This window comes from Vicia villosa, linkage group LG3 (assembly GCF_029867415.1).
Source record: "Vicia villosa cultivar HV-30 ecotype Madison, WI linkage group LG3, Vvil1.0, whole genome shotgun sequence".
Classification (NCBI taxonomy): domain Eukaryota; kingdom Viridiplantae; phylum Streptophyta; class Magnoliopsida; order Fabales; family Fabaceae; genus Vicia; species Vicia villosa.
In genome coordinates, this window is record NC_081182.1 from 63616274 (window position 1) to 63680882 (window position 64609).

At 36.0% G+C, this 64609-nt stretch overlaps 5 protein-coding genes across 5 annotated transcripts in view; 3 read left to right on the forward strand and 2 right to left on the reverse strand.

Moving 5' to 3' along the window:
* LOC131658212 (uncharacterized) overlaps nucleotides 1–551 on the forward strand; it is a 1357-nt gene extending 806 nt beyond the window's left edge. The window contains exons 4-5 of the mRNA XM_058927534.1: nucleotides 1–248; nucleotides 357–551. The exon at nucleotides 1–248 is cut by the window's left edge and continues 64 nt beyond it. Of these exons, the coding sequence (XP_058783517.1) occupies nucleotides 1–248; nucleotides 357–551 (443 nt within the window). The remainder of the gene's footprint in view (nucleotides 249–356) is intronic.
* Nucleotides 552–4222: 3671 nt separating this feature from the next.
* Nucleotides 4223–16358, reverse strand: LOC131661678 (uncharacterized). Its single transcript, XM_058931284.1, has 12 exons — nucleotides 15407–16358; nucleotides 14414–14574; nucleotides 13582–13642; nucleotides 11716–11781; nucleotides 11531–11616; nucleotides 11286–11349; nucleotides 8952–9164; nucleotides 7672–7737; nucleotides 6525–6604; nucleotides 6306–6440; nucleotides 5769–5823; nucleotides 4223–5146 (listed from the first exon to the last, which is right to left on the reverse strand). The coding sequence occupies exons 1-10, from the start codon at nucleotides 16160–16162 to the stop codon at nucleotides 6323–6325; spliced, it is 1671 nt and encodes a 556-aa protein (XP_058787267.1). The 5' UTR covers nucleotides 16163–16358; the 3' UTR covers nucleotides 4223–5146; nucleotides 5769–5823; nucleotides 6306–6322.
* A 3989-nt stretch (nucleotides 16359–20347) lies between these two features.
* On the forward strand, nucleotides 20348–23169 carry LOC131655957 (uncharacterized). The gene is made up of 2 exons (XM_058925755.1): nucleotides 20348–20683; nucleotides 21738–23169. Exon 2 carries the CDS (start codon nucleotides 21810–21812, stop codon nucleotides 22794–22796), a length of 987 nt encoding a protein of 328 aa, XP_058781738.1. The 5' UTR covers nucleotides 20348–20683; nucleotides 21738–21809; the 3' UTR covers nucleotides 22797–23169.
* A 23301-nt stretch (nucleotides 23170–46470) lies between these two features.
* LOC131661679 (amine oxidase [copper-containing] gamma 2-like) lies at nucleotides 46471–52602 on the reverse strand. Its single transcript, XM_058931285.1, has 5 exons — nucleotides 52343–52602; nucleotides 48369–49813; nucleotides 48077–48190; nucleotides 47163–47710; nucleotides 46471–46965 (listed from the first exon to the last, which is right to left on the reverse strand). Exons 2-5 carry the CDS (start codon nucleotides 49692–49694, stop codon nucleotides 46755–46757), a joined length of 2199 nt encoding a protein of 732 aa, XP_058787268.1. The 5' UTR covers nucleotides 49695–49813; nucleotides 52343–52602; the 3' UTR covers nucleotides 46471–46754.
* A 3900-nt stretch (nucleotides 52603–56502) lies between these two features.
* On the forward strand, nucleotides 56503–58841 carry LOC131655958 (clathrin coat assembly protein AP180-like). Its single transcript, XM_058925756.1, has one exon. It carries the CDS (start codon nucleotides 56654–56656, stop codon nucleotides 58760–58762), a length of 2109 nt encoding a protein of 702 aa, XP_058781739.1. The 5' UTR covers nucleotides 56503–56653; the 3' UTR covers nucleotides 58763–58841.
* The last annotated feature ends 5768 nt before the right edge of the window (nucleotides 58842–64609 follow it).

Sequence of the window (64609 nt, forward strand, 5' to 3'; positions counted from 1 at the left end):
CTCCACTTGCGAGGAGATGGAAGGGCAGGAAGGCGGTTCGTGGGGGTGTTATGGATTACAGAAGGAAGCTTGATGTGTTGCCAGTAGATGATGTCATCTGGACACCGTACACTATGCATTGTCCCCATCGCCCATTTGACGATGCAATATTGTATTCATGGCATATGAGGTGGGAGAACCACGTGGTTAGACACCTGCCTGAGAGGTGTCTGCGACAGTTTGGTTTTGTTCAGGGCATCCCTCGTCTAGTACCTGAGGCTCCAACTTGTGGGATTGACAGATGATTTTAGAGCCACATCATCAGCTCTGCCCGTGAGATTAGAGCTAGTGCAGTTTCGAAATAACATCCTTCATAGTGCGAGGATGGTTACTTTGAGTGGTATCGCAGTATATCATACTCTCGCCTCATACCACCAACTGCATGGTCTTTTGATGTTCTGGAGCCTTCTAGTGCTAGTGTTTTTGATGCTAATGTACGGGTTTACGTGCCACCACCTCCACTTCCTGTAGGGGACCAGGATAGCCGCCTCCAGTTGATTGTTGTTCTGTAGATAATCTCACAGGTTTGGTAAATCTGAATGGTGAGATTTTTATCGGATTATCTAAGATAGCAGACATAGTCTGTGTGGTGCTATGTAGACATATTATATTTTGTTTGTATTATATGTATATTCTGTGACACAAACTTGTTATCATCGTACTAATTTATTGCATAATATTTTGGGTATTACATGATTCAAATATGAATACAGCATAAAACAGTACAACAAACATAAATTAAAAAACACTAAACATGAAAACCTAGGTACTACCAAATGATTCTGAGCGTTTCAACATATTCATTATGTCGTCGACGGATCTTGTTATCTACGCTTCCAACTCAATTGGACCTTTTGTTATCCTACGGCGAAATAATTTCCACATGACTTTGACATCTTCGTCAGTCTTCAATTCAATCAGGTTGTATTTCACCCTTCAATTACTATCAATCCAATCTTCGTGAAACTCGATCTTTCTCACCGTTTTGTTATCGGTATCAGGCACCAACTCATTCAGCTTGTTTGTCAAGTTCGCGAAGGATGCGTCGCCATCTGGAAGCTTGAATTCAACATGAGAGTTGTTTTTGTTGAAATACACTTCCACCTTAATCATAAATTCAGGAAGAGACATTTACAAATACCAGAAATTTGAAAAACAATATCAAAAATTTCAACTAATGAAAATTTCTTCTACTCTACAAAAATTTCATTTGGACAAATTGTTCAATTCACACAAAGACATATCTAGTATAATTCAATATGGAAGAATGCAATGTATAATTTGAGGGGTGACAGATTAAATCCTCCAAATAGAAGCGTGTATATCCTCTTTGTTATTGTTTATTTGTTGCATTTAAAACTTTTACAATTAAAGTAATTACATTCATTAGACTTTTGCAATAAGATATATTTTTTATTAAAACAATAATGATATGGATAGAATTTCATATGACAATCTAAAATATAGTGAAAACTAACGTTTACGCTAGTATATTATTTTATTTTTGATTTATCATCACCAGTATAGTTCGATTCAGGGCTCAGTTTTGACATCAAGTAGTTCAGTCCATTCTCGACCATAGTTACAGGGATTGAATCGTGGTTCTCTCTATCCAGCGTCAATCACCATTGAACCAACTAATTATCGATAATATTTTATACTAGACGTACACCCGTGCGATGCACATCTATTTAAATATTAATTATAACTATAATTATAAAAAGTAATTTAAAAATTAGATATATAATTGTGCAATGCAGAAATATATTCCATTTAAATACTAATGATGATATTATTATAATTATAAAAAATAATTTAAAAAACGATTATGTTTTATTTAAATAATAATTATAATTTAAAAAATAAGTTAAAAATTAAATTTACAATCATACTATGTAAGGATAGTTCTATTTAAATATCAATGACAAATTTTATAATTTTGAGAGAGATGTTGCTATGAGTGTTGAAGCTTTAGCTTTTTTAGTTCAATTTGTAACATTACTGAGGGATGAGGAGAAAATATAAACAGACTCCACATTACAAATACATATTATAAATTATGTACAAAACCATCTCTTAGCAGTGCTATTTATTACTTAGTTGAAAGAAATTATTGTGAAGATGATAAATAGACTTAATATGATGAAATTATTTATTAAAGTAACTATATAAATTAAGAATAAAAATAACTATGATTAAGAATAAGAGAAAGAAATCGGATAGAAGCAAAATCATCTTAATAATCAGTATAATTATCAAAAACATTATTGAATCAAATCAGTGCCGGCCTTTAGCAGGAGCAGCAAGGGCTGCAGCGCTGGACCCCAAAATTTTGGGGCCCTATTTATTTATTTTTTATTAAAACAATACCTTTTACACCTGTTTTTGTATAAAATAGGTATTAAATAATTATTCTTTTGAAAACATTTTACACCGAATTTTTAAAGGTAGGTGTAAAATAATTTTTATTTTCACAATTTAGGTATAAATTTTTATTTTTGTGGGCCTTTTTTAAAATTTATAACAGGGCCCCGGCTTGTTTGGGCCGGCCCTGAATCAAATATCAATTAGAATATAATTAATTATTAAATATCAACAACATAAGTAAAGAAAAAAATTAAAAAATTGAAGAAAAAAATTAATACTCATTTAATCCAACTCATAGGTGAAAAAAATTAAAAGAACATGGGAGGAAATAAAAAAATAAAGAATGTTTTTAAAAATATCTTCATATATTAATTATTAATATTAATTGTAGGAAATTAATTGTTAATATTACTAAGAAAAATTCATGAAACATGGTTACAATATTTTATTAGAAAAAGAATTAAAAAAGATAAAATCAAAATAAAAGGAATTGAGATAAATATAGTGTTTAGAAAAAATGAAAGATTATTCTAGAGAGTGGTTAAAAGATAAAACCAAAAGTATCTTAAAAAAACATAGTAAAATAAAAAAATAATAATAGTAGGATAGCAACATAAAATAATTTAGACAATAGTTTATTATAATATTCTAAAAAAATAAAGTGTTGCCTTGTATTTACAAAATGAAATAGTTGAAGTTGGGAGTTTAACAAAATTGAAATAATGACTTCCCACTAAATTTTATGTGTTGCTTATAAGAGACATTTTTTGATTAATTAAATTAATTAATTAATTAAATTGATTAAATAAAATTAAAATAAACATGAGGTAGTGGTGTAAGTTACGCAATTCACACCAATTAAGTAATATTATAACCTCCCACTAAATTTTATGTGTTGTTTATAGGAGACATTTTTTGATTAATTAAATTAATTAATTAAATTGATTAAATAAAATAAAATATTATCATAATAATAAGTAAAATGAAATATTATTTTAATTTAAATAAATATTAATTAAAATGATTAATAAAAATAATATTTCGTGGGAAATTTTATTGGAAAGATGGATGGGTTATAAAAAATACGTGGGAGAAATTAATCATTCAATTGTGGTGGCAATTAATTAATTAATGAATAAAAAATTAATATAAAAAGTTAATAAAGATAGTTTTTAAATAGGAAAATCCTATTTATTACGAAGTCCAAATAAAAGAAATGCAAGAATTAAAACAACTCCGGGAGAGCTTTATAAAAGAAATAAAAGAAAATCCTATTTGTTGCGAATATGTTTCTTAAATGACTTAAGTGTTTACTTTATAAAAAGACATTGCTACTTAGTTTAATATAAAATTAATCAGATAAGTCTGACTACTTGAAGTGTCATTTAGTAACTATTGTTATATTAGAAAGAACAATTATAAAAAAAATTTACAAAATTATCTTTTATTGAATAAATAAGAAAGATTACATCTGCAGATAAGAAAGATAAATTTAAATAATTAAAAAATAATAATAATAAATACTAAAATTATAATAGAAAAAACAAGATTAATAATTCCTTATGTTTTATGTTAGTAGAATTATCATAAATTTTCTTTATCATAACTTAAATTTAATATATTAGTTTTCAAACAATTGTGGCTTATCCCTTTTCTACTTTTTAAAACCCCATATATTATTTGTGTATTATACACCAATGAAGACAAATATATATTCTCAAACTTAATAACATGACACATTAGATCATTTTTTCCTATATATCCATATAACAAAATCTACCTTTAAATTGAAAGATATTATCATATAGATTATGCTTATAAAATTTCACATCAACCCAAAATCATTTAATTTGTTAAAGCAAATGGTAAAAATTAACAATTTTCATGAATTATTTACCATATTTTAAGCAAAAAAATGCACCTTTTTTTTTTATTTTGCAATTACTAAGGTCATCACAGTAGTTGAGGAGAGAGATCTGATCCCACAAAGCACCTGAGTCGTAAAAATCAACTACATACCAACATCCAACACTGAATCTTCTGTTTGTCAACAGAAGAACTTTATTATTATAGTATTTAATCCAAGATAACACTCCTGAAATTTGTTTTATAAGTTTCCTTGGGAGTACCATGTCAATAGAAGCAGTCTTGGAGACATGTCCCACATCAGGATGCATGGTTTTGAACCTCATAGACAGTGAAATTTGTGTATATTCTGCAAACTGGTATAATAGTTTACAATTAATCAAGGTGCAAATTAGGAGATAATCAGTATCTAAGATGCACACAAGTAATTATTTATTCAACAGAAAGCACCATTATTACTGTTATAACCAGTACATGTGCTAATCAAATAAACAATGTCCAAATTGGACAGCTCACTGTACAACATATTAAGATATTTTCCCCTGATCTATCTGATTGGCAATATCCATATTAAGATATTTTCCCCTGTATATAGAACTTCTTTTTTATAAATAAACCTATTTGGAAACCCACAAGCTCACTGTGATTTGTGAGAAACATGCTTTAACTTGTACAAATGATAGTGTGGTTCAATACTTGGTTAAACTTCAGATTAGAAACTTGCACCCAGAAATCCATCAATTTGAATTGCTGGGTCCTTGAAATTTTCTACTTCAAAAGCATAGTCATATTGTCGGCCTCGTATCATAAAAAATTAATTCAATGTGCCAGAAACTTCTTGACCACTGAAGCGCAAATTTGGAGCCATTATTCCCTGAAAATTTGGCACATACTAGATCAGAATAAACGAGTCCTAGAAGCAGTCAGAAACATTTATCGGCATCTTTGAGGAAACTTTGATAATAGAAATAAACTCGAAGATGAAATATTTGAACTGTATAAGTCTAAAATCATAGCACAAAAGGAGATAAATTTGCAAAAGCAACATAATGTATTTACTTCATAGAAGAAAAGTAGACGACAACCAGGTACTCATCAATATTTACTAATGTACGTCTAAAAACAGATAGAAATATTATCAAGAAACATATGAACAAAGAAACAAGCTTATGCATTTCAGATTTGGAGAAAAGTTTCATGTTTGTGAAATAATGCCAGGGAACAGTTGGCACACATCTGCTGGCTGTAAAAAATGGCAGGGCATAAACTCAGAAAACTGTACCAGAAAGTTATGCCGGGCATTCTGCAATGTGCAATTTTAAATGCATTTCATCTTGAATATAAGGAACAGAAAGTCTACATGCCCAAAACAATTTTATCAAAGATCTACGAAACAAATTTGTATGACAATACAATAAAACATGAACATATGGTAATTTCAGTCTTCAATCTTCAATTCATACAGTATATTGACCATATCTGATATACTAACGCACCTTTCCATGGAATCAGAACAATGCTTGCCTCACTTTGTTGTTTTCCAAGGTAAACCTGAATATGAAACCATAGCTAAGAAATTTGAATCTTTTCACTCAAATCATTTTCTTAAACCCAGAAGGAAAAAATGTAATAAATCAAATAAAATAGGACCAACGCACAGAGAAAATGGGCAATTAAGACCGTTAACCAAAGGATATTGAATAAATACAACAATAGTGTCCAAAATCCACCTAACAGAATTCCTTCATATTTTACACTTTATACACCATCCACCTAACAGACTTCCTTCATATTTCAAACTTTATACACCTCTCTACATACCAAGTTTGACAGTTAATTATATTACACACTTTATACATGCCAAGTTTTGACGGTTATTCAAACCTCTCTTAAGCACTACAAATGCTCAAGACAGTGAACATTCTATCTCACGTATCTATCAACAAAGCATTTTCCAAGGATCAATAATTAATGATGCTACATTAGCTTAAATAACCAGAAAAATAATGAAAAGTATTGAGTAAGTATTATACCTATTCTGATGCTTTGCCTAGTACTTATTGTCTAATTGTACCATCAAATGGCGATAATAACGTCCCCGTATTATTCTGTGCCACTGAAATTGAATCAACTGAGGGAACCTGAGCTGCATCCGCTGTTGGACAAGCCTGCAACAAAATGTTAGTTTAAATAAGTACTTTAATTCTCTGCAGTTTATTACCAGCATGTTGAAAAGAAAGAAAACCACTTACCATCTTACTAGACACCTCTGAATTCCTTTAGATATGGGACGAAAGAAGGGTGGATCCCGTTGAGCATAAAGCAACCCCACCTGCCATAGACCACTAATAGGTTAAAAAAAAAGTAAATGTTTCCATATATAATGTTTGAAGGGACATGATGTCAATAAACTATAGTTTTACTAACATAGTTAAAGTAATTCAAATTTCAAAGTCTTCAATGCTGACTATTAAAAGCTAGTCCTACTTGTTGGAAAAAGGTTTTATATGCCATAAAATAACATGAGTTTTATTTTCAAATTTACTGAAGTTGTTGTTCAATACATTTAGCTGACTCCGCCTAAGGGATAAGTTAGGTTGCTATTTTTTTTTTGTAGTTTTTCCCATAAAAAATCAGTGATTCACCTATTTATATCGTTTGATTCATTTAGTTGATTCTGGCTAAAGGGTAAGCTAGTTGCTAGTTTCTGGAGTTCTGCTGTAAAAAAACCAGTGATTCGCCTATCTAATGTTTAGCAGTACTGAATTTAAAATAAAAGTTCAGCCATAATAACCAAAAGGGTTAGATATGTTTTGGAACTCCATTGATGGTAGAGGCCATAAGTGGCGATTTATTATATTTGAGGGATTGAAACAGAAAAGTCTATTTTACAGTCAGCAGTAATAAAATTTGCTAATTTACCCAGACCAAAAAATCATTTTAAGAAGAAAAAAATGAAATTAAACAAACTTATTGAAAGGTGTAACTGCTAACTATCATCTTAAACATCTTAAAAGTTCAGACTGAATGACCTAGTTACTAGTTACTCCCTCCGTCCCAAAATAAATGTCGTTTAAGGTTGTTACACACAGATTAAGAAAAGTAATGATTGAGTCAATAAAGATAACATTTTTACAAAATTACCCTTAATTACTATTGGGTGTTATATATTATCATGTCTTGAAAAGAGTGTAGATAAGGGTTAAAGTTGATAAAAGTTAATTAATATTGCATTGGGAAAGTAAAGAGACTATTATTTTGGGACAACTTTTTAAGGCTAAAAAGACACTTATTTTGGGACAGAGGGAGTACTAGTTAGTAATACGTAAAGTGGCAAGGGATGTCCTAAAGGGTCATAGGGTTTTCTGGAAAAGAATTTAGAAAACAGAGATAATATACCTGCAGTAATGCAACAGCAGAAGGATCATCAAATATTTCTTCACTGTATTCAATTCGATAATTGACCTGACATGAAGATAATGATAACGATCAGTGAGAGCAAAGAGATTACAATCCAAACAAAACTGCTACAAAAGCTCCATACTTCGGACAGAGAGTGATTTCTGACTTTAGCACTCTTTGTGTGCCAGGGAAGGAGTAGGAGGTGGAATCATTAGTGAAGATATCCATGCATAGTAAATCTTATCAATAGGCCAGGGCTTCTTTGTTTCAGACAAGAGTGTCCAGCACAAAAGGGGAAATAGAAAGCCCAAGGAAGATTGGCAAGGGCAGAAGTGAGATTTTATTGGATTCCATTCTTGAGCCACTCACGAAGTCCATGGTTAGGCTTGTTCGGATCAGAGGGGATGCCAGAATTTAGTAGCTTTAGGGAGGTTATGAGGACATGGTCGGTGCTTTCACTGAGGTAGGTTATTTAGTGGGGCCAACATGGGATCTCACCATGTAATGGACCATGAAGATTCTATTCGAACTTTTTAATACAACAAAATATAGTATCGGAAAAAGTAAAACTTCCAAATAAATTTCCCAAAAAAAAAGTATCTAGATGGATTCTGGAATTACAAGGAAAATTAATAGAACAATAATCTTATAACAGTAACAGAAAACAGGAAGAATAAAAATAGGAAAAAGGAAAAGTAGAGAAAGACTCAGAAGCAAGCTTGATACTATTCCTGACCTCGCAGAACACATAACTCCCTCACAAATTCAATGCCCCTTTTGGTCCAGTTCCTCCAGCATATTCCCTCCACTCCGCATGCTTGCTACACTTTCTAGTTTCTTCACCAAAAAGAACACCTAAGTACCACATTTGTGGAGGGGCAGTGATGGGCCTTTAATCATGTTTATACCAGAGGAGAAAGAAGAAAAAGAGGAAATTGGCTGGTTCTGGTGAATGAAAGGAGCAAAAAAGCTACTGTTTTGATGAGTTAAGAAGAAATGTTGGACAGGGACTGTAATAGACTGTAAGTGAAACTTGGTAATGAAAAGAACAAATAACAAAAGGATGAATAAAGAGGAGGTGGAAGGGAATGAGAGAGGCATTTGGTGACTTAAGCCAGGAGGGGCTAAAAAACCTTCAACACACAACTCAAAAGAGCAAAGACCCCATCCTATATTTTTGTACTATCATATCCATGCATATGTGTATGCTTCTGTTTTCCGATAGAACTGTTTTCCACACAGAGAATTTTAAAACTGAAAAAGATAAGCACATTTACCCCAAAGTCTGCATTGACTAGTGATTTAACAAAATCCATCAATTGAAGCTTTGCCCATTCCATGCGCAACTTAGGGTCATCAACCTTCGGTGGATGCCTCCAAGGTGCACCAAAACGCAATCTGTCATCAGAAATCTTTCCATTACGCACATCAATTGCAAATTTTTGCAAGATCTCCAATGCTCCATCCAACGCAGGATTCACGACAGATATCTAAACGAAGTTTGAAAATGCCACGCACCGTTAGTCATACATGCAGAAGTGAGAAGACTAATACATAAATAATTTAACCAAAAAAAAAAAGAATAAAACATGCCTTCCCTAAGGTTATGAAAAAACACAACAAAAATAACAAATATTTCATCCACAAGAGAGAGACAAGGGAATAACAACCTCTTGTTTTTTATTCTTTTAAGGAGCTAAGTAATGAGATTACAGGGATGGATACCACTAATATAAAGAAATCATTAGAAAGAATATTGATGTGTGCCTGAGGTATTTAACTTTTGAATCTTATATGGCAAACAGTTTTAACTCTTGGTATAAAAATTAGAATATTATATTCTTCTAGGTTATCAAAAAGTTAGTTAAGCTGTCAAAATTTTACTGCAATTTGATAATGTATTTAGTAAATAGGATTTTCATTCTATGGTGAACATGTGTTTTAAGTGTATCAGAGGGATGTGTGCGTCAAGAAGTGAATGTAAGAACATTAAATTGGTGACAAGAGACACTAAAAGATAAATAAGGGTGGAAAACAAGATATACTGAACATCCAATAATTTTTATTTCTCGTTTACTGAACATTGATCACTCCTACCACCACCTTTACTGCTGCAAGTCTCCTTTAAGTCCTAGAATAAACCAAAACCTAATTATTAAGAAATGTGGTTTGACCTAACTCAACCCTACAAAACCGGCTTGTAAGGTGAGGATTGTCCCCACTTATAAGCATATGTTTAGGCCATGTGGGACTCTTTAACACACCCCCTCACGCCCAGGATTAGACAACTGGAGCGTGAAAATAAATGGTGGGTGGCCCGATAGCGGAAACCATAATAGGTGGCCCACCGGATCTTAAACGGGGCTCTGATACCATGTTAAGAAATGTGGTTTGACCTAACTCAACCCTACAAAACCGACTTGTAAGGTGAGGATTGCCCCCATTTATAAGCACATGTTTAGGCCATATATTGTCTGATGTGGGACTCTTTAACACTAACAAATTGAATTCCTTAAACAAGATATCTCAAAATCTAATAATAAATTGGTACTATCTCCATATTTAGTGAGATACATATATATTAATTCAAATTGTTGTTTTTAAAAATGTTCCATAACAAGAAAGAATCTCTCCCCAAAAATAAAATGCATCCATTCAAAATTTTAGACCACTGTCAGTCTGTCACAAACCCTTCTACATAATATAAATACTGTCAAAGTGGAACCCTTTATTTCATTCTAAGTTCAATTAGAGGAGGAAAAAAACATTGAGCTGTCATTGAAACCCTGTGTGTTGAATTTGCATTCTCATGTTTCAAAGCTTAAGAGTCATAAACTTTCATAAAGTACTTCTATTTATTATGTGTAGTTATGTATTTATACATTAAGCTCTCATTCTATGTAGTAGCATTGGATTCTGGCATAGGAATGTAATTGAGCACTTGGGAGAAAAATTAGGTGATGAAAAGATGTACTACTACTACTTTTTGTGATGCTGCCTGAGCTATTTGCCTAATCTCAAGACAAACAAAAAAAAGTCTTATCCCACTAAGTGGGGTCAGCTATTTACTTAATCTTAAGGCTTCCCTAATAGTGTCCATATGGCAGTGCCAGTTTCAGTTGAATGATACTCCAATCATTGAGAGGAATATCGTAAATAAAGGAGATTTGCCGCTTTGGACGATGGAGTGTTAATTATAAATTTATAATAGTTCTCATTGTGTAGAGTTGATTGCCCAGATCGATCATTTTGGTTATCAGATTATGTGAAGATCATATGTGGGTTAATTTTTGGAAGGCGGCTACACGTATAACTGAGTCTAACATTCCAAGTAGCTCAAACTACAAATTGAAAAGAACAAAAGTTGTATAAAGTGAAGTATGTATATATTGACGTCATTTTGTTGCATTATGTTAACTGGGATATTGACATGTTGCATTTTTTTGGGTCGATTTTTTTTCTTCTAATTTTATTATCCACCCGTATTTTTATGATTATACATGTACAATGCATGAGTAAAAGATGCTAGTTCTCCAAAAATTAATTGATGCCATTGATTATAGTTTGAAGACGATAATAGGATCCAGAATGAGAAACCCTTCGAAAATTACCTGCAAATATGCTAGATAAGCATCTACAATGTCTTCGAATGTACTAGCTCTGTCTGCTGTTGTCCTGCAGTTAAATAAAAGCATCAGCCAGTAAGAAATACAATACCAATAACTGGTAAAGATTATACAACCCCTACGATAATGCAAAGATCTTGCACTCCAACAGTTAAAAGTGTATTATATAGCCCTTACGTCATAGATGAGACTTGAGAGTAATAAAAGAATGCAAAATAAATAAATCTTACTTGTGCAGATAATTGTTTTGTTTAAGTGCATAAAGCTCAAATAGATGACGAGGGTTTGGCCCAAGTACCTCAGTAATCACTTTCCACTGAAATTTAAGAACTAATAGTTAAAAGTAACAGAAATTGCAAGGAACTAAAATAAGTACATAAATAAACTAAAATTTGTTTAGAGATAATATCCATACTTCTGAGTGACTAAAATAGTCCGTGACCATGTGCATTTGAGCTTCTTGTGGAGTCCACCCAAAGGTCTGCCAGCCAAAAGTTGTTTGATGAATAACATAAGCTAAACTCAATAGCTAATAAAAAAGTCTTAGACAGACACTCGTCTCCATTATGCAGTTGCATACATGCAAAAGGACAAAGTATCTCAAAATTATCTTGACTTCATGACCAAATTCAAGAGGCAATCACTTCAAGATGTAATCAAAATTAAGTGGACATCTACCGTCTTGATGAATTTTCATTGCAGGTAAAGGCAAATATATATGAACAGTAACATTGTTCCAAACTACAAGTTGCCTGTAGTATACTTATGATGTGCTTAGCGTAAAAATCAGTATTAAATTAGTTAGATTGAAATTTATTTTAAGACAATAGAACCCTATACTAGGTGAAATCATCAGTTAACTTGAACCTAATCTAAGGAATATCTACTCGTGACAAATAACTACCCACCCCACCCCCCAATATAGTCTCTCAAATAATCCTCCCACCTCTCTATAACAACACTTTTTCATCAAAGTTGCCATAATTAAGCTACTCCAGGCATGTTTTATGAAGGGGTTGTAGCATTAAAACCATGTACCAACAAATGGTTTAGTGCAGTCGAAGAAGCAAGGGGAACTCGTTTTTTCACATTGCTTGTCTTACATGGGATTGAACAGTCAAACAAGTAGTTTTAATTCTAATTGCATTTTTTTATTCTAATTGCATTTTTTAATTCTAAATGCATTTTTAACCAAGGCCAGAAAAGTGTAATGGTCAAGGACAAAAGCAAACAAAGGCATAGCCACAGGAAAGAATAAATTGGAAGCATTTGCCAAGTTAACATACAAAATGCATTTGCTGCATTTGTTGAATTTTGTTAAACCTGATGTTTCCCACCCCTCAATAGTCAAGCAAACTTTGCCAATCAAAGAAAGTACAGTGATGACGTTATTTCTTAATGTGAATAAAATGGAAGCATTTGCCAAGTTAACATATAAAATGCATTTGTTGCATTTGTTGAATTTTGTTAAACCTGATGTTCCCCGCCCCTCAATAGTCAAGCAAACTTTGCCAATGAAAGAAAGTACAGTGATGACGTTATTTCTTAATGTTACTCTCTGTAGGTAAATATCTTTCGCTTCGCTTTGCTTCTAGCTACTAGAAAACAAGCTTTTCGTGATAATTTGCCTAGGAGTCACAACTCACAAGTATATGTCCTGACTCCTGAATTAGGCTCATGCAAAATGCAAGGTATAGCACTCATAATGGGTTCTTACCTAGAATAGAACCCCAATTAGAGTTGGAGATTTCTGTCGGGCTGAATTTCATGACTTGCTACAGCCATATTGATGACCTGAAAATACAGGAATATATGTGGAAAATGGATATGAGGCAAATGTTTCCAAAGTGCAGTCCTTTATAAGATGGAGAAGCAGGGATGCTTATCATCTTTCAGTGACTAATAAGAATGTCAATGCTATAAAAATGACACTTATTGTCATCACACAGTTTTATAAATATCAGGCTGCTAACTCTCTAGTAAACCTTGTTAAACATTAGCTAACCCTTTTGAATGCAGGGAGGACACTGACATAAATAAATAACATTTTCCCTTTTATACTTCCCAAGCCTAGGAGACTTGATCTTAGAAGGTAAAGTGTATTTTACTCTATTTCTAATTGTGTAGAAAACAGTTGTAGATTAATAAGAAGGAACGCACACAAGACTATGTCAGTTCATGCTTTTGACCCCGGTTTGCACATAATATATCAAGATCCATCTGTGGCTGTGAGCATAGAGAGAGGGAAGAGGGAGGAGGGGGATGGAAGTTATTCAAGTACCTCACGTGAGATGAATATCTCCATATATCCAAAATCCAAGAAAGCTTCATATGAATAATAACTGGAGAAAACATAGGTGTGTTAGAATTCATAGAAAGGGTGACACCAGATATTCCAATTAGTGAAAATGTTGCTAAGAATTCAATAATTCAGAAACCATAGAGTGAGAGAACAGATATATAAGATTTAATAAAATAGATGAAAACACTAAGAACAGCCAAAGACATACAGTGTAATAAGACCATAAAAAGCAAAGAACCGAGTATCTTGAATATAGATCACAGGGACCAACATATAAGCAAATCATCAAATTCGATTGTACAGGAAAATGATTGATTTGATATACTGCAATACTAAAGAAAAAATAGTCTACTACTTGTAATCTTCACAAAATGGGTTTCCTGCAAAAGTTGTGAACTGCTGCAGAAAAAATACAATAAATTATTTTACTTATTCTGGTCCTGACATTTAGTAGTGCACTTCCCACCACTTGTTTCATATAGTTTCCCCTATATTATAGTATTATAAATTCATAAATTTAAATGTGTGTATGAAAAAAGTGTTGTGTGCTCTCCTGAAAATATGAAACTATAAAAAGTAGGCAGTGACAACAAGATTCCGAAAATCCCAAATTTTCAATAGCGACAAACCTAAAGTTGCCCAACAATTTTTCACAGGAAAAGCAATGAATACTTCACAGTACATCCAAGGTATACACTTGTCATATTTCAGGGTATAAACAAATTGAATTGCATTCCAACAGAAGTTAAGAACTTTATAAAGTAAAATATATAGATGGGGAAGGAAATGAAGCTTAAATGAAGAAAATAACCCATCAGATGTGACGAGGATAACAGGAAGACACTGTTCGTTAGCACCCAAAGCAATTATTCTCCATATCAAGCTATCATGATAGAGTGGACCGGTGACTGAAAATTCATTGTCTACAGTAGCATGCTTTAGAACTTCAATATTGTTAAGTACCAGCTTCGGCTGCAAGCAATTCCAATACCTTATCAATTTGAATTACCACAACACACAATACAAAAATATGCTATCCAAGTTGATTTGCTCATAACTAAGGATTCGTTTGGATTGTCTTATTTGAGTTCATATATTAACATAACTCATAAGCACTTGCGAAATTGTTTAAGAGAGATTATTGAGACAGGCGATGACATGTCCATTAGCTGTTTTCAACCTATTCCGACAAGCCCTCCAAAATAGCTTATGTAACCAATTTAAAACTTATATGAGAACAGTCAGACTTATTGGCTTTGGCTCTATCTGGATAAACAACTAAACATAAAGTTAAATTGTTTTTATATAAGCTATCTTCAAGAACTAATAAAAATAAGTTGAAAACACCTTATAAACATGTCATAAGATATTTTCATAAATTCTTTCTCAAAATCTCACAAATATTTATGCCAGTATATAAATTCAAATAACTCAATCTTAACAGATCCCATATCTTTTGTTATAGAAATAATTTATGCATAACCACTTACAGGATTTACGAAATAAAACACTTAGTTAAATTGTTTATACATACATGACCTAACTAAAAGAGGCATATAGTGCAATGCCTGACAAGAAAACACTCCCTGATTAATACTAGATTAAAACTCTCGGTAAAACCGATACCTCTAAAAAATTGAGTGTTTGTGTCCGTTTCCGAAACCACACTTATGATTATGTTTAATTTATTTATATTTTCAAATTATTACCGGTGTCGATATGTCAGTGTGTCGATGTTTCTAGTGTCCGTGTTTCATAGTAAAAATTCATGTTCACATTATTTGCAATTGGTGATAAAAAGTACCTGAAAATGATGAATTTCAGCAGCCTGTGATAACAAATCCAACAACAAAAAGGGCCAATCCGTTGAAGAATGAGTGAGAGTCCTCGAAAACCCTCCAGTTCGATTCATATGAGCAATGGCATTACCTCTCCATCCTTGCTGCATCTCAATAACTTTCTTCGCTAACTTCAACGCAACCACAGATTCCTTGAAATACGAAGCCTCCTCAACAGACAAAACATTCTTCTCATTCTCCCCGTATCCCAAAACCCTATCAACCTCATCAGCATTACACTGACTCGACATCGCTAAAACCGCACGGTCCCACAGCACGGCGGGGGAGCCTTTAGAAGCTGGAGTGTTCAACACGCGCCGAAGGGAACCACTGAGGCCGTGCCATTTGTTGAGAGAATTGAATATCTGTCGAGAAGTAATGGCGCCCATTCGGAGAGCTTTCTCGGCCATGGCTTCTAGACATTGGTCGAGGCTTTTGCGGCAATCGGAGAGAGTGGGAGGTGGGGAGGTGGACCATGAGGCCCATGGAAGGGATGGGCTGGTTTGGGGTTTAATGGATTCGGCGAAATCGACGTAACCGGTGATGTGAGGGGTTTTGTTCCAGTCGTTGAGTAGACGTTCGAGAATGAGGGTGGTTTTACCGACGCCGCGAGGGCCGTGGAGGAGGAGTGGTTGGTGGACTCGGTGGTGTTGCGCGTGGTTGTTGAGGATTGTTTCTAGGAGGGGTCTTGGAATGATTCTCCATGGTTTTTTTGATGCCATTTTGTTGAAGTGAGGTAGAAGGAGCAGGCGAAGAAGGGTTTTGGGGGTTTAGTTTGGTGACGACAGTCGTTGTATTTCTTCCGGTTAATTTTAACGGTGTACTTTTCCGTCCATTTTTAACATTAAATTAGTAACATATTATATTTTATTGTTTGGATTGATAAAAAAATATTGAAATGAGCTAAACAAGATGAAAGATGAAATGCATTACATCCTTTCATTTCATCCTTCAATTTTCATTTTATTTAATTTGGAATATGTGTAGGATTAATTTATTTCACTTTATTCTGTCAAATTATAGAAAATACATAAAGGACAAAATAGAATTTATATTCTATTCGGCTCCTTCATTTTATTATATTTCATTCCACTTCACTCCGTTCTATTTCATCAATTCAAACATAATTGAATAATGTAATTCCATAAACAGACACACGAACTTTTTTAATAAAATTGTTATTCGATTTAAATAGTAAACTACAGAGAATAAGAAAAATATTTTTTTATAACTTTGAAAAAAGTTATAAGTGTTTTGTCAAGTAGGATTTTGAGTAGGGGTGGCAAACGGGCATGTTCGTCCCGTTTAGGTCCGTTTTGCAAAAGCCCGCAAAAAAACGGAGCGGGGCGGAACGGACATAGTTAAGGATGTGGGCCTAAAACCTAGCACTGCCCCGCAAAAAAGTGAGGGCGGTAAAAGCACGCGGGCACTGCACGTTTTAAACTTAAAAACGCAAAAATTTATATAAATGCACGTGCCAGCAAAAGCCCGCGTAGAAAACGGGGCAGGGCGGGGCGAACATAGTAAACAATGAGGGCCTAAAAAACCATTGGCCCACTCCGCACTGAAGTGCCGACAAAACGGACATCCCCAACGGGCTGAGCCCATTTTGTCACCCCTAGTTTCGAGAGTGTTGTTTAAAGATTATAAATAAATAAAGTATTTATTTGGATGACAATAATTTAGGTTGCAAATTAAGGGATTCAATTTTAGAGCATTGTTATATATTATTTTTTAGAATGCTCTGTTTATTCTTAGGGTGCGTCCCACACTTTTGAAAATTTAAAATTGTCCTTGTTGTGTTTGGAGATATATCTCCGACATATTTAAAATGATAAAAATATGTCTTTTTCATATTCATTCTATTTTGAACAAAATATGATCTAGATATGCATCTTCATAAATTATTTGGATGTATGCGAACATACACATCTGAAATACCCTTTATACTTAATTGTGGTGTTTTTATTCACTAAATTATGAAAAAATATGCATTAATTGATTCAAACATAATATACGACTATGAAAAAAAGTCATATAACTATAAAAAAAGTATTAACCATATATAAGTTGTTCCAAAAATACAAAATAATAGAACTAAACAAAAACCTATTGGGCATGTCTAATACCTTGATATTTCCTCTGCATGTATTATGAGGCAAGATTTATATTGGTTCGACGTTATCATCCTCGCATGCACCTAGTTTAGTCTCTGATTGAAAGTCATCAAAAATTTGTTCTTCCACTATACTCGTAAATTTAAGTTTCGATTACAACAATTCAATTAAAGATAAACTATGAAAATCCAATTTATCTTCTTTAGGCTTATTGATTTCTCTTATATGCAACGATCTCCCCAACCACTTGTGATCTTCACTCTATCACCATCTTCAAACTTTGGCGCCAAAGGGAACGGTCCAAGGATATTCATGCCCCACTGGTAGAACGGCCAAGGTGAGGTCATCGACTGGAGGAAATCTGTAGGGGTGTGATGAAGGTCAGCATGTCTCTGGCACTGATCACATTTCCTAACGAAAGCAATGTTATCTTTCATTTATTGTGGGCCAGTAATATCGCTCTTAATAGTTTATGGGCGAGAGCTTTTCCGCCAATATGATTGTTGTTATCGTCCAGGCATCCCAACATGGGAGTAGCCCTCCTATTTTGTAAAGCTTCCAAGAGAGTAGGGTGTACTTGAAAGCTTTCCTTAAGAAATTTCTTACTTTTCCCGCGTTAAGTAGGAGCTCGCCAGATTGCAGGTAGCGTAGTATAAGAGACATTAAACTAGACTCCGGGATAAATTCCACAAAGTATACTTCCTGTGTTGTAATGTTAGGGGAGGCAAGAATCTCATGTATGACCGTCCTATTGAACCGTCCTACCTTTGAGGTGGCTAGCTTTGACAAGAGGTCAGTCCTGAAGTTTTGTTCTTGGCCCGGGGTACGTATTTTAGTTCAAAAGAAATGAATTGTGAGAAGAGATTGTCCACAACATATGCTCTTTGACTTGATATTATCCAAATACCTAGTTGGCTACTAGTTGAGAGTCGCTTTTGGCTTTTAATTTGGTAGCTCCTATTTCTAGGGCAAGGATTATTTCGGCAATGAACGCCTCATATTCTGCTCGGTTGTAATTGCTAGTGAACTTGAACTTTACCTTATGCTTAATAACCATGTCGCCTAGTCCTTCGAGCACTATTCCTGCACCGAATCCTTTTATGTTAGAGGCGACGTCCATGGATAAAGCTCATTCTGAAGGTGGATCTTCTTCGACGAGTGAGTTGAGTTCGGCTATGAAGTCAATCAAGGCTTGAGACTTTATGCTTCCTCTTGAAGTGTAATAGCTGTCGTATTCTGAGATTTCTACCAACCAAGATACCATTCTTCCTGCCAGGTTGGGCTTCATCAGTACTTGATAGATGGAATAATTAGTTTTCACCAGGATGACATGCCCTTGGAAATAAGGTCATATTTTTCTTATTATCGTGACAACGACTAACGCGAGTTTTTCAATATTCTGGTAGCGTGTATCAGCGCCCTTGAACACTTTGCTCACGAAATACACATGGTTCGCTACTTTGTTTATTTCTTGGACAAGAATTTAACTCATCACCTGCTTTGTGACTGAAAGGTAAAGAAGCAAGGGTGGAACTTCTTTCAGGCGAGTGAGGATCGGGGGCATGTGAGGAACTCTTTGATCTCGGGGAAAGCTTCCTCATACTCGGGTGTCCATTCGAACATCTCTTTAATCCTTAGGCGTCTAGTAGTTGTTGTACTTCTTTCACATTGGTGGGGCACCTCATATCAATGACTGTCTGGCATTTGTCTGAGTTGACTTCAATCTCCCCTATCCATTTGTCCAGCCCCAAGCTTCAATTCGGCATGGCATTATGTTTGGTTGTACTTCTTTCTTAGGATGGTCCCAAACTTTCCCCTTAGAGAAAATAGTATTTACAAATATAACATTACATTCTCCATTTGCGCAAAAAAAACTTCCTTATCAAAATATCAATAAAACAATATAGACGATCGTTCATCATTAATTGTTTTTAAACCTTATTGTATCTATCTTAGTAAATAATTATCTCTATTTCTTTTTTAAAATGAAGAAAATTTCAACTTTACACACTTCAATCCTCTCCTTCATTTTTCTCTTCTCCCTTCTCCTAACTCTCTATCTCTCTTGATTTCACTCACACTCATCATTAAAAACAAAAAATAATCAAGAGAGAGAATGAGATTAAGTTAGGGATTGAAAGAAATGAGAGTAAAAGAAGGGGAATTAATTGAGGGATTTCAAAGTGCAACTCTATAGAATAATGTGCAGAGCGATGTTTTAGAAACCGAACTTAAGATCAACCGACAAGACTTTTGGTTCAAGATTTATTTAGCTCATCCCGTTAAACTTATGGTCGAACCATTTATTAAATAAATTAACAATATAAAGCTAAATTTTATAGATAAGGTGGATAATCATATGTTCAGAAATTAATAAAATAAGTGTTTAAAAAATCCATTACAAACTTTGAAATATGTGGTGCTCTTTTGTGTTAAAGAAAAGTTTTTTTTTTGTGAAGGAAAAATGATTTAAATATTGATGCTAACATATTAATTCATGTAAAAAAAATACTAAAATTGGTCAATGACAAATATTTTTTTGAACTAGACGATTTTACAAATTCAACTCCGATTTTTTGGTTCAAACGATTTTGAGCGATTTAATCGAATTTTTCTAATTTTACTCTGATTTTAATCCACCTGCGATTTTACAAGGATGATTAGATTGGAGTCACCTCTCATTCTCGGTTGAACCAGACGGTTCGATCTGGTTTTTGAACCATATAGAACATTTCTTATTAAATTAAATTAAAAGAGTGCCCTAGCACATTTAAAGCCCAAATTATACTTTCCTACGCATAGAACCCCACTTAAACATTTTGCACGCTGCACAACTGCACAAGCTAGTCTAGGTGGATTCATCACCCACTCTTTAAACTTCCCCTGTACCTTGCTACTTCCTATTTATTTCACCCTCTTCCTCCTCACAACAACGCTTACGGCGACGCCACAAGCGACGGAGACGGTTTCTTCTCACCTTACACCGCCAATCGCTTTTCCTCATTGTTGATCCATTCAACGCCTCGTTTAGGGTCCGCACCGGCCCGCTTCCTTCTCGTTTCGTCCCTTTTCTCTGTAACTGAAATCACTCACTCCCACTACTTCTTCTACCGATTGCTGAACTAGGTAATGCCTAATCTCTCCGAACTATTACTCTGCTTCTCTGATTAACATTCTTTATATGACCGTAAAATCACTGTGTTTCATGTGCGTCTTTTTTGTGCGTGCTTATTTTATATAGGTTAGTTTATCTTTTTGATCGTATGCTTATTGATTGTTGCTATCATTTTGATGCTTGAAATTACTCAAAACTGAAGACTTATTGATATTGAATACTCAAAATGTTTCTACATTGTGAATGAATGATTTGTTGTTGAACTCTTGTATAGAGCTTTTCTTTATAGAGTCGTTTTTGAATGATGAAGTAATATCGATCAATCTACTGATCTACCGTGTTTTACTAATGAATAATGCTAATAAGCTGTTTGAGGATATGTTGGTTTTAGTCTCTCTTCAAGCGCTACAGTAAGGAAATTGTAGTTTTTGCTTGTTCACTTGTGTGCCTGGGGAACAAGGTTTAGATTCACTGTTTGAGTATATACCGTTGAATTGAATACCAATGCGTATTGGTGAATGAGGAAAATGGGCTGATGTACAAGAAGTTAAAGAAATATAGAAGCAAAAATAGACGGTGGAAAGAGAGATGTGAGAAGAAATTAGGTATAGTGTTCTGTGTATTTGGGGAAGGAAATATTGATGGGATGAGAGTAGATGCTGAAGTTGAGCCATTAAGTCATGAATATGCAGAAATAAACTAGAGGAATTTTCTTTTGCAGATATAAATTGCTTGAATAACAAACTGTAAACACTTTCTGATATGCCTTCAATAAGAAAAGAGTTTTAGTTTCTTAGTCTATCTATCTACCTTATGTAGATGCCCATTTTAAGGAGTCTGGTTCACTAACACTATTCTACGGTTTTGTTTGTATATTTTGTTTCCACTTTTGTCAGAGCAATGGCTGCATAATTTTCTGTACATTGTTTTCTCCCTTCTCTATTTTCACTACAATTTTATAAAGAAGTTGGTATATATTCAATGTCTTTGGTCATCTGTTTCACTCAGTTAATAGAGTCCTTTTTTTATATGCCTATCTATCTTCAGCGTATTTTATTATGGCAGGAAAGGAGCTGGTTTGCATCTTTGCTTACATATTAGGGACAAATCCCGACTCTAGGGGCTTTGCATAGGTTTATGAGTTATATCTTCTTCTTATCTTTTGTTTTGCCGATGAACCCTATGCAAAACGGAAGCACATTTAAGCTACCCCGAAGAGCAAAAGGCAAAAAGAAGAGGGGTCTACGAGTAAAAGATGTTAAAGTAGCAGAAACACCCTCAGAATTCTCATTTGATATAGCCAAAACTGCAGTTTCTCAGATCTGCCAATCAGTTGGCTACAAAAGAACCAAATACGATGCTCTTGAAGCCTTAACTAATGTTACCACAAAATATCTCGAAGCCATTGCAAGATCCGCTGCTTCTTTTGCGAATGCATCCAACCGTACTGAATCAAACCTCTTTGACCTCATCAATGGCATTCATGATATGTGTTCTGTTCGAGGAGTTCCCGGTGGTTCAAAAATGCATTCAAGTAACCTGCTGAGTTCTGGAGCTCTAAAAGATATAATGAGTTTTGTCAAATTCTCCAAAGAAGTGCCATTTTCCAAACCAATTCCATCAAAAAATGGTCACGGTAGCCGAAATCCAGAAGTAATCACTGATTCTGGCTCATCAACAAGCTTACAGGAAGCAAAACCAAAAGGTTTGCATATACCAAGCTGGCTCCCAGATTTTCCCAAGGAAAGCTTATATAAAAAGTCTGAAGGGGGTTTAGTAAAGGAGAGGAAATGTGGAGAAAAATTGTGGGAACATTCACTTGCAATGGAAGATTGCATTGGCAACGGAGAGGAAAATAGCGACATGTTAAAGAGCAATGACAGAAACAAAAAAGAAGAGAAAGACATAGCGACGGAGTTAGCCAAGGAAAGAGGAAGGGTGAAGTTTAAAATCGGAAAGGAGGAAGAGAAGCAGATTGGGTTGGGTATGAATATGAATATGATGAACGGGGTTTGTAAAGGAAGGAAAAGAGTGTCTTGGAGTCATTATAAAATGAATGACTGTATGAGTAAGGCTGGTGAAAATGATGATGAAAGGAGTGCATTAAAAGGAGAGATGAGTTAACATGATTGTTATGGAAATTATGTTTGAAATTTTTGTGGAGACTATTCTTCATGGAGTATTAGGAAAGAAGAGATTGACCTGAAAACAATATAGAATTTGCTTCTCTTCATCGATTAGCGTTTTCCATAGCTGGCCATACCATCCTAGGCTACTGTTTTTAATTTTCTATTTTCTATTTCGTATTTTGTTATATATAAAATGATCCCCACTCAACGAATCTATTGTAAACAGTGGCGCAGCGGTTTTGCACAATACAGATGCATCAGGTCTAAGGACTGAATCTGGCGTGACTCAAATTAAAGCAATTTTAACTCCATTTAGTAGGCTTATTATAACTCACTCTAACACTCACATGGTTGTTTTTTTCTATCATAAAACATAACCAGTTCACGGTATAAAATTACAAATTAGTGTAAGTGTCCCGCTAATGAAAATTAGTTTGGTTTTATTAAATTATGTTCTGATTTATGTTTTTTTTTGAGAAAGTTAATAGGCATTTAGTTTGTTGGATGTAAGGAAAAAAATGTCTGTGTGCGGGTGTAAGAGAATATAATTTTGTCAAAGCACCATTTTTGATAAAGTATGTTGTTGTTGAAATCTTTTGTGTGTCGAAATTTGTATAGCTGTTGAAATATCGAAGAAGCTCATCTCAATAGAAATTTAGACTTGGTTTATTTTGTGTTTTTAGCTGGGTTAGGTTAGTTGGGGATTGCTTGGTGTGTAAGCAATCTCGGTCTATAAATATGAAGGTACCCTATTGTAATAGTGCAGTTGTATAGAGAAAAAGTTGAATAAAATCTTAGGAGGCATGCGACGTTGTCAAGCGTGATGGTAATCTCATCATGTGGCAGATGGAACGACGAAGTCTCTGAGTGTCACCTCTCTGCAAATGTCATTAGCATCCCATTATGTATCATGTGGTATCCAATCTGACACATGTCCTTCAGCCCATAAGCTGCAAGGACATCCTGAAACCAAGGCTCGGTAGGCTGCACGAGGTTGGCAATCTTTCTACCATAGTTGTAGAACTTTTGGGAAGTCTTATCCTGAAAATTTTCAAAGAAAACACTGTTAATAACAAGCAAAGTTAAAAATAAAAAATTAGAAATTGAGGACAAAAAAGTAATAAGTAATAAGTCTAATAAATTATGCCTCTCCGTCCCAGATATGTCTGGCTGAATGATCTGCATGCCCTGTCAGCAAGGATAAATCTGAAGGACCTCCTAGATAAAATACAGGTGCCTCAGCCGCATCAGCCTCCTCGTGCAGCTCAGGTGGTGGCACCAGAGATCCAGCATCGGCCAAAGGTGGCACAGGAGTAGAAGAAGCTCCCCGGCGACGTCTGCGGGTGAAGGAAGTCTGTGAAGAACCCTCACCATCATCCTGAGGCCTCTAGGATGAGGTAGTAGATGTGGAAGGCCCCTCAGCTGTAGCAGATGTAACAAGTAACTCTACTGCAACAAATGTATCAGGTGCATCCGTTGGAAAGGAGGCTCCATCAGTCACCTGTGACAACATCTGCATCTGTGCACGTCGCACAGAGGCATGTCGTGCACTCTGTAACACCCCATAAAATTCTTTATTTAATTTAATTAATTTTTTATTAAATATTAGAATTAAGTGGAATTATTTGGGAATAGGGATGAAATAAGGCTAATGGGCCAGTGTTGTAAGTAGCAGTTGGGGGTGTATCAGTTGCAAAGCCCTTTTTCTAAAATGAAGTATATTTTCATAAAAATAGAAAAGAGGAGTATTTTTGTGAAAAAAGAACCAAAAGGGAGCAGAGGAGATTGAACGTGAAATTGGGAGAAGAGCAAGTGCGAAGAGGAAGAGAATTCAAGAATTCGACATCGAGGTAAGGGGGGATTCTTCTCATTAACCTCTATTATGGGATGTATGAATGATTCGATGGAATTTGTATGTTAGGATTTCGAATTGGATTATATGTCGGGTTTGGGGTTTTGGGGTTTATAGAACTTTGATTCAATTTAGGTTGTGAATGATGATTGGTGATGAACAATGATGTTAAACCTGATTAGAAGTATGTGTAAACGTGCATTTTATGTCGTATGTGTGGTTTATTCTGCTGAAATTCGTACTGGTATGATTTGAGAGTATTTGGGAGGCATAGAATGCTGTTTTCTGCAGGTTGGGATTTCTGAAATCACCGGTTCGCGCCGCGTGCACAGGGTGGCGCCGCGAACAGGTGGACTGAATGGTAAGATGTTTTGATACGCACAGGTCGCGCCGCGTACCTGTGTTGGCGCCGCGAAGGCGTAACTTTTCCTCGCGTCGCGCCGCGTGTAGGTGTTGGCGCCGCGAAGGCGTAACTTTTCCCCGTTTCGCGCCGCGTGTGGATGTTGGCGCCGCGTGCTGTGCTGTTTGGATTTTTTTTGTTAAAGTTTAACGATGTATAACTTTTTAACTGTTAGTCTGTTTGATGTGCCGTTTCGAACATAGTGAGACTAATTCAGTGAGATATGCAATAAAACAGTGTTTGAGTTGTGACTCGAATTTAATTTAAACACTTGATTTAATTGGTTGTGGTGGATTATATTGTTATTGCATTGGTTGATGATTATGACTGTTCAGTTGTTTGGTGTTGATGATTAGCATGCGGTATGTGATGCATGCATTTCATAATCATGTTGTGGGCTGTATCCCTTATGGTGGTGGGACAGCGGTAGCTAATTCCCATTGTGTGGAATTGGTGAGAGAAGTAGCCGAATCTTTATGGTGGTAGATCGGTGAGATGGGTTATCCCATGTTTGGTACCACATGCATTTAGTTGCATTGCATTAGGTTGTTGTGTATAATTGTAACATGAATGGAAGTTGTCCAATGTTATGATTTGTGTGTATTTTGGTATGAATGTTGCTATATTATCTGAATATAATTGATTTGGGTGAATAATGTATGGATGAAGTTGTATTGTTTGTATACCTATAACATTTGTTAATGCGAATGAAACTCACCCTTACTGTTGTTATTTTTCAGATTGAGGAGTAGCTGGTGTACTTGGTGAGGATTAGCTCGTCAAGTAGTTCGTTAGAGTCGGTTGGGTCAGTGTCATGCTCTGGTCGTGTAACACCGGGAACGTTATTTTAGGATTGGCTGATAAACTTCTGTTTTGTTTATGGTTTATGGTTGAATTATGAGTCTTCGACTCCAGATGTTTGATTATTCAGTTGTTAAGAATATTCCGCTGTGTTAACATGCTACCTGAATAATTTTTGGTTTATCGTTCCTTTATGGCATGACATGAATATTGTTTATTTTGTTGGCGTTGTAATACTCTTCTTCATGTTTTACTCTGATTTTAATGTTAATTTCCGCGGGGTTTAGAAGGGTGTTACAATAGTGGTATCAGAGCATAGTCGGTCGTTTGAGTCAGAGTCTTAGTGTCGGTTAATCCTTCGTATACGACTAGTGTAAAGTTGACACTGTCGATACTTCTTGTTCTAATGAATATTGTCTGATATTTAGCAGAACAATGGCCGGAAGAGGGGGAAGAAATGACGACGCGATCGCTGAGGCTCTGGGCATGATTGCTGGTGTGTTGGGAGGGAATGCCAATGGAGCTGGTATTGGTGCTGACAGGAAGCTGAATAGCTTTCAGAGGAACAATCCTCCTTTGTTCAAAGGCACGCACGATCCCGAAGGCGCTCAGAAGTGGCTGAAGGAAATTGAAAGGATCTTCAGAGTGATCGATTGTGCTGAAAATCTGAAGGTGAGGTACGGGACTCACATGCTGTCTGAAGAAGCTGATGATTGGTGGATGGCTAGTAGAGATGAACTTGAATCTGCAGGTGTAGCGATCACTTGGGCTGTGTTCAAGAGAGAATTCTTGCGGAGGTACTTTCCTGAGGATGTTAGAGGCAGGAAAGAGATTGAATTTTTGGAGCTGACACAAGGTAACATGACTGTGCCAGAGTATGCGTCCAAGTTTGTGGAGCTAGCAAAGTATTATGTTCACTATAACAATGATGAAGCGAGCGAATTTTCGAAGTGTGTTAAGTTCGAGAATGGTCTCCGTGATGAAATTAAGCAGGGAATCAGGTACCAAAGGATTCGTCGGTTTGCTGATTTGGTAGATTGTAGTAGAATCTACGAAGAGGACAACCTGAAGCTGAAGTCATCTCACTCCCGTGAGTTAGTTGACAAGAAAGGGAAGAAGCCTATGGACCGTGGTAAACCATATGGTAGAGGTAATTATAAAGCTGGAAGTTGGAAGAAGCCTAGTGGGGGAGACTCTAGTGCTCCTGTTAAGTGCTTTAAGTGTGGGGAACCTGGACATCGTGTTCACGAGTGCAAAAGTGAAGAGAAGAAGTGCTACCGGTGTGGTAAAGCAGGCCACATTGCTGCTGACTGCAAGGGAAGGACTGTGACTTGTTATAACTGTGGTGAAGAGGGCCATATCAGTCCACAGTGTCCTAAGCCAAAGAAGAATCAAACTGGGGGTAAGGTTTTCGCTTTATCAGGTTCAGAGACTACTCCGGAGGATCGATTGATTAAAGGTACGTGTTTTATCCATGGTGTAATACGGTGAACTGACTTTTTATAATCGAAAATGTACGGTTAAGCATGAGTCGCCACCGACTTTTATTTTATCCAATTTATAGAAAGGCTAAAAGAACAGAAAAAGACCTTTTGAAAAGATTTTGAGTTCGGGGGGTAAGTTATACAAAGGGAAGGTGTAAGGCACCCTTTGCATCCATGGTTATCCATGGGCTCTTAATTGCTTAGCTCACTTTTGTATTGTTTGAAATGTTTGAAAAGGAGGTGTGAAAAAGTAAAAACTTTGAAGAAGAACTTTAGCTTGTAAATAAGCGTAGTCTTTTTGAATTCGATTTTGAAAAGAGTGGAAAAAGAGTTTTGAATTTAGAATTTGAATTGAGCAAGCAAATAAGAGCAACTTACCCTAAGTTTAAAAAATTTGTTCTTTTAGCTTTTCGAGGCGAAAGGATCTATCCATACCATAAGAGGGCAGGAAGCCTTTCAATTGGATTTGAAGGGTCATCGAGTAATCGTTCGCCACAAGACTATCCCATGCCATAAAGAGGGCAGGTAGTCTAAGGGAAGGATGTAATAGTCATTAATCTTTTTAGGCATCATGCGAGGATACCTTAGCAATTGGGACAATCATCACGTTTTTACCGAGGCAACTTCGAGGGACAGAATTGATGATAATGAACTTAGGGCAACGTTTTGTTTTGCTTTAGGTATCCTCGGAATCGAGGGACTTGACTATTTAGTACAATTAGAGGCAACAAGGCAACAGGCAACAAAGGCAGCCAGAGGGATTACCCTAAAGGTGTGTGGGTGCAACATTCACGTGGTTAACTTCGATTACATTTATCTTGTAGTTAGGTGATCTATCGCTTGATTAATTAATCTTGTCACACCCTATATTACTAACCACGCAGTAAAATAATATAACAGTTTTAAGTGCCTTCAAGGCCACACAATACAACCAGGAAACAGTTACATAATAATATGGGGAGGGGAATAAGAAACCAGCGGATCCCTTAATAGGGTTTGACATAAGTAATAAAAAGTAAGGTTTAGGGTTACCAATATCCGTAGCTTCGGCAGTTTGACAAACCTTTGGCTTTGATTGATGAAGGTTGATGGGGCAGAGATTTGCCTTGAAACATTGACCCTGACCATTGGAGAATTGAAAAAAAAAGAAGGCAGTGAGTGTATGGCTAATTCGAGGGCAAAATAACCAAAAATAATATTCAATCAAAATAAATAATAAAAATAAGAAAAACTTTAGAAACTTAGCTTCTTGATTGGCATGGCGCGTAGTCGGAGGACTTTGGGGTAACCCTGAAAAATGAAGAGAAAGGGGAAATACTTTTAGTGTATGAATGACCTATAAACCTTAAAAAGTTTACAAACCCAAAGGTTTAAGAAAACTTATTGTGACCTAAAGAGTTCGTAAGGTTAAAGATATGTTAATGGATAACACCTACCATAGTGATCCTGATAAAATCAGGGTTTAAAACATAAAATAAATTTAATTACCCTAAAATAATTATTAGTCATAAAACAATTATTTTTAATATAATAATTAAAATTAGTTTTGATAAAATAAGTCATTATAAAAATTATTAGGTAAAAATAATTTGTTCTAACAAATAAAATGATAAAAAGAAATTATAACAAAAAAAAGGTAAAAAGAAAATAAACCAAACCAAATAGAATAAAAGAAAAATTAAAAATTAATTAATAAAGAACTTAGCTGGTAATCTGGTGTGGCCAGCCTTTGAGGGTGCACCCTGGGCGTGCATGTTCTGTCCCTTTGATCTGGAAGCGTCGGAGATCCAATGGTGTACATATGAGCGTGCACCGTATGTACCTGCGTGTGGATGTATAGGATCTGCAAAACCAGTGTAACAAATAAATTGAAAAAAACAAGTTGCAATCTCAGGGATCGAACCCCAGTCTTGCCAATAACAAACGCTGCGCTTTACCACCTTGGCCATATATTTTATTTGTTTATTGAACCAAGCAATGCACATAAAAAGAAAAACAAATGCGCTGATTTGAACAACAAGTCAAACCGGTCCCACCAATTATGGCATTCACCAATGAGAAACAGAGAGAGAACGTTGGTGCGGTTGACCATCCAATAGCTACACGCTGTGTGTAGTCAAAATGTCCATGGTACTATTCATCATCCCTTCCAAAGATTGGCTACGATATTGCTTCGATCCTTGCTTCGAATTTGCAACGAAACTTCGTAGCTAATCCTGCAAAACATAAAAACGTGCCAAAACGATCCAAACGCAAAACCTTACCGCCCAGAAACGTTAATTGAGATCCCCTGAATATGCTGGAACCTTCGTTTTGGACATACACTCGTCGTGACTACGAAAACGAAGAACAAATTTATTTTTGCCCTAACAATGGCGTCATCCGTTCTGGGCAATAGAGCTTCGGTCTAATGGCTCAAATCCTCTTTAAAACACGTTGGGAACTCAAACATATCATTAGATCACATTAAGAAGTAACAATATATGAAATACGAATTTTTACCACATGAATGAATATCATGAATGAGATATGCGAACCCTGTGTACCTTCACGTGTTATAAATTACTTGGCCCTACCTTGTGATATCCCAGGAGTAGATTGGAACGTTGGAAACTGCTTGAGAGTGGCTGGAATTCGTGATATGAATTTGCCCTAGTTCTTGAATGTTTTGCAACTTCGTGACCTTGCCTCTTTCTACAGAATTTTCATCCTCCCCTAGTCTGAACACATTATGCACATATATATGATTGTATTAGGGCAACTTGTGGGCTTGGATGTCAAGTCTTTAAAGAAAAAGAAAATTTACTTAAAAAATATAAGAAAAACCCTTTCTATTTTAAGCCAAATTCTCTCCCATATTACTTATCACGTTTTGGACCCTCATGGGGCATTATTTGGGCCTTGCATATAGTTAGAATAAGAGCTCATAATTTATTTAATTTATTTTGTCATTTTATTCAATTTATTTTGCATTTAAATGAATAAAAATTCAAATAAATCAAATAAATGGCACAAAAATATGACAACAATTTTATGGGTCCTTAATTCACTCATGAACATGTTTCAAAGCTCAAACTTAGGCCCATTAGTCCAAAAACACCAAATTGTGCAATTAGGGTTTTGTGTTTTTCTTGAGAATCGACCAACTTGTACCAAGCGTATCTCCCTCATTTTTAATCATATGAGGGTGTTCTCATACTTTTTAGAAAGCTCAAAGAGTCCTCTACAATATTCCTCTGGTTTCATCTTCATTGAAGTTTCTATGTTCAAGTTATGAGCTTTGAGAAAAAATGACTTTTTGCGATCCTTTGGAAGGACCTGTAATGTTTTGGCTCATATCTCTCAAATGAGGCATTTTTGGTCTTGGCATGTGAGAGACAAAATTGTAGAGAATTCAATTTCCTTCAAATTGAGCTTTGGATGGAAAATTTCTGATGTTCCATGTGAAAGTTATGGCCGGTCAAAGTTCATTTGACTTTTTCCTTAAAAACCCTAATTTAGAAACTCAGGTAATTGATGATTCTGGAGCTTTCCTTGATGAATCATGATCAATACTTGATCAAAATGATGAATGAAACTTCATAATGAGCACATTGACCAAAAAATCAGGAGTTTTGACTTTGCTTTGACCACAGTTGACTTTTTAGGTTAAATAGTCGACTGTTGACTTTCTGAGCTTTTGAATGACCAATGCTTTGAGATAGGCCTTGATACTTGTCATGGAGGTAATGTGGGATATGTTGAGCCATGGGAGATGCCTTGGAACCATTAATCAAACCCTAGTCCAGAGCCTTTGTGTAGAAGAATTTGTCTAGGAGCTTTGCATATGGATTTGAAACTTGAATAGGAGAAATAATGTGGGCAAATTTTGGGGTATGACAGCTGCCCCTGTTCAATTATCTTAAACCTGAAGATGTAGAGTGGTTTGTATGCCAGTCGGTATCTGAAGGTGGAAGATGATTGAACACTAGAATACCAAGAAATTTGCCCTTGCTGAGGTAGGGACCTTTGTCGAAGATGGGCTTTAAAGATGCCATCCGGTAGTTGAAGTTTGAGAAATGTTGTTTGCGCGTTGATCGTGTCATTACCGTTCGTAGTAAATGAATTAGATCTTTTGGAGAGATAATCGTGTCTACATCGTTCGTGATGATAGAATTAGACTCTCTTGTCGTGTCAGCACCGTTCGTAGTAACTGAATTAGACCGTGGACGTCAGTGATCGTGTCTACACCGTTCGTGATGATAGAATTAGACCTCTGAAATTTGATCGTGTCAGTACCGTTCGTAGTATCTGAATTAGATCTTCTGTCGTGTCAGTACCGTTCGTAGTAGCTGAATTAGACTGAGAAGGTCAGTGATCGTGTCTACACCGTTCGTGATGATAGAATTAGACCTCTGAAATTTGATCGTGTCAGTACCGTTCGTAGTATCTGAATTAGATCTTCTGTCGTGTCAGTACCGTTCGTAGTAGCTGAATTAGACTGAGAAGGTCAGTGATCGTGTCTACACCGTTCGTGATGATAGAATTAGATCTCTGAGAGTTGACCGTGTCAGTACCGTTCGTAGTATCTGAATTAGATCTTCTGTCGTGTCAGTACCGTTCGTAGTAGCTGAATTAGACTTTGAAAGTGATCGTGTCATTACCGTTCGTGGTAAATGAATTAGATCTTCGAGCGTTGATCGTGTCAGTACCATTCGTAGTAGCTGAATTAGATCTTGGAAAGTTGGAGATTTCGTTCATTTGTCGGTACCTGTATTCTGAAAAAGGTAAGGTTAATCTTTATGCAATGTCATGATGCATGGGTTATGTAATGAATCCCTCAAAATAAATGAGAGCTTTTGCATGTTATGTATGAGTTCATTATGAGGTAATGTATGCAGTGTATGAATATGTTTATGACATATGATATGTGAATATGATTTATGTTGTCTTTGATTAAGAAAGTAGATCTTTATGTCCTTGTAATTGTACTGTCTGATCTTGTCTTGAAGATGCTCAGCTGGGAATTTATGATTTCTGCTTGGAGATGATCAGTGACTTGATGTTCCCTGATTGGTGATAAAGATATTGATAAATCATGTTGGAGGTGAGCGACAGTGTTGAAGATGTAAACTCTGTTGGGCAGCCATGTCTTTATCGAGAGCGTTTGAAGGTATCTTCTTAATGATTACTCTGTGGGGATATGATCTTGTGAACCCGGCTTCGTGGGGAGACATGGGTGAAAGTTTCCCCCAGTATTATAGTAACTACTACTTGATTTAGGACCGTCACTTAAAATGTCAAACTGGACTTATATAGATTTGCCCTGGTTAGTAGGAACTTTGGAAAGATTCTCCTCGCGAGGACTTTATGAGATGCGTACTATGGGCGTCATGCCCCTCGTAATCATTGGCCCAGGACAATGCCCCATGTTGGTTGAGAATAGATTCAGATTTACTTGGATGCATGCCCCTGATTACTTTTGGCACCCTTGAGAGATTCTCGGAATCTTGACTTGATTGCCCCAGATTGACCAGGAAATAGTTTGAAACCCACTTGGGATGCATGCCTTTGATTTTTGGCATTTTGAGAGACTCTTTGAATCTTGACTGGATTGCCCCAGATTGATTGAGCAAACGTGTCATGCCCCTTGTATACATAGGGGACATTGCTTCTTGGAATAATCTGTGTTGGTCGGGCTAACTTCGAGTCATTAGTTGTACCCTGTGCAAATTCTTTCTGTTGCCAAACATTTGAAATTATGTAGCAAAATATGTTTAATAATGAATTCATGAGATGCAATGCATACGTCTGTCTTGAGTTTTTGAAAAACATTAAAACAAGAGATGTAAGCGTGTAACATGATATTTGTAACACTGTAATGTTTGTAAACACAGGATGCTCGTAAAAACGAAATATCAACTCAGCATTTGTGGTAAACCTTAAGGAGTCAGGATACCTTTTTGGTGACAGTATGCTTTTGAACTAACCATGCTTCAGTTAGGACTTTCAAGGGTTGTAACGTGGCTTGGTTCACGGTTTAAGAAACAAAGGATAATGGCTCAAAAAATTTATTGTACCCACCCCTCTTCGTGATGTTCTTCAGTCCTAAGCTCAGTCAATTCAACTTATGCATTCAGCTTCCAGGAGACTTTTTGGATTTGCACCTTTGATAATGACGATAGTTCACAAGCAAAGAGAACTTTTGAGATGGCGATCACTTCTTCCTTTTGGTAGTCACAACATTGTGTTGTTCAGGAATTTATTGATTTTTCTTTTTTCTTTTTTTGATATCCCTAACTTTTGCCTGAACTGTTTATTTTTGAGATTACAGTCAGCGAGATGCCTTGATTTTTGCCTAAGTCATCTTTTGATTTTTGACTTAGCAGGCTTTTTTAGTATATATGTTTTTTCATTCATCATTTTTTTTCATTTTGAAAGATATTGACTGCCTTGCTTAATGTTTGATGAACCATCATTGACTTTTGATCGACATCTCCAACACTTCTTTGATGTGTGCTTGTGATTGGAACCTTTGTTGAAAGGTGTACTGAATGATTCTCTTAAAATAGAATGCACACTCAAATTAACTGAGAACTACCCTGCCCCAGGTTATGATCGAGGGTTTTAATTAGTACAAGAAAGAAACTCCTACTTCTTAGGCTCAATGGGGTTGGCGAGGGATTAACATCCTTATATATCCACTGTTTAGGAATTGAAACAATGCCTGTACATCATCAGCATAGTCCGCTCAAAAGCATACTGTATGAGGTTGCGGTATCATTTTCGTCATCCTCCCTCAAAAGGCATACAACTTTAACATGAGTTGAATATCACAAAACATATGCAAAGTAGAGACATAATTTAAAATGAGTGATAGCGAAATAATTTATTCAAGACAAATATATGCAATGCACTGATGATGATTATTAAAACAGATAATGTCTATCATGAGTCAAATGTTTAAACAAACAGGAAAGAACTTGCAAATGAAAGTAGATCTAATGATCCAAAAGTTCGTCCGTCGAGACGTCAATCAATCTTGTCATGACTAGGCATAGGAGCAGTGATCACCACAGGGGTTTCAGGAGGGTTGGATTTGATTTCTCCGTCATTGATCAGATCTTGAATCTTATTCTTTAATGTCCAGCAATTGTTTGTGTAATGTCCAAGAATGTTGGAATGGCACACGCACCTCGCATTGGGATTATAGTCAGGAATGTAGGTGTTAGAATTCATTGGCTCGATTGCCCTGAGCGTCTGGATCATATGAGTGAATTGATTATCGTGACTCAGTTGTCGTGATTCCATTATCGTGACTCAGTTGTCGTGATTCCATTATCGTGACTCAGTTGTCGTGACTAAGTTGTCGTGATTCCATTATCGTGACTCAGTTGTCGTGATTCCATTATCGTGACTCAGTTGTCGTGACTTAGTTGTCGTGATTCCATTATCGTGACTCAGTTGTCGTGATTCCATTATCGTGACTCAGTTGTCGTGATTCCATTATCGTGACTCAGTTGTCGTGATTCCATTATCGTGTCTCGGTTGTTGTGACTTTGTTGTCGTGGTCTTTTCTGATTTGAGTGTCATGATTAAATCTTTAATCGCACGCTTCAGCGGTCTACAATCCTTTACACCATAACCAGGATTGTTCGAATAATAAGCGCATCTCGCATTGTAATTGTACCCCAAGAATAGGAGTGCCTTCAATTCTTCTTGCCCCTTGGGTGAGTTCAGAATCAAAGTCTAGGATCGGGTATTCCGAGCCTGGAGGTGTTCGCCTGATTGCTCGAAATTCATGATGCTGAAATAAACAGCGAGGAAGGATGAGAAACCCGTCGTAGGGAACCTGTTATGCCATGTTATGAATGCAGATGCAATGTTTTCAAGAATCTTTAGGAATTTAGTTAGCACATTTAGAGAATGATTTGGTCGCGTCTTTGTCTGAAGAAATCTGAATTTTGTCTTTGAACGTCCTTCTTTGAGAATCGAGCTCACCATATCGAGTGGGTCATTGCCTCTGATTCGGGCTACTATGAATTTGAAAGTATATGGCTAGAGGAAAATAAATCCTCTTGCCCCTTGATAGGTGTAGAGTCTTTGAATTGGAAGGTACGTGGCCAGAGGAAAATAAATCCTCTTGCCCCTAGGTAGGGATTCGGTCCTCGATAAGAGCCCCTGAAATTGTGCGCCCTAAATTCCTAAGATCCTTGAAAGGGTTAGTTAAATCATGTTATGCTTATGATGTCATGATGTCATGTATGTTATGCGAATGCAGTTCATTAGGCACAACGTGAGATATTGAGGGCAAACAAATCCTTTTAACAAAACCTGCAAGGAAACAAAGGTTAGTAGCAAACACAAACAGGTCACACAAGTGTCCTTAGGTTTAGAGGCTCGCATGAAGTTCGCAGGTAAGTACCCTCCCCAATGAAGTTTAGTTGGTTCAACCTGTCCTATATAAAGATCGGGTTCTAGGGATCTCATATCATTGACCTTTCTCGAAGGCGCTTATCTCAGTTCGGCAATCGAATCACCAACCAAGAAGGTCCTGAAAGTCCAGTCCATATGAGTGTAGCTTCGAGTATCAACCAACTTCGGTCGGAACCAAAGCCAGTCATCTCGCTACTTTCTAATAGGCCAAAGTCCAGTTCAACTAGGGTTCTAGGGCAAATTAGTGTTTAATGACACCACGCAGTAGCCAAGTGTTTCCTCAAGTCGGATCCCAAGGAACACCAGGACAAACCAATGTGTCGCACTAACGATGGCCACCATATCAACCACATCAGTATACGCTGTGCAGTCTCCTTGGTCTCATGCCATTTACCTAAGGTTCTCAGATCCGGGTTAGGATCTTTCACACAAGTAAAAACCCAAAACAGCCTTTGAAATATAAAGCAGACAAATCAAACAATTAAAGTGAATCCTAAACTCTAAGGTAACCCCTCTTTTTAATCGAAAGCATCCCCAGCAGAGTCGCCAGTTCTGTAATACGGTGAACTGACTTTTTATAATCGAAAATGTACGGTTAAGCATGAGTCGCCACCGACTTTTATTTTATCCAATTTATAGAAAGGCTAAAAGAACAGAAAAAGACCTTTTGAAAAGATTTTGAGTTCGGGGGGTAAGTTATACAAAGGGAAGGTGTAAGGCACCCTTTGCATCCATGGTTATCCATGGGCTCTTAATTGCTTAGCTCACTTTTGTATTGTTTGAAATGTTTGAAAAGGAGGTGTGAAAAAGTAAAAACTTTGAAGAAGAACTTTAGCTTGTAAATAAGCGTAGTCTTTTTGAATTCGATTTTGAAAAGAGTGGAAAAAGAGTTTTGAATTTAGAATTTGAATTGAGCAAGCAAATAAGAGCAACTTACCCTAAGTTTAAAAAATTTGTTCTTTTAGCTTTTCGAGGCGAAAGGATCTATCCATACCATAAGAGGGCAGGAAGCCTTTCAATTGGATTTGAAGGGTCATCGAGTAATCGTTCGCCACAAGACTATCCCATGCCATAAAGAGGGCAGGTAGTCTAAGGGAAGGATGTAATAGTCATTAATCTTTTTAGGCATCATGCGAGGATACCTTAGCAATTGGGACAATCATCACGTTTTTACCGAGGCAACTTCGAGGGACAGAATTGATGATAATGAACTTAGGGCAACGTTTTGTTTTGCTTTAGGTATCCTCGGAATCGAGGGACTTGACTATTTAGTACAATTAGAGGCAACAAGGCAACAGGCAACAAAGGCAGCCAGAGGGATTACCCTAAAGGTGTGTGGGTGCAACATTCACGTGGTTAACTTCGATTACATTTATCTTGTAGTTAGGTGATCTATCGCTTGATTAATTAATCTTGTCACACCCTATATTACTAACCACGCAGTAAAATAATATAACAGTTTTAAGTGCCTTCAAGGCCACACAATACAACCAGGAAACAGTTACATAATAATATGGGGAGGGGAATAAGAAACCAGCGGATCCCTTAATAGGGTTTGACATAAGTAATAAAAAGTAAGGTTTAGGGTTACCAATATCCGTAGCTTCGGCAGTTTGACAAACCTTTGGCTTTGATTGATGAAGGTTGATGGGGCAGAGATTTGCCTTGAAACATTGACCCTGACCATTGGAGAATTGAAAAAAAAAGAAGGCAGTGAGTGTATGGCTAATTCGAGGGCAAAATAACCAAAAATAATATTCAATCAAAATAAATAATAAAAATAAGAAAAACTTTAGAAACTTAGCTTCTTGATTGGCATGGCGCGTAGTCGGAGGACTTTGGGGTAACCCTGAAAAATGAAGAGAAAGGGGAAATACTTTTAGTGTATGAATGACCTATAAACCTTAAAAAGTTTACAAACCCAAAGGTTTAAGAAAACTTATTGTGACCTAAAGAGTTCGTAAGGTTAAAGATATGTTAATGGATAACACCTACCATAGTGATCCTGATAAAATCAGGGTTTAAAACATAAAATAAATTTAATTACCCTAAAATAATTATTAGTCATAAAACAATTATTTTTAATATAATAATTAAAATTAGTTTTGATAAAATAAGTCATTATAAAAATTATTAGGTAAAAATAATTTGTTCTAACAAATAAAATGATAAAAAGAAATTATAACAAAAAAAAGGTAAAAAGAAAATAAACCAAACCAAATAGAATAAAAGAAAAATTAAAAATTAATTAATAAAGAACTTAGCTGGTAATCTGGTGTGGCCAGCCTTTGAGGGTGCACCCTGGGCGTGCATGTTCTGTCCCTTTGATCTGGAAGCGTCGGAGATCCAATGGTGTACATATGAGCGTGCACCGTATGTACCTGCGTGTGGATGTATAGGATCTGCAAAACCAGTGTAACAAATAAATTGAAAAAAACAAGTTGCAATCTCAGGGATCGAACCCCAGTCTTGCCAATAACAAACGCTGCGCTTTACCACCTTGGCCATATATTTTATTTGTTTATTGAACCAAGCAATGCACATAAAAAGAAAAACAAATGCGCTGATTTGAACAACAAGTCAAACCGGTCCCACCAATTCTGGCATTCACCAATGAGAAACAGAGAGAGAACGTTGGTGCGGTTGACCATCCAATAGCTACACGCTGTGTGTAGTCAAAATGTCCATGGTACTATTCATCATCCCTTCCAAAGATTGGCTACGATATTGCTTCGATCCTTGCTTCGAATTTGCAACGAAACTTCGTAGCTAATCCTGCAAAACATAAAAACGTGCCAAAACGATCCAAACGCAAAACCTTACCGCCCAGAAACGTTAATTGAGATCCCCTGAATATGCTGGAACCTTCGTTTTGGACATACACTCGTCGTGACTACGAAAACGAAGAACAAATTTATTTTTGCCCTAACAATGGCGTCATCCGTTCTGGGCAATAGAGCTTCGGTCTAATGGCTCAAATCCTCTTTAAAACACGTTGGGAACTCAAACATATCATTAGATCACATTAAGAAGTAACAATATATGAAATACGAATTTTTACCACATGAATGAATATCATGAATGAGATATGCGAACCCTGTGTACCTTCACGTGTTATAAATTACTTGGCCCTACCTTGTGATATCCCAGGAGTAGATTGGAACGTTGGAAACTGCTTGAGAGTGGCTGGAATTCGTGATATGAATTTGCCCTAGTTCTTGAATGTTTTGCAACTTCGTGACCTTGCCTCTTTCTACAGAATTTTCGTCCTCCCCTAGTCTGAACACATTATGCACATATATATGATTGTATTAGGGCAACTTGTGGGCTTGGATATCAAGTCTTTAAAGAAAAAGAAAATTTACTTAAAAAATATAAGAAAAACCCTTTCTATTTTAAGCCAAATTCTCTCCCATATTACTTATCACGTTTTGGACCCTCATGGGGCATTATTTGGGCCTTGCATATAGTTAGAATAAGAGCTCATAATTTATTTAATTTATTTTGTGATTTTATTCAATTTATTTTGCATTTAAATGAATAAAAATTCAAATAAATCAAATAAATGGCACAAAAATATGACAACAATTTTATGGGTCCTTAATTCACTCATGAACATGTTTCAAAGCTCAAACTTAGGCCCATTAGTCCAAAAACACCAAATTGTGCAATTAGGGTTTTGTGTTTTTCTTGAGAATCGACCAACTTGTACCAAGCGTATCTCCCTCATTTTTAATCATATGAGGGTGTTCTCATACTTTTTAGAAAGCTCAAAGAGTCCTCTACAATATTCCTCTGGTTTCATCTTCATTGAAGTTTCTATGTTCAAGTTATGAGCTTTGAGAAAAAATGACTTTTTGCGATCCTTTGGAAGGACCTGTAATGTTTTGGCTCATATCTCTCAAATGAGGCATTTTTGGTCTTGGCATGTGAGAGACAAAATTGTAGAGAATTCAATTTCCTTCAAATTGAGCTTTGGATGGAAAATTTCTGATGTTCCATGTGAAAGTTATGGCCGGTCAAAGTTCATTTGACTTTTTCCTTAAAAACCCTAATTTAGAAACTCAGGTAATTGATGATTCTGGAGCTTTCCTTGATGAATCATGATCAATACTTGATCAAAATGATGAATGAAACTTCATAATGAGCACATTGACCAAAAAATCAGGAGTTTTGACTTTGCTTTGACCACAGTTGACTTTTTAGGTTAAATAGTCGACTGTTGACTTTCTGAGCTTTTGAATGACCAATGCTTTGAGATAGGCCTTGATACTTGTCATGGAGGTAATGTGGGATATGTTGAGCCATGGGAGATGCCTTGGAACCATTAATCAAACCCTAGTCCAGAGCCTTTGTGTAGAAGAATTTGTCTAGGAGCTTTGCATATGGATTTGAAACTTGAATAGGAGAAATAATGTGGGCAAATTTTGGGGTATGACACATGGCACTCCTTTAATTGCAATAATAGATACTGGAGCAACTCACTCGTTTATTTCATTGGATTGTGCTAAACGTTTGAACTTGGAAATATCTGATATTCGTGGAAGTATGATCATTGACACTCCTGCGTCGGGTTCAGTGACTACTTCGTTTGCCTGTTTGAACTGTCCAATTGATATTTTTGGTAGAGAGTTCGGAATGGATTTAGTATGCCTTCCGTTGGAACAACTTGATGTCATCCTGGGTATGAATTGGTTGCAATTTAATCGGGTTCATATCAACTGTTTCACGAAGACAGTTATTTTTCCTGAAGATGCAGAGTCGAGGATTTAGCAATGACTGCTAGACAAGTGGATGAAGCCATGAAGGACGGGGCCGCCGTGTTTATGTTGATTGCATCCATGGAAGTGAAGGAGAAAGCGGTGAGTAGTGATTTACCAGTAGTATGTGAATTTCCAGAAGTTTTTCCAGAAGATGTAAGAGAGTTACCGCCAGAAAGGGAGGTAGAATTTGCTATTGAGTTAGTCCCTGGGACTAGTCCTGTGTCGATGGCGCCGTATCGTATGTCGGCATCTGAATTAGCAGAATTGAAGAGTCAACTGGAAGAGTTACTGGAAAAAGAATTCATTCGTCCTAGTGTGTCGCCGTGGGGTGCGCCGGTGTTGTTGGTAAAGAAGAAAGAAGGCTCTATGAGACTGTGTGTGGATTATAGACAGCTGAATAAAGTTACTATCAAGAATCGGTATCCATTACCGAGGATTGATGATTTAATGGATCAACTGGTCGGTGCGAGTGTGTTTAGCAAAATTGACTTGAGGTCGGGATATCATCAGATTCGGGTGAAGACGGACGATATTCAGAAAACAGCATTTAGAACGAGGTATGGTCATTACGAGTATACAGTGATGCCATTTGGAGTAACTAATGCGCCGGGGGTTTTCATGGAATATATGAATAGGATCTTCCATCCTTATTTGGATCAGTTTGTGGTGGTATTTATCGATGATATTCTAATATATTCTAAGAGTGAAGAAGAACATGCAGAGCATCTGAGAGTGGTATTAGAACTACTGAAGGAAAAGAAACTTTATGCGAAACTGTCAAAGAGTGAGTTCTGGCTAAGTGAAGTAAGCTTTCTTGGGCATGTAATTTCTAAAGATGGTATTGCCGTTGACCCAACGAAAGTAGAAGCAGTGTCTCAATGGGAAGCTCCGAAGTCAGTTTCCGAAATCCGTAGTTTCCTTGGTCTTGCGGGCTACTATAGAAAGTTCATTGAAGGTTTCTCGAAGTTAGCGTTACCGTTAACTAAGTTGACTAGGAAGGGTCAAGCATTCATCTGGGATTCGAAATGTGAAGAAGGATTTCAAGAGTTGAAAAGGAGATTGACTAGTGCACCAATCTTGATTTTGCCGAATCCGGCGGAATCTTTTGTTGTTTATTGTGATGCTTCGTTGTCAGGATTAGAAGGTGTACTGATGCAGAATCAACAGGTAGTCGCGTATGCGTCGAGGCAACTCAAAGTACATGAGAGAAACTATCCGACTCATGACTTAGAGTTGGCAGCAGTGGTATTTGTGTTGAAATTGTGGAGACACTATCTGTATGGTTCGAGGTTTGAAGTGTTTAGTGACCACAAGAGCCTGAAGTACCTCTTTGATCAAAAAGAGTTGAATATGAGACAAAGGAGATGGTTAGAATTTCTCAAGGATTATGATTTTGAACTGAATTACCATCCGGGTAAAGCAAATGTTGTTGCCGATGCTTTGAGTAGGAAGTCCTTGCATATGTCTATGCTTATGGCGAGAGAATTGGATTTAATTGAACAATTCCGAGATTTGAGTTTAGTATGCGAAGACACTCCTGTCAGTGTTAAGTTGGGCATGCTGAAGTTGACTAGTGGCATTCTGGAAGAGATTCGAGAGGGTCAGAAAGTTGATGTAGAGTTAGTGGATAAATTGACTCTAATTAACCAAGGCAAGGGAGGTGAATTCAGAATCGACGAGAATGGTATTATAAGGTTTGGTAATCGTGTTTGTGTTCCTAATGTTTCTGAATTGAGGAAGAGTATTCTCGAAGAAGGACATCGTAGTGGATTGAGTATACATCCTGGTGCGACCAAGATGTATCATGATTTGAAGAAGCTGTTTTGGTGGCCTGGAATGAAGAAAGAAATAGCTGAATTCGTCTATGCTTGTTTAACTTGTCAGAAGTCGAAGGTTGAGCATCAGAAACCATATGGAGCTATGCAACCGTTATTTATTCCGGAATGGAAGTGGGATAGTATATCTATGGATTTTGTTTCTGGATTGCCGAGAACGGTGAAGAACTATGAAGCCATTTGGGTCATAGTGGATAGGTTGACTAAGTCTGCTCACTTTATACCAATGAGAATGGATTACTCGATGGAGAAGCTGGCTCAATTGTACATTGAGAAGATAGTGAGTTTACATGGTATTCCTTCGAGTATCGTGTCAGATAGAGATCCAAGGTTTACATCCAAATTCTGGGAAGGTTTGCAGAAGGCTTTGGGTACTAAGCTGAGATTGAGTTCTGCTTATCATCCTCAGACGGACGGACAGACAGAAAGAACTATCCAATCGCTAGAGGATTTATTGCGTGCTTGTGTGTTGGAAAGAGGTGGTACTTGGGATAGTTATCTACCCTTGATCGAATTTACCTACAATAATAGTTTTCACTCGAGCATTGGTATGGCTCCATTTGAAGCTTTGTATGGTCGGAGATGTAGAACGCCTTTATGTTGGTATGAATCTGGCGAAAGTGCGGTGATTGGACCAGAGATTGTTCAAGAAACGACAGAAAAGATTAAGATGATTCAGGAGAAGATGAAGGCTTCTCAGAGTCGTCAGAAGAGTTATCATGACAAGAGACGGAGAACTCTTGAGTTTCAAGAAGGAGGTCACGTGTTTATGAGAGTTACACCTATGACTGGTATCGGACGAGCTCTAAAGTCAAGGAAATTAACTCCGCGTTTTATTGGTCCGTTTCAGATTTCAGAAAGAGTGGGAGAGGTGGCGTATCGCATTGCGTTACCACCGACACTTGCGAATCTGCATGATGTATTCCATGTGTCGCAGTTGAGGAAATACATTGCTGATCCGTCACATGTTATCCAAGTGGATGATGTACAGGTAAAGGATAATCTGACAGTTGAAGCTTTGCCTACGAGGATTGAAGATCGGAAGGTGAAACAATTGCGTGGCAAGGAGATAGCGTTGGTCAGAGTAGCTTGGGGAGGACCAGCCGGTGGAAATGTTACATGGGAATTGGAGAGCCAGATGAAGGACTCCTACCCAGAACTCTTTGCCTAAGGTATGTTTTCGAGGACGAAAACTTTTCTAGTGGGGGAGAGTTGTAACACCCCATAAAATTCTTTATTTAATTTAATTAATTTTTTATTAAATATTAGAATTAAGTGGAATTATTTGGGAATAGGGATGAAATAAGGCTAATGGGCCAGTGTTGTAAGTAGCAGTTGGGGGTGTATCAGTTGCAAAGCCCTTTTTCTAAAATGAAGTATATTTTCATAAAAATAGAAAAGAGGAGTATTTTTGTGAAAAAAGAACCAAAAGGGAGCAGAGGAGATTGAACGTGAAATTGGGAGAAGAGCAAGTGCGAAGAGGAAGAGAATTCAAGAATTCGACATCGAGGTAAGGGGGGATTCTTCTCATTAACCTCTATTATGGGATGTATGAATGATTCGATGGAATTTGTATGTTAGGATTTCGAATTGGATTATATGTCGGGTTTGGGGTTTTGGGGTTTATAGAACTTTGATTCAATTTAGGTTGTGAATGATGATTGGTGATGAACAATGATGTTAAACCTGATTAGAAGTATGTGTAAACGTGCATTTTATGTCGTATGTGTGGTTTATTCTGCTGAAATTCGTACTGGTATGATTTGAGAGTATTTGGGAGGCATAGAATGCTGTTTTCTGCAGGTTGGGATTTCTAAAATCACCGGTTCGCGCCGCGTGCACAGGGTGGCGCCGCGAACAGGTGGACTGAATGGTAAGATGTTTTGATACGCACAGGTCGCGCCGCGTACCTGTGTTGGCGCCGCGAAGGCGTAACTTTTCCTCGCGTCGCGCCGCGTGTAGGTGTTGGCGCCGCGAAGGCGTAACTTTTCCCCGTTTCGCGCCGCGTGTGGATGTTGGCGCCGCGTGCTGTGCTGTTTGGATTTTTTTTGTTAAAGTTTAACGATGTATAACTTTTTAACTGTTAGTCTGTTTGATGTGCCGTTTCGAACATAGTGAGACTAATTCAGTGAGATATGCAATAAAACAGTGTTTGAGTTGTGACTCGAATTTAATTTAAACACTTGATTTAATTGGTTGTGGTGGATTATATTGTTATTGCATTGGTTGATGATTATGACTGTTCAGTTGTTTGGTGTTGATGATTAGCATGCGGTATGTGATGCATGCATTTCATAATCATGTTGTGGGCTGTATCCCTTATGGTGGTGGGACAGCGGTAGCTAATTCCCATTGTGTGGAATTGGTGAGAGAAGTAGCCGAATCTTTATGGTGGTGGATCGGTGAGATGGGTTATCCCATGTTTGGTACCACATGCATTTAGTTGCATTGCATTAGGTTGTTGTGTATAATTGTAACATGAATGGAAGTTGTCCAATGTTATGATTTGTGTGTATTTTGGTATGAATGTTGCTATATTATCTGAATATAATTGATTTGGGTGAATAATGTATGGATGAAGTTGTATTGTTTGTATACCTATAACATTTGTTAATGCGAATGAAACTCACCCTTACTGTTGTTATTTTTCAGATTGAGGAGTAGCTGGTGTACTTGGTGAGGATTAGCTCGTCAAGTAGTTCGTTAGAGTCGGTTGGGTCAGTGTCATGCTCTGGTCGTGTAACACCGGGAACGTTATTTTAGGATTGGCTGATAAACTTCTGTTTTGTTTATGGTTTATGGTTGAATTATGAGTCTTCGACTCCAGATGTTTGATTATTCAGTTGTTAAGAATATTCCGCTGTGTTAACATGCTACCTGAATAATTTTTGGTTTATCGTTCCTTTATGGCATGACATGAATATTGTTTATTTTGTTGGCGTTGTAATACTCTTCTTCATGTTTTACTCTGATTTTAATGTTAATTTCCGCGGGGTTTAGAAGGGTGTTACACACTCCTCCCAGATATAATGCGGTCTGGATGGTCGGCCATAATGTCTGCACTGTATTACAAATAAAATCGAGTTAGATACAGTTTGGTAATTAAAAAGAAAAGAAAAAGCAAATTTACCTCCGTAGATGCACATACAAAAATCTTCCGTAGATGTATCTACGGAACTAGCTATCATTTCAAATAACTGGGTTTGTTCTGTAGTTGCATCTACCAAACTATCTAATGTTTCATATGTTTCGTAGACGCATCTACGGAATGTTCAACAACTTCAGAAACGCCAAAATGACGTAAGTAATTGTTCACATAGTTGGAAAAATCAATTTTCACCCCCTGATCATCCGTTTTACACATCAAACAATACCTACATTGTCTCTAAAGTATGTTTCTAAAAGTATTTAATGATTTCAACACATAAAAATCTACCCAAACTCTATTAGGGGAAATACTCTAAAATAACTCGAAAACTTATCGATTATATTGAATTTTGAATTTGTTAAAATGTGTTCATCATTGATGTTGACGTTAACGGCCGAACTCGAGAGAGGAAAAGGAACTTTGGTGAAAGTTTGATTTTTGAGTTAAGAGAGTTTGGGAGTTTAAGAAGATCAAAAGTGAAAAATGAGGGAGAAGAAGAGTCTGACGCGAATATAACATCAAATGCTTCCGTAGATGCACCTACGGTACAAAAACAACTTTGAAACAAAAAAAATACTTCCGGATATACATCTACGAAAGTGGAAGGGTATTTTTAACAACGCGCATGATGCATGAGAGACCCAAGAGATGGAAGTCAGAGATTTTCTTGAATTTTTATGTCAAGAAGAGAGCAATTTTTTCCAGAGTTTCTAATTCTTCCAAATTTTTAGATATTTCCCTTAAAGCGTAGTTTCTTATGTTTTTGTTTTTTTTGTCTTTCTCATGTAAAAAAGTGTAATACTCTTTGTGTCTCTAATTAAAACATCCACTTTGTATATATGTTATAAGACTCTTTATAAACTTTTTAATACATTAATGACTTAATACTCCTAAAAACTTTATACTTAGAAAATAAATTTATTTTTTTCTCTCATATTCTATTATTAGTTGTTTGAATAATTATTTAAAAATTAAACACAATTTATCTAAATTTATTATAAATACTAAAAATAAGGACATAGAGGGAGTATTACTTTCATTCCTCTTATATAAGGTTTTATTTCTTCTCACTTGGAGAACTAATATGTGCTTCCATTAGACCAACTTCTGGTTTATTTATTTGGCACAAATAAAACATTCTACATTTTTCACATCACAATCCAGCCTTAACCATTGCCATTACTAATTATTTAAAGCTATGAGTTTCAGCATCATTCACACACATAGTTAGACTAAAACCATGGGACAGAATCTCTCAAGTTGAATCCTGTGCCTTGCAAACAGGTAAATCATCTTGGAAATTCGGCGGCATTCTCAGAATTGGATTTCTTTCAAAGAAGTTGACAGGCTTCAGGTCGAAACTTGCAGATACAGTAGGCATTATAGGATAGTCCTCTTGACTTGGTACATGATGGAACCCTACTGTGTACCACAACACAATGTCCTTATTCTCAATTGGACGATCCCTGCACATCAAAATATCATCAGTTACTAATCAAGCCTTATCTCACTAACTGGATCATCAGTTACATGAATCAACTTCCGTCATAATATTCTATTCAGGATCATGCTTCATCAGTTATAGAAATATAAACACATTTTTCATATTATATATCATTCAATGCGAGACTCTTGACAATAGCAATCTTCCAATTGCACTAACCTGTCGGACCACACTTGAAGAGTATCATCGCCTTGGCTCTGGTAAACAAGTAATCCACCAGCCCATTGCTCACTCTTGTTATAAGGAGTAACCCATATTTGATTATTCGTAAAAGCCGCTCTCTTTTGAGCCGGATCTTCATGATCAAGTAAGCTAGCTGCTGTAGCACCAGGAACCAATTTGTACCCTACAGGATTCCCCAGCCTTGTTTTCTTCAAAGGGTTCACCACATGAAATTCAGATGGATCATATAGTTGAAGCTTTATTTGAGCATCTTTTTCCGTCTTAGCCACTTTTCTCACAGCTTTCAGGTAACTCTTTCTCGGCGACTCTCCTGGAGAGGTTTCTTGTTTCTTTATATTTACCTTTATGAATGAATTGTCTGAGCCATCGATGTCCATGTCAAGGTAATATGTGATGAAATGATCGTGGATTACGCCGATAATGTTTTCGCTTAAAAGTGTTCCGTAGAGATATTCTTGGTCTGGTACTTGGTTCATGTTCTCATAGGTCGTTCCTTTCACCATCAAGATACCACTTAGTCCAACCTACATAAGTAAAATAATTGATATTAGCTTAAATTATTGAATATACAACGAGACAAAACATGTAGCATCAATTTCTAAAAACCATCAACTATTGTGCAACTTGTCCAATTTTCTACTGATTGATACAATTTATAATTGAAAATGCAGTGCACAGAGCAAATAATTGAATAATGCCAGTAAACATTGAATGCAACAAAAATTTGGCATCATCGAATTAAATACTATATATGTCAAAGTATCGCGAAGATAAGTTTTTGTACACATTCCAAAATTGTGCACATTATAGTCACTGGGGCATCAATCTCAACACTATTCCCTAATTAGAAATATTATCCAAACTAAATAAATTGGATTTTCATTACTAACCTTGGATCTGATTAGTCCATCGGTTTGAAACTCCCAGTCTACAATATAGTCATAGTTTGCCACTGCTGCTGCCATTCTAACCACCAATGTCACCTTTGGCCTCACTTCTGTTACCTGCCACCACAATAGCATAAACCCGAAATAAATAAGCCTAAGTATAAAAATGAATAGTACTTCCTCTGATGCTATTTATAAGAGAAAATTTACTTTTTAGATTTATTAAATAATTAATGTATCTGATCAATATAATAGACCAGAGGAGTAACTGAATCATGAGTGCTGAAATTCTTACCTTCATGTCAGTGATTGGACACTCAGCATGTCGCCAAGCAATGTCACCAGCATAACTCTCAAAAATGCAAATCATGTTTGGTTGGATAAAGGGTGTTCCATCAGCAGAAGTAAACACTCCATCCATGTAATAAGCATTCCTTGGACAATCATTCAAAGGGTCTAAAGGCATTGCTTGCAAACCAAATCCATATTCACCAGCATCCATGTATGTCTTAAAATACCATGCATCAGTAGGGTCCATATAAGGCACAAAAAGTTCAGAAGTGAACCCTTTGTAGATAACATTTCTCATCTCTAATGTATCTGTATCTCTCACCTTGGCTTGAGAAATAACTATTCCAGCTCTTGGGTCGGGTTTCAAATGAAACTCCCAATTAGCCCATTTCACTATATGTCCATCAACTTTGAAGCTTGGACCTTTTGGTTGTTCCAATGATATCGGATTTATCAGGTAATTCAACTCTCCGTTGAGCTTCTGAACCGAGTAACGGTAATCAGTGTCGATTCCATTTGCAACAGGAATGTTTACTCCATTATCTGCAATGGACACAACCTCTTTCTTATCCATATCAACCAACACGGTTAAACCTTCAATTGGTTTCATGTAGAAGTTCACAGTTCCTTTACTTGAATAACACTGCACCTTAATCAACCTTCTATTCTCTTCGACCGGCGTTCCATACCACCCTGCAGCGAGTGGAAGGCATGACAGGTCTGATAAACTGACACCGCGTTTAATGATCGTGCGGTTGAACTCGTCGCTCTTCAACGGAACATCAAGTACACTTTGCATATCCTCGATTGTCATGGTCGGGTATCCAGAAGAAGGTGACCTTGTTTCATTGGTAACTTGACTTGTGCTAAGGTCAACAATGAGAGTATGAGCAACACCTTTCACAAGTGCAACCACAGAAACTTTCCTAGGAAGCAACGGTTGACCCTTTTTCCATTTGAGGACAAGTTCTTTGTCTGGTTCATCTAAAACAATGGAGTTAAGAGTGTAACTGTTTGAGTACTTAAAGAGAGGGTGTTCAGACAGGATCGCGCGAACCTCGTTGAATTCTTTGATGGTTAGAGGATCTAAAGGGTGGCGAGGAACATCAGATTCGTGACGCGGTTTTTGATTATGAGTGGAGAATTTTGGTTTGTTGATAGGATTTGAAGATTGGAAACGGTTCTTAGAGGTACACCATCCAGAGTAAATGTTGCAGTCTAGAGTTTCCTTGTTAAGGAATGATGTTGGAAGGTGAGACCAGGTAAGAAGTAAAACTAGTGTTAAACCGAAAGAAAGAACTAGGAACCTCAACATGTTTTTAGCATCCATGGATTTGGATATAACTTTCTCAACAAGTGATTTTGTATGGATAATATAGTGATGAAAATTTCACTCACGTGACTCTAGGAATGAGACAAAAGATTATATTGGAGTTGGTCATGTGAATCCTGCAATATAAATAGATAAATTAGAGTTGCTTAGTTTAATTAGCTAAACAACAATATATATAAGAATCTTTAAACCATAGGCACATAATTCACAACTCGGTTAAGTACGTGGTACGATGCGATTCGCAACTTTAAAAAAAATGATAAACTATATAAGTTCATGATATATTCAAATATCATAAGCGGAACACTATTATTAAAAGAAATTGTTTAATTAAAATGAGATAAAATATATAATTTAAAAATATTAATACTATCAATAAGACTTCATAGTTTCATATCAACTATAATAAAACTATTTTTTTCAATTTTCTTTGAAGTGTAAATTGGCTTAGAGGAAAACTTTGTAGTCTCACATAGACTATTTCATTAACATTGTTTTAAAAAAAATTAATTATTAAAATTTAGTATATACTCACTCACATCTCCTAAATCATTTAAGCAAGCTGAATAATGTTACCTTCAATATAAAATGTAAAAGGTTTGAAAACAACCGTCAATTTTACTATTTAATAAATAATTAAATATATTAAAATTAAATAGCAAATAAAATTTGGGCAGATAGTGTATATAACTATATATGTTGATTGTTAAAATAAAATAGAGAACCTAAATAGTTCAACTGTCAATGGAATGAAATATATAGCCACGACTAAGAAACTCAACAAGTGCCTATGGCTTCCATTGATTCTTTAGGGATATTTATATTTTGGCGTATTTAATTCAACAAAATGCTATGGTGCGGATGGCAAAAGCATTGTCTCATAGTGTTTTGAGAACGGGTGACAAAAATAGTCCGACTAATTGAACGTGTCTGTTTTACTTCTACTTTAATGTGAGGCAGGTCAAGGGTTTAGACCTGTACTCTTTAATGTGATCGTTGTGTCTCATCCTCACTCTTTTGTAGAATGAGACAAAATTTTAAAAATGCACCTTCATTTGCCTCGCCCCTCTCTATTTTCTACGGTCTTTTGCGAAACGAGCGTAAATGGGATCAACATGGATTTTTTTTACCTATACGCCACCTTTTTGAAACAAAAATATCACAATGTCAAAAGTTGAAATTTTTTTCCAATATGCCACTTTTTTGCTTTTGGTTCGGCCAAGAGTCGACCGAAAAGGTGTTTTTTTTTTTCTTTCTCCAATTTGGGTTCAGTCAGGGGTTGGCCGACCCTTAGCTAGGACTTTTTTTTTCTTCATTTTTTTTTTGTTTTTTGAATTATTAATTAATTTTTTAATATTAATAATTGTTTTTCTAATCTATTAAATAATTAAATTAAATTATTTAATTGTTAAATAAATTTAATAATAAAATAAATAAATGGAATAATATTTTTTTTAATAAATTAATTAATTAGATATTTTATTAAATTATTTTAATAATTAAATAATACGGTAGGTGCATTTATTGGCCAATCCGTTGAAACGAATATACGAGTAAGACATAAGTTGGACGAGCGAATGAAGAAGATGCTTGAATGTGTATGTTCGGCCAATAGATAGCCGAACGCATATATTTTATATATTTTTTTGACAAGGAACTACGTAAAAAACTCGTCAACATGGGTAATAATCTAATTTTATGGATAATACATGTGTTTGACATGTTTTGGCTGCACATACACAGTCACGAATCTTCTTCTTTCGCTCATCCAACCTAAATCTTCTTTGTATATTCGTTTCAACGGATCAGTCAATAGATGCACCTACCATATTATTTAATTATTAAAATAATTTAATAAAATATCTTATTAATTAATTTATTAAAAAATATTATTCCATTTATTTTTTATTATTAAATTTATTTAATAATTAAATAATATATTTTAATCGGTTAATAGATTAAAAAACAATTATTAATATTAAAAAATCAATTAAATCAATTAGTAATTCAAAAAAAAAGTTCTAGTTAAGGGTCGGTCAACCCCTGGCCGAACCCAAACTAGAGAAAAAAAAAGCATATTTTCGGCCAATCCTTAGCTAAACCAAGGCAAAAAAGATGACACATGCGAAATTTTTTTCAATTTGTGGCATTCTGGTATTTTTGTTTCAAAAATGTGGCAGGAAAAAAAATCATGAACATGCCCATTTACCACTGGTAACAATGGGTAAGGATTTGAATTTCTTTTTTTTAGATTTCGTCCTTCATTATTTTGTCAGTGATGCTAGGGTAGAAACGGTTGTCGCATAGATTCTTTGTAACGAAAATTTGACATTAGAAACGAATACTAAAAGTTTCTAACATTCAAAGACTATTTAAAAAAAAAAATACAGGACCAAATCCAAAAACTTGGTAACTTACTTGTCCGACTCATATATTTAAGCCCACACAAGTTTTCAGTGATTTTGTACTATTTGACTAAATTTTACAACTAATATATAAACCAGTGAATAAGTTCATCATGCAAGAAGTTTATAAAATAAGTGAAACAAATATTTTTTCTCTTGTTTGTTTTCTAGATAAAACCCAAACAAAAGATAGCATCCTAAATAAGAAAAACAGAAGATCCTAGTTAAACAGTTACTTACTTTGATTTCCGGTGTTTCTCATGAGTTTCACCACGAAACATAAACCACAGTTTGAGATTGAAAGAAACAAATTGTCATACTTGGCAGTAAGATTCCAGAGGTGTGTTATATATTTGTATTGATTTATTACAAAGAAGAGTTGATGATTGAGTGAGGAAGTGGTTGATGATACGGTTCTTCTTGTATATAAGAATATGTGGTGAGCAATTTGAGACACTGATTACAACGTTAGCACTAGTAGTATATGATATTGGACTATAGTGACGTGTTGGCGCACCAATATATCAAACTATTAGATTATGTACATGCATCATTTTGTAAGAAAATCTCTTACGTTTGGTTTGGTGAGTTGGGGGTCTAGTCATCTCGTGACACGGATGAGTGAAAATGACTCACTCACTTGTCTGAATTAGCTATTGAAAGAATTAATATTTTGTGGATGTGCTTAGGAGATTTATATTTAATATTGTGATAACAATCCAAAGAGATGATGATTGCAATCTTTAATCTCATCCATAGATAGGATGTAGGATAAAAGAAAGAATCAAGTGGTTTATGATACTTTTAAAAGATTTAAATCTATAGTTGAAAAACACAATGAAAAATATGCCAAAGTGTTTAGTACAAATGTAAGGAGGAATTAATTTGCCACTCCTCACTTATACCCGATATCTTCTATTTTGTATGTTTTTATTATTATATCATTGTCTAAAGTTACTAAAATTCAAAATGTATGAGTTTTTATCGGAAATTTTGAAATTTTGATTAGTATTTATCGAAAATTTTAAAATTATATCGGAAATTTCAAAATATCCATGAGACTTTATCGAAAATTTTAAAACTATATGGAAATTTTGAAATTTCGGGTAAAAACTCATGAAAATTTTACCAACAATTTCAAAATGTGTGCGTTTTTATCAAAAATTTCGAAATTTCAGGTATAACTCTTGTATTTTTTACCAAAAATTTCAAAATACATGTTTCCTGAAATTTTGACTGAACTACCGGAAATTTTGTTCGATCATTTTATTCTTTTTTTATCTTGAAATATCGGGGGTGTCAGGTTAAATCCTTAAATGTAAGATGTGATATGGGTCGTTCGCTAAAAGGCCCATAGCGGAAGGTCTAAGAGGAACATCCAGCAAAAGAGCGCATAGAGTAGGTGATCCCTCATTCCACCAAAGGCAAATGATTCCACCTTTCAGACACGCTGATCACCGTTGGATTAAATTCAACGGCCATCTGCACAACTCGTCTTCTGTCAGGCGGGCGGTTTTAACCGCTCACTCTATATAAAAAGGAAAACGCGTCATTTTAGGTATTCAAATTTACTCACTCTCACCTTACTCTTCATTCTCTCACATACTTTAGTGTTGGAGTGTTAGTCTTGCATGTCAACCCCTTCTCTGCCGCACCAAAATTTGCTCCACCGATCCAAGATGTCATCTCACTGTTTCACTAATCATCTCTGATCCCTCCCTGATACCGGAGCTAATCCCAGTCAAAGCTGCCACGATATCCAAACTATCACCGAAGTAGCGGACACCAAACGCCTCTTCCCGACTACGAGGGAATGGGAGAGATCCATACTCCACCTGAAGCTTATAGTCGTCGTCGCTCACCGACGCACCATTCTTGGAGGGGAAAAAGGCACGACATATATGCTTCTACTTCAGAACGGAAAAGGAACCAGTGGTCCACACACATCCTTGATAGCAAAATCACTAGATCCCTAAAAAGAAACCTCTGAAGTTGGCCGACTACAACGGGACCGGGGATTTTGATGAGCATGTAGAGCATGCCGATAATAGATTGGACTACTATCATGTCCATGTGACCGTAAAGTGTAAGCTCTTTGCGCTAACCCTCGTCGTATCATCCATGACGTGGTATATGACCCATCTAAATGAATGCATTGACTCATGGAAGGATCTAAGTGACTCCTTCACTGCCCGGAAATGGAAATCAAGAGCTATGGTGGTGCTCGGTAGGATCACGCGGGGAAGAAAGAAACTCTACGTGAATACATATATAGTTTCACCAAAGTGGTTGTGGCAGTAGGAAGTACAGACGATAGACTAAAGTGCTGGATATTCAAGAAAGAATTAAGGTCGGATTGTATGTTCTAGGAGAAGATAGGCTCACAGGAGCTTTTAATCTAAGCGACTTTTTGAGTAAGGTGGAATCCTATATGAATTGGAAAGAGGAACTCCTGGCGGAAGAAAGAAAAAAAGGTTGTGGTGCTGGTAACTGCAGATACCACTGGACTTCTGAAAAAGATAATAACCACCAAGGGACGACAAGAAATGAGGATCACATGCTAAATTTTCTTTCTACACTCCCTTAAACACTCTAAGGGAAAATATCTGGCGAGAATGCGCCAACAATGAATTTAAAGAAACTAGAGAAGATCTTGTGTTTTAAGTTAATAAGCGCTTATGATCATGGTTGTCAAACTCGCGGGTAGACTCGTAAACTCGTACGAGTTTACGAGTTTAGGAAGCATAAACGAGTAAACTCGCATATAGAATCATTTTTTGATAGACTCGAGTAGACTCGGGTAGAATCGCACAAACTCGTATAGACTCGCGGGTCTATCATGAGTTTACGAGTCTTTAAGTTTTTTTTTAAACCAATAAAGGTCCAAATTCCCCAAAAGATTTTATTTTTATTTTTAAAAAAATCCTTATTTTGTTTTGGTTATACAAGAATTAGAAAGTCTCTCTCTCTCTCTCTCTCTCTCTCTCTCTCTCTCTCTCTCTCTCTCTCTCTCTCTCTCTCTCTCTCTCTCTCTCTCTCTCTCTCTCTCTCTCTCTCTCTCTCTCTCTCTCTCTCTCTCTCTCTCTCTCTCTCTCTCTCTCCTAGTCTCTAGTATGAGATTTTTATGCAGATATGACTCCAGAATTAAAGGGGTTTTCATCCAAAGCTTAACTTTTAGCTCCTCTGGCTGTGAATGGAATTGGGATAATTTTTATTTGTTTGTTTATAAACTTTATTTTTTATTTTTTTATGATTTTCTTTTTTTGGCTTTATGTAGTAGCCAATTAAGAAGATATTAGTACTTTAAGTCTTTAACTATACACTCTGTTATTTTATTTATTTTATTTTTTAGTATTTTTGCTAAAAAAATTGTTGTAGAGTATGAAATTTAAATTTTAATGTTAATTGGTGTTCTATTATATATATTTGTGCTATATATGAGGTATTAACAAGTGTATAAAATTTAGGAGTGTGTCATATATGTGTCTCTTACAGGTTTTGAAAGTCATTTTTGATTTTCCATAAACTCGTACGAGTTTGCGAGTCGAGTCTACGAGTCGAGTCTATGGACCCTTTACGAGTCTGAGTAGACTCGCGAGTTTGACAACCTTGCTTATGATAAATGAGCAAATTCTACACTTATCAACTCTCCATATTGATCGAACTCAAACATGATAATTGGAATGATTAAGAATCGGTTTCATTGTAGCTGAAGAAGATCCATCGGAAGCATGAACATAGTAATCATTACCAAAAATATAAGAAGGATCAACAACCAGAGGAATATCAGTGTTCGTATCGGTGTTACTCACACCACAAGGCATGACAATGGAAATGTGTTGCACAACTTAACTCAAAGAGCTCATAACTAAAAGAGCTCAGAAGAGATATGATATTGTCATGAAGTTCTTGAACATGATGGAGAAGTTAAAGAAAAGAGAATAAAATTTTCTTGATTATTGAAACAATAATACTAGTTACAAATGGTTATATATAATATGCTACATCCTAACTAACTTTGACAGTTAAGGCTAACCAACTTTAGTAATACAACAAGTAACTTGTACTGCAAGTTACAAGTTTAACACAAAGATGCTAATTACAACGGTTTCTTATAAAAAAAATGTTTTTACGATATTTGTATTCAAAATTTGTTAAATAATAATAATAATTAAGAATTTGTTAATTTTCCTATAAAAATAATGTCAATCTAATAAATATTCCTAAACTACGAAATAGTAGGCAATGAAACCATTAAAATCACTAACAAAAATGTGCACATTTTCCCTCTCCCACCTTTCACTCTCCACCATTCAAATCCACAAACTAAAAATATAAACAAAATTTCAATCTCCATTCTCTTTCTTCTATGTCTCATAACAAAAATGTTGTCACACAAAACCTGTCAATTTTCAACAACTTTTTACTTTGTTAGAACAAATCCTCAACAAACTTCATGCATACATGTGCCTATAGTGATGTTCTAAAATCCAAAATTCCTAATAAACAACAAAAAAACATTTCTTAGTTGTTTGATTTGTTTCTCTCATAATGCCAAGCAAACTAAGGAAAGCAATTGGAGCAGTAAAAGACCAAACAAGCATTAGCCTAGCAAAGGTAACAAATGCTGCAAATCTTGAGGTAATAATTCTTAAAGCAACAACACATGATAAAAATCCAATCGAAGAGCGTTACGTGAACGAAATCGTTAATGTAGTATCTTCCAACAAAGCTTATGCTGCTGCATGTGCACATTGTATAGGCAAAAGAATTGGCAAAACTAGAAACTGGGTTGTTGCAATCAAATCTCTTATGATTGTCCTTAGAATATTCCAAGACGGTGATCCGTATTTTCCTAGAGAAGTTTTTCATTCGATGAAAAGGGGCGCGAAAATTCTCAACCTTTCAAGTTTCAAAGACGATTCAAATTCTAGTCCTTGGGATTATACCGCGTTTATCAGAACGTTTGCGTTGTACCTTGACGAACGGTTAGATTGTTTCCTAACGGGAAAACTTCAAAGGCGATTCACGTATAATAACCGGTTTTACGAGAAGAATCAAAGGAATGAACCTGGTATTAAAGATATGAAACCTACATTGATTCTTAATAGAATCAGTTATTGGCAAAGGTTGTTGGATAGAGCTATGGGGACAAGACCGACCGGTTCTGCCAAGAACAGTCGTTTGGTTCAGATTTCTCTCTATGCTGTTGTGCAAGAAAGTTTTGATCTTTACAAAGATATCAATGATGGGCTTGGTGTTGTTTTGGACAATTTCTTCAATTTACCACTTTCTGCTTGTGTTACCGCTTTCAATGCATGTGTTAAATCGTATAAACAATTCGACGAGTTAGCTGCATTTTATATTTTTTGTGCAAGCATTGGAATTGGAAGATCCTATGAGTATCCATGTGTGCAGAAAGTTTCTGAAGAGCTTATGGAAACATTGCAAGCTTTCTTGAAGGATCAAGCTTCGTTTCATACGAATAACAACGGTTCAAAACATTTAATTATTTCTGCACACAAAAAGTCTAATGTAGGTTCATGTTCATCTCAAGATGAATTAGGTGTTGATAGATGTGGAACACTTGAAAGGTTTTTTGAGACCGGTTCCGAGTTTGGATCTCAATGTACATCATTGGAGGATTTAATGTGCGCAACCGATGCGGCCGGGAGTTCGCGCGGATCTATGGAACATGATGTGTATTCTGAGGTATCCGACGAAGACGAGAAACGATCATCACAATATGATGATGAGTTTGTTAGTGCTAATGATTCTGCTTCGGTTAGATCATTGACGACCGATCGACACTCAAGGTCGAGTTTCGATATAATAAATGTTGATGATATAAATCAAGATCAAGTGCAACAAAATCAAACAAATGAAGGTGGTTCCAAGGATTGTTGGGAAATAGTATTGGCAAAGACAGTAACTAATGAAACATCATCATCATCAACACCTAAATTGGATAATAGTTTTGACCCTTTTCTCAACTTTTTCGACCAACCTTTAGTACCTGCACCTCAACAAATGTACAATCCATTCCTTGAAGACATTGGAACTTTAGCTCCTCTTGCAGCCACGACAACCAATTCCGATTTTGATGATATTTTCGATGTATCGCTAGCACCAACCTTTAGGGCAGCAACAACATCACAAACCTTTAATGCTGAAGACCCTTTTGCATCATCTTTCTCCAATTCCATAACAAATTTGGATCTTCTTTTCGGCGACATGAATCAAACCAACACAACAGTTGCACCAACCTTTCAGGCTCAAAATTCTCTGCAGATGGTTGTAGCACCAACCTTTGAGGCTCAAGATTCTTTCAAGAATGTTTCAACACCAACTTCAAATGTTGATTACTTAGTAGAATCACCAATCTATACAGTTGAGAATCCTAATACTTGTATTGTTCCTTTTGATTCTTGTAATAGTTTTAACAATTCAACAGTGGCACCAACATTTAGTGCAAGTGGTGGCAATGAAACAACATTGGCAACAGAAGTAGAAGATGATCCTTTTGGACCATGGACTAGTGCTTCAATGACCAATGATCAAACATCTAATGTGTCATCAATGCAAGATCAAACTTTGTTGAGGCTTCAACAAATGTGGTTGGAACAACAAAACAAGATTATAGCAAGGCGTATGACTTGAAAAAAATATTGTAAATGTTTAAACATTGAAGTTTTGTAGAAAAAATGTTTAAGCATTGAAATAAACTTGTTTTGTTTTCCATCTCTTTTTCTTTCTTTAATTTCTTGTGTTATTATTCTGTTACTTTAGAAACTTGAATTCTATTTATGGTTTTTAATAGGTTAGCTTGTTAATAATAATAATATCATGATTTTAGAACATGCACATTAGTCTAATTATTATAACAGCCGAATAAGGTATGGTTTGGTAAGACACATTTTTGAGTATATAGTTCATAGTTTATAAGTTTATATGACAATTTAAACCTGTTTGATAATGGTCTTTTCATCCTCTTCTTATTGAGGAAGAACAAATTTAAAGAAGTCGACTCTCGTTCTTCATCTACGAGAATATGAAAAGTAGACATGTCGCACTTCGGAGAAAGGTAATTCTTTGGGGTCATCCGTACCGCTCTTTGTGGAGTAGATATCACATCCAACCAAGTCTTTGACCAGGGAACAATAAATTCCCACTACCACTGGAAGGCCAGTCGGGCCGTGAGCATGGTGTGAATAGTTAGCTTCTTTTTTAGGAGATTCCGTCTTTGACCCATGCTTGCAATCTCGGTTATGAAATAAAAATTATCTTTTGGTTTGGCAATGGTTTTCTTTTTCTTCAAGGAATGAATGTTTTTCCTTTGTTTCATCGCATATAAGTTTTGTTTTTCTCAAGTCTGAAGATACAGATAGGCACTCGTTGGCCCAACTCTGGCACGCTTGCTTCCAGTCGTATGTAGCATGTTAAGGTGCTAATAACTCAACCAAACAATAAACTAACAAAGATTATGAAACTATGGCTACACAATACAAGTACTCAATCATTAAATTAGGTCATATGGATTCATTCAATGCTTAAAGTGAGAGCTAAAGGTTGAGTTCAACTAGTCAAGTGGTCCGTAGGCGTGATGATCGAGCAGATATAGTAGTCAATTTGTATATTTCTTTATTATATCAAATATTTTTTAATTGGATAAGAAAGTGGATAGATCAACTTTCTCTTTTATCTCCACTCCCTCTTCTAATGTGAAGGCCTTGGCTACCGATCCTGTGAATTCTATTTATTTAAGGATTACAACAAAGGTATGTCCTACTATCTCTAGTATTCCTTTCCTACAAGGAATGACTTGGGATCTGACCTGGAACCATTTAAGATGAAGCTTTATCCCGTCAGATTAAAGTGTTGGTACATTATCCGGAAAATCCTTCTATACCACACGGAAAAGCTTTAGGAGAAAAGTGTGGAAAATGGTGGAGAATGATTGTTGTATTTATAAAAAAATCCAAAACAAAGTAGCCGCACTGAACGGCTACTGCACTTAAACTTTAAGTGCATGCGTCACACGACATGGCATGACAGAAAAGCATGTGTCATGTAGGGTGACACCTTCTCTCTATTTTAAGTGCATGTGCTACACAGAGTGGCGCCTCCTCTCTATTTTAATTTAAAAAGTGGTTAGATTGATAAATTTTTTTGAAAGTGTGGTTATTTTAAATTTTTTTATAAAAATTCTTTATTTGAAAAACAAATTTCTAATTTAAATATTTAATAATTTAAACTTTTATAAATAAATGAGTTCAATAAATTTGCACTTATATGACAGTTTAATAAAAATCTATCTTTCTTTTATGTAAATCCATTTCTAACCCTTGTTTAAAAAATAGTAAGAATTAAATATATTGATTATGCCACAATAATTTTTTTATATATATTAAAAAAAAGAAAAAGATATGGGAACTAGGCGAAACCCTTAAAAGGAGAAAAAAATATGTTAGAAAAATTTAAGGAATTTTTTTAATGCATCTTATGCATTATTAGGACATCTCGTGAAAATATATTTATGCTTTTAGATTTTGGAGATATATTTTCGGATGCATCATACTTCTAAACTAGATTCTAAATCAGTGGAAAGAACTTACCAGAGTTACATCTACATATAAATTGCGTAAATGGATCTCTGGACGCACCTAAATCCAGTAAAATTCTAGACTGGGCCCTAATTTCACGCAAAAATATTTCATAGATACATCTCCGAAAGCAATATGTAAATGCATCTTCGTACACTCTTCGTTCAAACATGCGTCAGAGCCCCTACCCCTTTCTCACTTACTCAAACTCTTCCAAAATCCATTTTCCAAACACTCCTAGACCCCAGTTATCTCAAACTCACTCATAACACATTCAAGCAACATCAATCTTCATCAAACATTCGACTTCAAACAACATTGAGCAAAAACAAACAATTTTAAGACACTAATTGTAAGTTTTTGTAAACCGTATTGAGTTTATGTAAAATTGTGTAGAAGTTGATTTTTAGGTTATGGAATCGAAAGATTTGAAGTGTTTGATAGATTATACCCAATGAGAAACGAGATAGATTAATGCATTATTTTTTATGTTTTATGGATCTGCGTTCTTCCACTGACGGTGGTTAAAGTTGCAGGAATTTTCAGAGACGCATATCCGTAAATTTTAAATGTTTACCTAGAAACTGGATATGCATCTTTGTAAGCAGTTTATCTGCAATGTTTTTGCATTTTTTTGTAAAGAACTCTATGTGTAACGTTTGTCTTGTTTATATACAAGCGTTATGGGTGATAGACAATCCAGATTGAGACACAGTAGGATTGCACAACATGCATTCGTTTGGAGGGGGAAAGAGTCAACCATCCCAAACTCATTCTACCTCTAGTCCGGTTGATGCGGAGGCGTCAGATTCCAAGGCTCATATATCTCTGTCTTTTTCTTCGTCATCGCGTAGCAGGCGAGGGTCCCCTCCTCATGCATCTCCGCCTCCATCTTCACGCAGGCACCTGAGTTCCCATATTTAGGCTCCCGAGGTAGCAGAGGTACTCGAATCACCCGAGGTAACTCAAAGACTAGAGGAACCCCGGACCTAGGTGACAGAGCCGACACCCGAGGCATCCAAGGCCCATGGAAAAGAGGAGGCACATGAGGTGGCATCCCAGACCCAAGGGCTAGCAGAGGGGGCACCTGAGTCATCCCAAGCCCAAGTAGCAGAGGCACCTCATGGTTTTGGAGGGGCCCCTCAAACTTATCATTGTTCCCTCTTTATCCAAACCATGTTGTCAGATATATTTGGGACGAAGAGTTAAAATTTAGTTGGAGTTATTCATTTGAATCTTTGTTTATTTGTCGGACTCATTCTTATTAAACTATGTATGCAGGAACATGATCCACTAAAATTCATCAACCAGGCACGGAAGACTTCTCATCTGGTTTTTCCTAATAAGCCGTGGTTTCAGGAAGTTTAACAACTTTCAGGGATGCGAAACCTTTCCAAGAATGGTTATGTTACAGTTAAACATGGTATGTTTAATGTGTTTGTATAGAGATGGCACACAAAGATGCCATCATTTCATCTACCATATGGTGAGATGTCTATCACAATGGACGATTAGGGGAAGACTTTTAGGTCATGTGAGGATTATCAAAGATGAGGCATTGGTGTTGATGGTAGACTATCCAGGAGTTGACCTAGAGGATATAGTGAAGGAGTTTGACTTCACGCGTGGGGTTCATGCTAGGTTTAGCTTTTTGCAGAAGGTGTTTACAAATGTGATACTGAGATCACAACAAGTTGTTGGTGATAATGAGCAGGTACGACAACATAGAGGGTATGCTATGAGAGCATACATGTTGTATTTGGTCGGCACTGCCATTTCTCTGGACAAGAGTGCCACTTATGTGGATGTGATTTACCTGCAGTCCTTCGAGGACTTTGAGCGGATCCATGAGTATAACTTGGGGGCCGCTTGTTTGGTTTACTTGCACTCTAAGTTTTATAAAGGTTGTATGTGGAAGAAGAGGCATGTGAAAGGCAATATCACACTTTTGACGATAACATTTCTTGGTCTATTATCGCTTGTGTTTTTTTAATGACTCGTGTGTTCCAACAATTTTCAGGCTTGGATCATTTGGCACTTCCCGTGAATCTCCGGTTGGTCATGTCTATCGACTTATACTAAGGATTTGCAACGTGCTTCTGCATTCTCCCCTCTCAGAGGTACCAGGAAACAGAGCCATTTAGAGTGTATATTGACTGCTTGGCAACATAGGATATACACTTCCATTCTTACGTCGATCATCTTGAGACGATTCCCTCTGGTGACATAGTCTTATACTCAGGTTGGTTGGCTTGCGGATCACATATGACATAGTCCTATATGTAGTACATTCCTAAATATCCTTCTGTGTTTGCTCCTCCCACATATCACATAGTCCTATATGTAGTAACATTCCCAAATATCTTTTTGTGTTTGCTCCTCTCACATATGACATAGTTCTATATGTAGTACATTCCCAAATATCCTTCTGTGTTTACTCCTCTTACGATGAAACATAGAGATATGTATGCTAAGTTTGATGATTATGTTAAGGGTTAAATACGTTTTTAGTCCCTATAAATATGCGACCCTGAATTTTTAGTCCCTATAAAATTTTCCTTCGATGAATGGTCCTTCTAAAATTTTTATGCATGTAATTTCAGTCACTGCTGCCGAACCAATGTGTATTTTAGAATGATTATTTTGCAGACATGTTCATAATGTTTTAAAAAGTTCCTGAAAAAAAAAAAGAACTCAAAATTTAATTTCTAAGTTGAGATTTTCATTACTTTTATTATTATTTTTTGAAATTTGAAAAATTCATATTTAATTCTTCTCGTTTTAAAAAATTCTAAAACTTGGTAAATAAATATTTTACAGTATTCTAAACATATAAAAAAATTATTCAAAAATTTAAAAATCAAAGGATAATTAATCAGTTTTTAAAATTTTTAAAAATAGCAGGGACTGAAATTGCATGCATACAAATTTTAGAAGGACCATTCATTGAAAGAAAATTTTATAGGGACTAAAAACGTATTTAACCCTTATGTTAATCATCTTGTACCAAATAAGGCACGTAGTACCATAGCTAAGAACGACTAGAGCTACGTAAATGGTTACATCTGGTGGTTCTTAGGTGTCACATCCTTATATGGTACAATATGCTCCAAGAGATCCACCTAGGCCAGCTCATCAGGAGATACTATAGGAGAAATAGGCTAGGGTAGATCGTATTGTTAATGTCTTTCCTAGGTGTCGTCGTATCATGCAGATTTGGAAAACAAGTATTGACGGAGGACTATTTCTGGAAGGCTCTGAGGCAGGGGCGTTGTAGATGTCATGATGGCGGAGGCTCGAGAGGCTCTGCAGTACAAGAGTCAGCGTAGGAACATAGGGGCACGAGTCGACTCCGAGTTCGTCATATGTAGTAGATTATAGAACTCATACTCTTGATATATTTTGAGTTGTATTTTATTTATCGACTTTGTTGTAACTTTTGGATTGGATTTATGTAATCTTGACTTATAACTTTATATATGTCATTTTCTTCATAACCTTAGTATTGTTGAAAAATATTATACCTTCTAACAAAATCATATTGCAAAAAATATATCAAATTAAATTCTAAAATCACTTTTTTCACTTTCAAAATTGAACCACACACTAAATACTAAAATTAATTTATTTCGACGTGAAGAAATTTTCTTTAAAAATTAATTGAAATACATTGTTAAGAAATGTGGTTGGGCCTAACACATCCCTACAAAATTGGCTGTGATTTTTTGACTTTTAAAATTGAACCACACACACTAAATACTAAGATTAATTTATTTCGACGTGAAGAAATTTTCTTTAAAAAATTAATTGAAATACATTGTTAAGAAATGTTGTTGGGCCTAACGCATCCCCATAAAATTGGCTGGTAATGTGATAATTGCCCCAACTTATAAGTAAATGTTCA

What these genes read in the sequence shown, in the direction of transcription:
- LOC131655958 (XM_058925756.1), top strand. Translation starts at nt 56,654, where the DNA reads ATGCCAAGCAAACTAAGGAAAGCAATTGGAGCAGTAAAAGACCAAACA.
- LOC131661679 (XM_058931285.1), bottom strand. Translation starts at nt 49,694, where the DNA reads ATGGATGCTAAAAACATGTTGAGGTTCCTAGTTCTTTCTTTCGGTTTA. An exon ending in GTCCAATCACTGACATGAAG is followed by an intron (nt 48,191 to 48,368) that starts GTAAGAATTTCA and finishes TTGTGGTGGCAG; the next exon opens with GTAACAGAAGTGAGGCCAAA. An exon ending in ATGGACTAATCAGATCCAAG is followed by an intron (nt 47,711 to 48,076) that starts GTTAGTAATGAA and finishes TTACTTATGTAG; the next exon opens with GTTGGACTAAGTGGTATCTT.
- LOC131655957 (XM_058925755.1), top strand. Translation starts at nt 21,810, where the DNA reads ATGAGTTATATCTTCTTCTTATCTTTTGTTTTGCCGATGAACCCTATG.
- LOC131661678 (XM_058931284.1), bottom strand. Translation starts at nt 16,162, where the DNA reads ATGGCATCAAAAAAACCATGGAGAATCATTCCAAGACCCCTCCTAGAA. An exon ending in CTGAAATTCATCATTTTCAG is followed by an intron (nt 14,575 to 15,406) that starts GTACTTTTTATC and finishes AATTGCTTGCAG; the next exon opens with CCGAAGCTGGTACTTAACAA. An exon ending in AGATATTCATCTCACGTGAG is followed by an intron (nt 11,782 to 13,581) that starts GTACTTGAATAA and finishes TTTGGCTGGCAG; the next exon opens with ACCTTTGGGTGGACTCCACA.